General features: G+C 45.8%; 1 protein-coding gene across 3 annotated transcripts; it reads right to left on the bottom strand.

The window, feature by feature from the left end:
* Nucleotides 1–41,437: 41,437 nt before the first annotated feature.
* On the bottom strand, nt 41,438–69,608 carry LOC132386927 (NACHT, LRR and PYD domains-containing protein 3-like). 3 transcript variants are annotated; one of them, XM_059959284.1, is made up of 12 exons: nt 69,529–69,608; nt 62,617–62,843; nt 59,333–59,429; nt 54,931–55,097; nt 51,871–52,042; nt 51,707–51,772; nt 45,893–47,630; nt 44,996–45,082; nt 43,450–43,620; nt 42,756–42,926; nt 42,433–42,600; nt 41,438–42,268 (listed from the first exon to the last, which is right to left on the bottom strand). In XM_059959284.1, exons 3-12 carry the CDS (start codon nt 59,340–59,342, stop codon nt 42,178–42,180), a joined length of 2,841 nt encoding a protein of 946 aa, XP_059815267.1. In that variant the 5' UTR covers nt 59,343–59,429; nt 62,617–62,843; nt 69,529–69,608; the 3' UTR covers nt 41,438–42,177. The 3 variants fall into 3 exon arrangements, with proteins under 3 accessions (XP_059815267.1, XP_059815266.1, XP_059815265.1); XM_059959283.1 differs by lacking the exons at nt 62,617–62,843; nt 69,529–69,608 and adding an exon at nt 60,776–62,602; XM_059959282.1 differs by lacking the exons at nt 62,617–62,843; nt 69,529–69,608 and having other exon boundaries at nt 59,333–60,440.
* Nucleotides 69,609–72,089: the final 2,481 nt, after the last annotated feature.

Raw genomic sequence — 72,089 nt, 5'->3', positions numbered from 1 at the left:
TATCCTGCAATGCCCTGACTGATAAGCAAAATATTAGCGTCTGCCTAAGATGTACCCACAGACTTGGCCCCCACCGCCGTCTGTGTCAGAGAATTCCACAGATTCACTGCTCTCTGACTAAATAAAATCCTCCTACTCTGAAAGGTTGCTCCTCAGTTTGCAGGCTGTGCCCTCTGTTATGGCTACCCCCACCATGCGGAAAGTCCTCTCCTCATCCACACTATTTAAACCTCTCCACATTCGGTAGGATTCAGTGAGATTTTACACCCCCCCCCCCCCCCACATTTATTAAACATTGGTCAGTGCAGGAGTACAAGCCCAAGGCTGGAAAACGCTTCTCATATCTTAACCCCTTTATTACCGGAATCGTCTTCTTGAACACCCTCTGGACTCTCTCCAATGACAACACACCTTTTCTGAGATATGCATCCCAAATACACTAAGTGCGGCCTAAGTAGTGTCTTATAAAATATTAGCATTATCTCCTTGCTTACAGATTCTACTTCACTTTAAATAAATGCCAGCATTGCATTTGCCTTCTTTACCACAGACTCAACCTGTAAATTAACCTTCTGGGAGTCTTGCCCAAGGATTCATATTTCCTTCTGTGCTTCTGTTGTTTGAACCTTCTCCCCCATCAGATAATAGTTCACTATTGTTCCTTTTGCCAAAATGCTTTATTGGACATTTTCCAGTATTGTATTCCATTTGCCACGTTTTTGCCCGTTCTTGAAATTTGTCTGTGTCCTGCTGCAATTGCATTGCTTCCTCAGCACTACCAACACCTCCAGCTACCTTTGTATCATCCACAAACCTTGCCTCAAAGCCATCAGTTGCATTATCCAACTCACTGAAAACAATGTGAAAAGTAGTGGACCAAATACTGACCCCTGTAGACCACCAGTCACTGCCAGACAACCAGAATGAGCCCCTTTTATTCCCACTCGCTGCCTCTTGGCTGTCAGCCATTCCTCTATCCATGCCAGTATTACTTCTGACTTTTATCCTGTCGAGCAGTCTCATGTGTGACACCTTATCAGAAGCCTTCTGAAAGTCCAAGTAAATGAAATCCACTGTCTCTCGTTTGTCCATCCTGCTTATGACTTCCTCGAAGAACTCTAACAGATTTGTCAGGCATGATTTCCCTGTACAGAACCTATGCTGGCTTTGATTTACTTTTAGTCTCCTAGTACCCCAAAACCTCATCTGTTATATTAAACTCAAATGCTTTCCCAGGCACTAAGGTTAGGCTAACTGGACTATAATTTGTTTTGTTTTTAGTTGCCCGTTGTTGGATTTTAAAAGAAACCCAATCTTCTAACTTCCTACTCACTTTTGCTAACTTATACACACTTTCCTTGGCTTTTATACAGTCCTTAACTTCCTTTGTCAGCCGTGGTAGTCCAGCCCCACTGTTTGAGAACTACTTCTGCCGGACATATCTATCCTGTACGTTATGGACTATTCTCAGAGATGTCAGCCACCTGGGGAATCACCTCTCTCATGCCTCTGTAATTCCCTTTATTCCATTGCCATACTCCGCATGTGACCTATGCTTCTCCCTCACAAGTTGCAGTGGGAATTCAATCAAATTATTATCACTGCCTTCTAACTGTTCCTTTACATTAACCTCCCTAATAAGTTCTGGGTTAATACACAACACCAAAACTAAGGTAGCAGTTACCTGAGTAGGCTCAACCATCAGCTGCTCTAAAAAGCCATTTTGTAATCATTCCCTCTCTTGCGATCAGACACAAAGGCCTGAAAGTAGATAAGACTGCTGGACCAGAAGGTGTACACCCCAGGGTTCAGAAAGAGGTAGCTGAAGAGACCATGAAGGCATTAGAGTCATAGAACATTATAACAAGGCAAACCCCTTTCGGCCAATCTAGTCCATGCCAAAACATTAATCAGCTGAGTTCCAAAAACTTCCACCTAGACCATAGCCTCCATATCCTTCTCATCCATGGACGTAAGCAACCTTCTCTTGAAGAATGAAATCGTCCCTGTCACTTGCTCTGGCAGCTCGGTGCACACTCTCCCCGCCTCTGAATGAAGAAGTTTCCCCTTAGTTTTCTCTTCAAGTGATGAGTAATTATCTATCACAAATCACTAGATGTTGGAATGGTTCTGGCGGACTAGAAAGTTGCAAATGTCACGCCACTCTTTAAGAAGAGAGAGAGGCAGAAGAAAGGACAACAAAGGTTTTGCCTCCTGAAAACCTTTAGGTGTATCTGATGAATTTTGGACTACTGATCATGAAAACCACCATGAAATTTCCCTGTGATGCACCAATTTTTGAAATCACTCGTATTATTTCAATTCATAATTCAGGTCAATTAAAATGTTGCCTGCAATGTGAGCTGGAAAGTTTCCTATCTTGTTCAGGCATGCTTGGGCATGCGTACGCGGCGCTGCTGCTGCATGGCAGGACAGGTTTTAGTAATAATTATTGGGTTCAGGACTGTAAGGATGGAATTTGCTATCACCAGGCACAAACATTTCTGTGAAGGATTTTGATATTTGAGACGGATGCTTCCCAGAGTAAGCATTTTTGTTGGTCCACAAATCAAACAGATCATCACTGATAGGCAATTTGAAGAAGTTCTGGTGGGACCAGAAAAAATGGCAAGGAAGGCATTCAAGGAAGCTGCTGAAATTTTTCTCGGCATCAGCAGAGCACCAAACTTCATGCAGCTGGTTGAAACCATGCATATACAACCATAAAATGCAACATGTCACTAAAGATTCATTTTCTGCATTCACATTTGGACTTCTTCCCTGCAAATCTTGGTGCTGTTAGTGACGAGCATGGTGAAAGGTTTCAGCAGGACATTGTGGTCATGGAGAAAACTTACCAGGGCAACTGAATCCAGCAATGCAGCAAATTAGTGTTGGACACTTAAGCGAGAAGCCTCAGACACTGAGTACGATTGAAAATCATTAACAAAATATTTATATCTTGGTTGCACTATTGCAAAGCATCAGCACCATGATGCAATTAAAGACAATATGTTCAATAAAAGTTAATTTGTCATTTTTCTAAATTCCTGCGTGATACAAGTAGTCTTAAATTACATTTGTGTTAATCTTCAAGCAGTTTATCATAAACAAAAAAAATTCTGAGGAAGCAACACTTTTGAAAAAAAAGAATTGTTGTCCAGTGAAATTATAAGACAGTTAGTCTGATCTCAGTGGTCAGGAATATGTTCGGGTGTATTAAGGGTGAGTGTTTTGGGTACTGTAATTGGGGAGGCATGATGAAGTTGGACAAAGTCAGCAGAATTCCTTTGCAGGGAATCGTGTGTAACAAATCACTTGGAATATTTTGAGGAAATAACAGGCAAGATAGATAAAGCAGAGGCAGTGGATGTTGTTTGCTTGGATTTTCAGATGAGCTTTAACAAGGAAGGCCGATTGAGAAAGTAAGGAAGCAATGGATCCAGAACTGGCTTGCCGCAGAGGACAAAGTGTAGTTGTAGTCGTGTCATATTCTGCATGGAGGTCTGTGACTAGTGGTCTATTACTAGTGGACTAGTGGATGACTCCCATCCACTCCATAAGGTACTGGTTTGGCACAGAAGTACATTTGGCCAGAGACTCATTCCACCGAGATGAAACACTGAGCGTCAAAGGAAGTCATTCCTACTTGTGGCCATCAAACTTTACAACTCCTCCCTCGGAGTGTCGGACACCCTGAGCCAATAGGCTGGCCCTGGACTTATTTCCACTTGGAATAATTTACTTATTATTGTTTAATTATGGTTTTATATTGCTACATTTCTACACTATTCTTGGTTGGTGTGACTGTAACAAAACCCAATTTCCCTCGGTAACAATAAAGTATATCTGTCTGTCTGTCTGGTGTGCCTCCGGGATCTGTTCTGGGACCTCTACTCTTCATGATTTTTATGAATGACCTGGATGAGGAAGTGGAGGGATGGGATAGTAAGTTTGCTGATGACACAAAGGTTGGGGGTGTTGTTGATAGTGTGAAGGGCTGTCAGGGGTTACAGCAGGTCATTGATAAGATGCAAAACTGGACTGAGAAGTGGCAAACGGAGTTCAACACTGATAAGTGTGAGGTGATTCATTTTGTTAGGTCAAATATGATGGCAGAATATAGTATTAATGGTAAGACTCTTGGCAGTGTGGAGGATCAGAGGGTTCTTGGGGTCCGAGTCCATAGGACACTCAATGATGTTATGCAGGTTGACTGTGTGGTTAAAAAGGCATAAGGTGCATTGGCTTTCATCAACCGTACGATTGAGTTTAAGAGCCGAGAGGTAATGTTGCAGCTATATAGGACCCTGGTTAGAGTCCACTTGGAGTACTGTGCTCATTTCTGGTTGCCTCAATACAGGAAAGATGTGGAAACCATTGAAAGGGTGCAGAGGAGATTTACAAGGATGTTGCCTGGATTGGGGAACGTGCCTTATGAGAATAGGTTGAGTGAATTCGGCCTTTTTTCTTTGGAACGATGGAGGACGAGAGGTGACCTGATAGAGGTGTATAAGGTGATGAGAGGAATTGATCGTGTGGATAGTCAGAGGCTTTTTCCCAGCGCTGAAATGGCTAACATGAGAGGGAAAGTTGTTTTTACACAGAGAGTGATGAGTGTGTGGAATGGGCAGCCGGGGGAGGCGTTGGAGGCGGAACCGATAGGGTGTTTTAAGAGACTCCTGGACAGGTACATGGAGCTTAGAAAACTAGAGGGCTATGGGTAACCCTAGGTAATTTCTAAGTTAAGGGCATGTTCGGCACAGAATTGTGGGCTGAAGTGCCTGAATTGTGCTGTCCGGTTTCTATGAACATGCATTTTGTGTCAATAACTCATTTGGAAATGTTGTATTTGGTCTCTTAGCCAAATAGTGGACACAGTTTGTGAACAACTGGGTTCCAAGTATTGGTCCCTACAACACCCACTGGGACATCTTACAGGCCCAGGAAGGGTCTTTAAACAGCCCGACTACCGGAACAGACGAAGGCCACTCGGCCCCTCCAAACCGTCCTGTCATTCAATGTCCTTGGACTGGTCCATTCGCCCCCCTCTTTGCTCGGACCATTGTCCCCACCTATAGGTCAATAGACTGCCGGTTTGACCCCCAATGTGGTGAATCCCTCTGTTCGCCACCATTCCATCTTTCCAATAAAATGCACCCCCTTCCTTCCCCTACTGGGTTGATACCCTCCGTCCCCGGGGAGTCAGCAACAAGCCGATTCGCCAAGTGTTCTCCTCCTACCTCTCGGCGATACATCAGACTCAGGCCGCAGGGGACGCTTCAGAAGCGTCCCCAACTTCCCTCGGAGGGAAGCGGAAAGAAATCAAAAAGCGGGACATTTACTTTGAGGTTTATCCCGCCGAGGAAGCGGGGGAGACGATCTCTCGGCTGTTTCGCCTGTGCTATTGAGTGTAACGAGTAATTGACATCGCTTCGCACCAATGGAGATAACACAGCGCCTGAATCCTCTGTTCCTCTCGGGGCCATAATCATAACTGTTGCTCGACAGATCCCACTGAATAAAGTTGAAATTTCAAAGTTTAAGTCGGAAAAGGGAGAGACTAATGGCGGACAGAAATCGACTGTGTCTTACATGTCAGTGAGCGGGAGGCGGAGTCCTGTGTTAAATGTTTAACCATCACGGTGACTGAAAGCAGCTGCAGGTTCATGAGGGACTGTTACTGTCAGATTCTGCAGTTCTTGCGGGTGCTCATCGCACCCAGGACTGAACCCTGGTAACTGAGCATTGGAGGAGTCTGTTCTGCTGATGTTAGACTTAAACTAGACTGGCGTTTAATATTGTGGATCTGTGAAAGATAAATCAGTTCTGTATCAAGCCCCGTGACTCAGGTAGTTATTGAAACTACCACACTCACGATGCAAACTAGGGAGGCCACTCGGCCCATCTGGTCCCTGCCCACATTTCTGTTCCATATCAGTATATCAAAATCTACCCGGGCCGTTCCGCTCTCACTCTCCCTGAGATGACAGGCTGCCAACCATGTAACCTACTCTAGAAATTGCTTAGAATTACCCTACTGCATAGCCACCTATTTTCCTAAACTCCATGTACCTATCTAAGAGTCTCTTAAAAGACTATTGTATCCGCTTCTACCACCATCGCTGGCAATGCATTCCACACAAACACCACTCTTTGCTTTAAAACCTTAGCTCTGACATGTCCTCTGTACCTACTTCCAAGCAGCTTAAACCTATTCCCCCTCGTGTTACCCGTTTCTGCCCTGGGAAAAAGCCTCTGTCTATCCACACGACCGATGCCTCTCATCATCTTATACACCTGCATGAATTCCCTGCATGATTTTCTCCGGGCTGAACAAGACGATGAGCTCACTGTGGTTGTGACGTTGTTCAGGTCTCCGGACGAAGCTCGGGAAACAATGCTTAAAGTCTTCAGATGTTAAAGTAGAACAGTTCAGTAATCCACGGAATAAGTGAGTGGGAGAAGAGAGTTGTAAATCCACTCGAAAATGTAGAGAGAAGGCAATTACGAAGAATTCCACACACATTCCACGCTGGGTAAACGAAATCACAGTCGCCAAAGATCTTATCCGTCGATTCGTTCCGAAATCCACTTAGAAATATCACCAGGTGACAGTCACAGGAATATCGTCTTCAAGTGGTTACCACAGAACACCCCGATTCCAGGTAAGGGCCAACAAAAGTGATACCACAGGATACTCCAGCAAATCCACACATATGGATTATACGAAGTGACAGTCACACATCCGTTGTGCACTGCGTGCCGATGATCAGATCAACCGTACCTTTTGGGCATGGAGGAGTTGCAGCCTATAGCAGTCACACGCTGAAGTTCCAACAGCTTGTCTCCCTCTCCCTCTCCCGCTCCCTCAGGCTGCCGCAGCTTGAGTCTGACGTCACAGCCCTCCTCTCTCAGGCACTTAAAGCGACACTCACAGTAAACGAACCTGCGGTCTTGTAACACAATGCACCTCTAAAATCTGACAGGAGGTAAGCGAGTGAATCTTCGATGGTGCAGAGTCAGAAACAAAAGAGTTGCCAGCCTGAATCAGGGGCTCCAGAGAGAGATGGGGTCCAGAGGAGGAGGACGAATAAGACCAGCAGGATGTGGTTAAAAGTGAAAACTGGTTGATCGAAAAAAAAGGTGGTTAATTTCTGCAAAATACAGGTGGAAATCAACAGATCAAGCAGAAATTTTGGAGAGGAATAAATAGAAAACGTTTAGGCAGAGCCCCTTCCGCATGCCTAGCCTGTGTACTCCGCTGCTTAGTTGCTCTCTGAATCGCAGAGTTCCTCCAGCGTTTTGTGTGTGTCCAGCAACTGCAGAATCTCCTGTGTTTTTATATCTGCATTTTACTTTGGCATTAGAGACACGTTGATATTGAGTATATTACTTATGGGAGCCGCTTTCTGCGTTAAAACAGCTGCAGATTTTTCCTATACCCAAGATAAAACAAAAAGAGATATGGACATTGAACCGGTGCTTGCAGAAATGTTTAATGGCACCGTGATTACCCATAGGGCCATGAGTTAAGAATTTCGCCGGCGCTTGAGTGCCGATGAAATGCGCAGGCGTCAGGCTGAGGCCTCCCTGACTTTCACGCATGCGCACAGTACACAGAAGCCTTTGAAAATGTCGGTCAAAGGTAAGAGTGATTCTCCGAGTTTTTATCTTAAACACCGACTTCGGGATAATTCCTCTGAATTTCCGACACCGTGGCCAGCAATCCCGGGACAGTCCTGCTCTCTTCCCTCTCTCTCAGCCCCTCGATCCGTACACGGGCCCCGGGGAGCTTCCGGCCGCTGAGGGAATGGGAACCGATGGATCTCTCAGGCAGAGCTGAGCTCCAGCTATCTAAATGCAAGGATTAGGAACTGGGAGAAAGGCAACAAAATCTTTTACATCAGCAGTTGAGAAAATCGGCATTAGGACTCTTTTCCATAGATGCTGCCTGGCCTGCTGAGCTCCTCCAGTATTTTGTGTGTGTTGCGTCCTCTACCTCCTCTTGCGCTGGACTTTTCTATCGGTGAGAACATGTTTTGTCCCATTCTCTCTGGGTACGTAATGACATCAAACCTGGTGGAAGATGATGTCCCGGGGCCTGTTGCTCCTTTTGCTGTGGTACCGTTTCCTGGATGGTAGCAGCAGGAACAGTTTGTGGTTGTGGTGAATTGGGCCTGTTTGTCCCTGGTATTCGTTGGGCCCTTTTTACACACCTGTCTGTGTAAATGTACTGAATCATGGAAAGTAGATTTCCTTGTTCATATTTAGAGACATTTTTTGGTGTATAAAATGATGAGCGTGTGAGTGGCCAGAGGAGTGTTTTTTTCCCCCAGGGTTGAAGTGGTTAATGCCACGTTTCCACACTCCCATAGACCCTTTGTCCATCTCCTGAGTAAATAGAGTTTGAAAAATATTTAATGTCTCCCCCATCTGCTTTGGTTCCACTCGTGGATTGCCATTCCGGTCTTCCAGAGGACCAACTTTGTGTCTTGCAATCCTTTTGCTCTTAATCTATCACTAGAATCCCTGAGGATTATCCTTCACCTTTTCTGTGACAGCAACCTCATGCCATCTTTTATCCATCCTGATTGATTTCTTACGTGTTCTCTTGCATTTCTTATACTCCATAAGAAACTGACTGCCTATCCCTGTTATGCAATTCCATTTTGTGCTTTACCAGGGTCTGAATATCTCTTGCAATCCAAGTTTCCCTACAGTTTCTATCTTTACCTTTTATTCTGACATACCCACTTTGTACTTTCAAAATTTCGCTTTGAAGGCCTCCCATTTACAAAACACACCTTTGCCAAAAGGCAGCCTGTCCCAATCCACAGTTGCCAGATCCTAGTGTTGATTCCAGGTGTTGATCCATCCCTGAACACATCCACCTTTCCTACGCTGCTCCTTGTATTGAAATATACAGGGCTCAGCATATTCACTGCACCATGCTCAGCTTTTTCATTCCTGACTTTGCCTGAGGCCTGAACAACATCTGTCTCCACAACCTCTTCACCATCTGTTCTGTTATTCAGGGTCCCATTCCCCCTGCAACTTTAGTTTAATCGTCCTTACCCCCACCTCTCACCATGCAGATCTATAACCCCTTTGGCTTTCCTCTCCCAGATCAATAAAAAGGAGGTGCATACAAGGTACAGGCAGATAGGAACAAATGGGGTACTTATGAAATACAGGAAATTCAAGTGAACACTTGAAAGAAATAAAGGCATGAGGTTGCCCCAGCAGCCAAGGTGAAGGAGAATCCTCAGGGATTCTGCAGATATGTTACGAGCAAAAAGATTGCAAGGGAAAAAAAATAATTCTCTGGAAGATCAGAATGGTAATCCATATGAAAGGATAGCATAAACTAGCATCCGTATTTGCTCAAGAGATGAACACAGAGTCTACAGAATTGAGGCAAAGCCGCATCAACTTCATGGACGCTGTACAGATTACAGAGGTGGAGGGGTTTGAGGCAAATTAGTGTGGATCAATCCCCAGGGCCTGACAAGTTGTTCACCTGGACCCTACAGAAGACAAGTGCAGAAATTATTGGGGCCTTAGCACCGATATTTAAATCATCCTTAGTGACAGGTGAGGTACTGGAGGATTGGAGGACAGACAATGTTGTTCCACTGTTCTAGAAAGGCTGTAAAAATAAACTAGGAAATTATACGTTGGTGAGCTTGACATTAGTACTGGGAAAGTTATTGGAATCTGTGTGCAGGAACCAAGTATATACTGTAAGTATTTGGATAGGTGTGGACTGGTAAAGGATAGACAGCATGGCTCTCGCCAATCTTATAGAGTATCTCCAGGAAGTTATCAGGGAAGTGGATGAAGACAAGGCAGTGGATGTTGTCTACATGGACTTTAGCAAGGTACTTGACAAAGTCTCATATGGGAGGTTGGTCAAGAAGGTTCAGTCATTCAGCATTCAAGATGAGATAGTAAATTGGATGAGACACTGTCTTTGGGAGAAGACAGAGTGTGGTAGCAGATGGTTGCCTTTCTGACTGGAAGCCTGTGACTGGTGGTGTGCCACAGGGATCAGTGCTGGATCTGTTGTTGTTTGTCATCTATATCAGTAATCTGGATGATGGTGTGGTTAACTGGATCAGCAAATTTGTGGGTGACACCAAGACTGGTGGTGTAGTGGACAGTGAGGAAGACTATCATCGCTTTCAGTGCTACCTGGACCCGCTGGGAAAATGGTTTGAGAAATGGAAAATGGAATTTAATGCAGACCAGTGTGAGTTGTTGCACTTTGGTTTGACCTACCAAGGGAGGTCTTTCACGGTGACTGGTCGGGCACGGAGGAGTGTTGTGGAAGAAAGGGACCTGGGAATACAAGTCCTTAATTCACTGAAAGTGGTATCACAGGTAGATAGGGATGGAAGGAATGATTTCAGCCCATTGCCCTTCATGAACCAAAGTACTGATAACAATAGATGGATGTTATGTTGACTTCTAGAAGACATTGGTGAGGCCTAATTTTGAGAATTCTGTGCAGTTTTGGTCACCAACCTATAGGTAAGATGTAAAAGTGGTTCAGAGAGTTCAGCGAAAATTCACAAGGATTTTGCCAGGTCTGGAGGACTTGGGTTAGAAGGAAAGATTGAACAAATCATGACTTTATTCCTTGGAATGTAGAAGATTGAGGGGAGATTTGATTGTGATAGAGAGGCACAGATCGTGTTAATGCAAGCTGGCTTTTTCCATGAAGATTGGGTGGAACGACAACCAGAGGCCATGGGTTAAAGGTGAAAGGTGAAATGTTAGGGGAAACATGAGGGGAATCTTCTTCATACCGATGGTCATCCGGGTGTGGAATGAGCAGCCAGCACAAGTGGTGCATGAGAGCTCGTTTTCAACATTTAAGCGGTTCGTGTAGGTACCTGGATGGTAGCGGTGTGGGAGTGAGCAGTTTAAATAGTTCAGCACAAACTAGATGGCCCAAAGGACCTGTTTCTGTGTTGAAATTTTCTATGATCGTGACAAGAACCTGGAATAATACAAAAATTCACTCTAACCCCTTTTGACAGTCGTGCGAACCAACCAGTCATTTCAGCAGGAATTTTTTATATGGCGTTAAAACTGTGGCACTTTAAGTTAATAATACATAAAAGAAGATCCCAGCTGCACGTCAAGGAAGACTACTTGCGTGAGAGTGTTTCAGTTACTGTGGGGCCAGGCACCCATGAAGCTCAGCAGGAACAGGGAATAATACCAATGGAGAGAGTCAGACTGAGCCAGGTCACAGATTGGAGACGGCAGGAATGCCCCATTCTTATAGAAACAGGAAGAGCGTCAGGGAATTGATGGATTTTGTAAATCTTTTTACAGGTTAAAACTGAGAACGAATTCGTCTCCAGGAAGCTCAAACATGGCACGCCAGATTTGTTGTCTCTCTTTGGATATTTAAGAAGTGGAGCCAGGGATCCAATTGACCACCCTTCCTGCTCAAACAGTGGGGAGGGATTCACTCGATTATCACAATTGAAGGTACATCAGCATGTTCACACTGGGCAAGGCCATTCACCTGTTCTGTGTGTGAGAAGGGGTTCAGACAGTCTTTCCACCTGTGGACACAGCAGTCAGTTCACACCACACTGGGCAGAGGCTGGTCATCTGCTGAATTTCTGGGAAAGGATTCACTCAGTCATCTGACCTAATGGCTCACCAGCGAGTTCACACTGGGGAGAAACCATTCACCTGTTCAGTCTGTGGGAAGGGATTCACTCAGTCATCCAACCTACGGAGACATCAGCGAGTTCATACTGGGGAGAGGCCGTTCACCTGCTCAGTCTGTGGGAAGGGATTCACTCAGTCATCCCAACTACAGAGTCATCAGCCAGTTCACACTGGGGAGAAGCCATTCACCTGCTCAGTCTGTGGGAAAGGATTCACTCAGTCATCTACCCTACTGGTACATCAGCGAGTTCACACTGGGCAGAAGCCGTTCACCTGCTCAGTCTGTGGGGAGGGATTCACTCAGTCATCCCAACTACAGAGTCATCAGCAAGTTCACACTGGGGAGAAGCCGTTCACCTGCTCGGACTGTGGGAAGAGATTCACTCGGTCATCCACCCTACAGAGACACCAGCGAGTTCACACTGGGGAGAAGCCATTCACCTGCTCAGTCTGTGGGAAGAGATTCACTCAGTCATCCCACCTACAGAGACATCAGCGAGTTCACACTGGGGAGAGGCCGTTCACCTGCTCAGAATGTGGGAAAGGATTCACTCTGTCATCTACCCTACTGGTACATCAGCGAGTTCACACTGGGGAGAGGCCGTTCACCTGCTCAGAATGTGGTAAGGGATTCACTCTGTCATCTACCCTACTGCTACATCAGCGAGTTCACAGTGGGGAGAAGCCATTCACCTGCTCAGTCTGTGGGAAAGGATTCACTCTGTCATCTACCCTACTGGTACATCAGCGAGTTCACACTGGCGAGAAGCCGTTCACCTGTGCAGTCTGTGGGAAGGGATTCACTCAGTCATCCCACCTACAGAGTCATCAGCAAATTCACACTGGGGAGAAGCCATTCATCTGCTCAGAATGTGGGAAGGGATTCACTGAGTCATCCAACTTACAGAAACACCAGCGAGTTCACACTGGGGAGAAGCCGTTCGCCTGCTCGGACTGTGGGAAGAGATTCACTCGGTCATCCCACCTACAGAGGCACCAGCTTGTTCACACTGGGGAGAAGCCGTTCACCTGCTCGGACTGTGGGAAGAGATTTACTCGGTCATCTACCCTACTGCTACACCAGCGAGTTCACACTGGGGAGAAGCCGTACAGCTGCTCGGACTGTGGGAAGAGATTCTCTCGGTTATCCCAACTACAGAGTCACCAGCGAGTTCACACTGGGGAGAAGCCGTTCACCTGCTCAGAATGCGGGAAGGGATTCACTCAGTCATCCCACCTACAGAAACACCAGCGAGTTCACACTGGGGAGAAGCCATTCACCTGCTCAATCTGTGGGAAGGGATTCACTCGGTCATTCACTCTACAGAGACATCAGCGAGTTCACACTGGAGAGAAGCCGTTCAGCTGCTCGGACTGTGGGAAGAGATTCACTCGGTCATCCCAACTACAGAGTCACCAGCGAGTTCACACTGGGGAGAAGCCGTTCAGCTGCTTGGACTGTGGGAAGAGATTCACTCGGTCATCCCAACTATAGAGTCACCAGCGAGTTCACACTGGGGAGAAGCCGTTCACCTGCTCAGAATGTGGGAAGGGATTCACTCAGTCATCCCACCTACAGAAACACCAGTGAGTTCACACTGGGGAGAAGCCATTCACCTGCTCAATCTGTGGGAAGGGATTCGCTCGGTCATTTACCCTACAGAGACATCAGCAAGTTCACACTAGAGAGAGGCCATTCACCTGCTGAGAATGTGGGAAAGGATTCACTCAGTCATTCCACCTACTGGCACACTTGTCAGCTCACGGTGGCGAGTGGCCATTGTTATGCTTGTTTACATTGCGTGCTGCTTGTTTAGTTTTAACCGAGGACACAGACACTCAGAGTCAGATGGAGACGAAGGAGGAAAAATGGAGGAATCGAAACCAGGGAACTAGTGGCCAAGGGTGACTGTTTGGAACTTTCCTTTGCCCACAAGGGTGGGCTAATTATCGATTCACCATACATCGTAAGTGTGGTTGTCACCTCATTTGATCCATAGCAGCGGATCTGATGTGGGGTATCCTGCGGAGACCACTTATGTGTTAACCATTGCCTGGCTGTGGTGTGGCAGTTCATTTTAAGATGATACCCCTTATGGCAAGTCACTTCAGGTGATAATTAGTATGTGGATTTGGAAGGATGACAGATAAAATCTACAGCAACTGTTGTCTCGTTTTACCACCACGGAACCTGTGGAATACGACATAATTGCCTTCTCTCAACATTTACCCTGGATTACAATTATCTCTCGCATCACCTATTCTGTGGTTGAACTGAACTTTCATACTCTACCATCTCAAGACTCCAAGCCTTGTTTCCCCGGAGCTCAATAGTTTGCGTGTTATATTTATACACATTTATACACATAACACTCACGAGGAAATCTGCAGATGCTGGAAATTCAAACAACACACACAATGTGCTGGTGGAACACAGCAGGCCAGGCAGTATCTATAAGGAGAAGAAATGTCGACGTTTCAGGCTGAGACCCTTCGTCAGGACTAGCCGAAAGGAAAGATATTAAGAGATTTGAAAGTAGTGGGGGGAGGGTGAAATGCGAAATGATAGGAGAAGACCAGAGGTGGTGGGATGAAGCTAAGAGCAGGAAAGGTGATTGGCGAAAGTGATACAGAGCTGGTGAAGGGAAAGGATCATATGACAGGAGGCCTCAGGAGAAAGAAAGGGGGGGGGGAAGCACCAGAGAGACATGGAATACAGGCAAACAATTAAATATGTCAGTGTTGGGGTAAGAAGGGGAAGAGGGTCATTAACGGAAGTTAGAGAAGTAAATGTCATCCCATCAGGTCGGAGGCTACCCAGCCGGTATATAATGTGTTGTTCATCCAACCTGAGTTTGGATTAATTTTGACAGTAGAGGAGGCCATGGTTAGACATATCAGAATGGGAATGGGACATGGAAATAAAATGTGTGGCCATTGGGAGTAGTCTGTTGCTGCTGGTTCATTTCTAAAGCGTTACAGTTTGTAACAAAATGGGGCCTGCATCTGGCATATGAACAGATTTAAGGATTGATTTATTATCGATTTCATCCCTTTTGATTTATTTGTGTGTGGAAAATCAGCAGCAATGGATGTTGATAGATATCTGGAAGTGTGAACCTCTCAGGCATTAGAGGACACCAGAAGGATTGAGTTATTGAGTATTGCTAAAACGTTAATACTTGCTAAGGTGAAATTGACAATGAGGAGGGCACAGATGCAGAGGGTAATAGCTGAACAATATGTATCTGAGGGTGTGTTTAAAGTGGAGGAGTTGGAGGTGTTTCCTGAAAGTAAACCTCATGAGCTTGAGCTCCAGTACAAGTGAGAAAAATTAAAGATGGAGGCTCGGGAAAGGCAGAGGCAGTTTCAGGCTGGAGAGGCAAAAAAGCAGAAAGAAAATTCTCTTACAAAGTGTAATTAAGGGGAAGGCTTAGCAAGCCTATTCTGCTTTGACAGTTGCTGAAGCAGCTTATTATTTATTTATTTATGGTGCCCCGCCCCCCCCCCCCCCCCCCCCCCCAATCATTGCCACCGGGCTATAATTGCGCAGGAGCAGTGTGTGGTTCAGTGCTTTGCTCAAGGACACACAAGCTGCCTCGGCTGAGGCTCAAAATCATGACTTCCAGATCGCTAGTTCAACACCTTAACCACATGGTCAGATCAGTTTGCTTTAACTCATAAAGTTATGTTTACCCTGAATAAGAGTTTCCAAAAGGCACTCATCAAGTTGTGGGTAAACCTAATGAGCTCACCCCAGTGGCCTGTACCTACATTCGCTGAACCCTTTTCCAAAGTTATAGTGGATTGTGTTGGCCCATTGCCACGAACTAAAGCTAGCCATCAGTATCTGCTAACTATTATGTGTACTGCATCCTGATTCCCAGAGGCAATACCTCTCCGAAATATTAAAGCTTAAACTGTGGCGAAGGCTCTTACCAAGATTTTCACTTTATTTGATTTGCCTAAAGAAATCCAGTCTGATCAAGGATGTAATTTTACATCTGGGTTATTCCAGCAGGTAATTTCTGAACTGGGAGCAAAACAAATTGCATCATCTGTGTAACATACAGAATCACTAGGGGCTTTAGAAAGATTTCATTCTACCCTCAAAACAATGATTAAGACATATTCTGTTGAAAATGGAACAGACTGGGATGAAGGAATACATTTGCGTTCGTCCGCAGAAAGAGAATCAGTACAGGAATCAATGGGCTTTACTCCATTTTAACTCGTATTTGGTCGCAGAGTGACCTTAGACCTTGTTAAAAGGAACAGTGGATTGATGTTAACTCGTTAGACTATGTTTTGAGGTTCAAAAATAAACTACACCAAACCTGTAGTCTAGCGAGACAAAAAGATTTCTCAAAACAAAATGAAGTGTTGGTTTGATAACAGGGCTCACGAAAGAAAATACCGGGTGGGAGATAAGGTGCTTGCCTTATTTTGACGAATCCACTTCAGGTGAAATTTAATAGACCGTATGAAATAGTCTCCCAAATTAATGATGTGAATTATGTTATTAAAACACCCGACTGACGTAAACTAACACAGGTGGTGCACATAAATATGAAAAAACCTTTTTTGACAAGCAGGCACAAACTGTGAGTGTTGTTGTCAAAATATATGAATTTGGCAACCCTGAGAATGAAACCATTGACTCGTCTGAGACTTTTCACAAGCCAAACATGGCCCCAGTATGACTAATGAACTGGGTTGTTCCAGAAAACATTGATAACAAGTTGGCTCATCTGCAGCCAAAACAACAACAACAGCTGAAGGAATTAATTCTGAAGTTTAAAGATTTATTTCCCGATGTTCCCAAGCAAAGCACGGTCGCAGTACATGATGTAGATATTGGTCAAGCCAAACCGATTAAACAACACCCATATCGCTTGAACATAGAAAAGTGTAAATTGGCTGAGCAAGGAATTGACTATATGCTGGAAAATGGTATTATTAATCCTTCAGCATCAGATTGGAGCTCACACTGCGTTATTGTGCCCAAACCTGATGTAGTGTTAGATTTTGCACTGTTTATAGGACGGTAAATGCAGTAACAAAAACAGATGCCTATCCTATCCCTATGGTGGATGATCGCATCTATAAGGTTGGAAAAGCTAAATTTCTTACAAAGATTGATCTGTTGACAGGGTATTGGTGTGTCCATTGACGGACAGAGGTAGAGACATTTCTGTGTTTGTGACACCATCTGGGTTGAATGAATACAATGTTTTGCCTTTCGGAAGGAAAAATGCTCCAGGAACATTCCAGGGAATGTTTGATTCTGTAATTCGAGGGTTAGAACACACAGATACCTATATTGATGGCTTCGTCACAGGGAGTGACACTTGGGAAGAGCATATCTCTGCAGTAGAGAAGCTGTTTGACAGGCTTTCCCAGGCCAGCCTTACAGTTAACTTAGCTAAGAGTGAATATGTCCATGACACTGTGACCTATCTTGGTGTTGTTGTAGGTCAAGGCAAGTGGGCTCCTGTTCGGGTAAAAGTCCAGACAATTTCTCAAGTTCCTATTCTGACTGGTAAGAAGGCTCTTAGAAGGTTTTTGGGAATGGTTGGATATTATCGTACGTTCTGCAAGAACTTTGCTGATATCGCCTTTCCTCTGACTAATCTCCTGAAGAAGGTTGAAAAGTTTGTTCGGACCGAGCCTTGTCAGTAGGCATTTGATCGATTGAAAGCCATTTTTATGTCATCAATCTGTGCTCAGGGCACCTGACTTTACAAAGCCATTTTCTATAGCTGTGGATGCCAGTGATGAAGCTGCCGGGACAGTGTTATTACAGAAAGATGATGATGATGTTGAACATCCTGTAGCTTACTTTTCGAGAAAATACGATGAGCATCAAAGAAATTATTCCACCATAGAGAAAGAGTTGTTGTCACTCATCTTGGCTTTGCAGCATTTCGATGTCTGTCTTTGTCCTGCGCAGATACCACTTGTAGTTTATACTGATCATAATCTGTTAGTGTTTCTGAGTAAGGTAAATGACAAAACCAGATGATTGTTAAACTGGAGTCTGATTTTGCAAGAATATGATATTGTGATAACGCATATAAAAAGCATGGACAATATCATTGCTGATTGTTTTTCCAGATGCTGAGCTTAAAGTTTTAATAGTGAAGCAGAATCTGGTATTTGTATACGATTCTGCAATGTGTTACATGATAACCATACATGCATTATTTTACATACTGTAGTTTGCAGTTAAAATTTTGCACTTTTAGATCAAAGTTTTTTTGGGAAAGTGTTATGAGTCCCTCGGTTTTGTTTGTTGTGGACTGTCACTTTAAGAGAGTGCCAGAGTGAGGTGGGTACTAACAATGACGTCAGCCGCTGACTTTCTCAGCTCATTTTTGATTTTTACAGAGAGAGAGCTCAAGGAGGCGGGACTGCCTGACTTGCAGCTTGTTTACATTACTCACAATTTGTTTAGTTTTAAGCGAGGACACAGACACAGTCAGAAGGAGACAAAGAAAGTGAACGAAAGGACTGAGACAAGGAAGCCAGAGGCTAAGGGTCACTGTTTGGAACTCTCCAGTGCCCACAAGGGTGGGTGTCTTATCGATCCAGTACACAGCAAATATGTGCCTGTCACCTCGAATAATCCACAGGAGTGGAATTTGTTTGGGGTATCCTGTGGAGACCACTTACGTGTTAACCCTTGCCTGGGTATGTGGTGTGCAATTCACTTGAAGATGATATCCCTGTGACAGGTCACTTTCGGTGATCATTCTTATGGATTTGGAACGATGCCGGATAAAATCTACGGCGACTGTTATCTCGTTTTACCACGTGGAACCTGTGGAATTCGGCGTAATTGCCTTCTCCCTACATTTACCCTGCATTAAAAATATCTCTCTCCCATCCCTTATTCCGTGAATGAACTAAGCTTTCATACTTTACCATCTCAGGACTCTAAGCCTTGATTCTGTTCCCCACCCCCCGCCGATCTCAATAGTTTGGGAGTTATATTTACACACATCTTGCTTAAATTACTATATTATAAGTAGATACCAATAAAGACCAAGTTCTTCGGTGTGCACATAACAAACGATCTAACCTGGACCCACAACACCTCCACACTAGTCAGGAAGCCACAGCAGCGTATACTGGAGCACCATGGAGAGTGTCATGTCCGGCGCCATCTTTGTAGGGTACGGAAGCTGCAAGGTATCGAACCACAAGACAATACAAGGGAGAGTAAAACCCGCCGACAGGGTGATCGGGGTCTCACTCGGCCCTGTTTGTGGCATTTTCCAGGAACGTTGCAGACGAAGGGTCCAAAGCATTGTTGAGAATCCCTACCACCCATCCCATGATCTCTTTGACACGCGGTGGTCAGGATGAGGGTGCATGCATATCAGCACTAGGAATGCCCGGGTAATAACTTGTTCCCTCGGGTTGCGAGAATAATGAATATCTCGCCATCAATGAGGTCTCGTCACTTGGACAGAGAGCTGTTTACTAAATGTTTACTGTTTCCCAGTGCTGTGCTTTACTACACGCGTTTAGTATTTAATTAACCAGTTTCGAGCACAATATATTGGTTTGTCTGTTGTGTGTGATATAGGTTTTGTGGTTGCACCAGGGTCCTGAGGAAATAAGTGTGGAATTAGGAGCAAAACTAGGCTCTTTCAAACCTTGGGGTGAATGGATACAGTCTTACGATGATGAAAAGAGTTCAGTTCAGTTTGAGGTAGCTAGTTGAGTAACTTCGGAGATTGAGAGAGGTGAGAGGAGAGTTGATGCCGTTGATCTTCCCATTGTCTTCTGAAATCCCTGTTGTCCTCCGGAATCCTGTTGAAGACACCGACTGTGACCGTAACACGTACGACCGTTCTTCAGTGGTGGAATTATCAAACGGGAGGGTGGGACACACAGATAATTCCCACCGATCGCACCTTTTCACTGACTAGAGCCACTGATCGACTTTCCCGAATCGATCCTCCAAAAACACACCTTCCTGTGGGTGCATCAAAGCTCGTTCAGTGTCCCAAACCGTATGTCTGTCTGTGTCTCAACGGACCTGGTATTTATCCCCACATGTTGGACACCAGCTGTCCATCAACCTGCTCCGTCCTCCTCTCTCTGTAAGAGGTTTACCAGCAGGCAAGTTTTCTTGTGGAAAGGTAAACAACTTGAAGAGAAATCATAATGTCAATCTTTGGATCTCTCTCTCTCCCTCTCCCTCTCCCTCTCCCTCTCCCTCTCCCTCTCCCTCTCCCTCTCCCTCTCCCTCTCCCTCTCCCTCTCTCTCTCTCTCTCTCTCTCTCTCTCTCTCTCTCTCTCTCTCTCTCTCCCTCTCTCTCTCTCCCCCCCCACTCCCTCTCCTCCCTTTCACTCTTTTTAACAGCTCATACAGTGTCCAAAACTCAGTCTCATTCTCCCGACATTTTAAAGTGATGGTCCACAGAAAATATTAACCCTAGGGATACATACACTCCTTCCTTTTCAGAAAATTTTTTACAAAGGAAATTTTTTTAACTACATATTAGTATATAAAGTAATACATATGTGATTATCGTAATACATTACAGAAGCGTATACAAATACTAATCTCTATTTCACTTTTAAACTTAACATTCAAACAGTCTAGCTACCCTGATATTGTCTTTATCTTTCACATGCTTTGCTACAAAAAAAGTCAAATTCCTGCAAAACCAGATCCTTTATTCCAAGTGGCGTTTGGCCAACCATTGTCCCTTTTCGAAACAGAACACCTAACCATCACGTGATCAGATCGAACAGGGCTGTCAAAACTGCCTGCACATGTGTTAGCTTATCACCAATGTTTTCCAAACTAAGCCGATTTATTAAATTTGCAAACAAGTCCTTTGTTCCAAACAAGTCATTAGTTTTATCTCCAAGATGTTTAATTCCAAATGTTTCCATAATAACACCTACCGATGGTCTCTCAAAATCACAAACTTGAACAATATCACCAAGTTGCTTATCCTTAAATTTCAAAATATAGTTTAACAAATTAGCATGTACTGTCTCAGCACCTGACAGAGCTGTATCTCTCAGCAAAGTCAAAGGTCTTGAAACCAATCCAGACTTCATTCAAAAATCCAGGAACAATACTTTTCCCAATATCTTCAATAAAATTCACCTCACCAGTTTTCATCCCATCACAAACTAACACGAATGATTGAGAATCCTCAATTTCCACTGATACCAGGGTTAACCCATTATTCACTGAACCAAGTGCATCTGACACAAAAGGACTGCATTCCTTTTTAGCCAAGTCAGACAACTCAGATCTTAACTGAGTCTCAACACAAGGTTCAGAACCCTGTGAATCCTCGGGTATTTCAACAACCTGAACACAGGCAAACGGGACAGCTGCCTCTCCAAGGCTTTCAACACCATTCCCAGTTGCAGATTCCGGGTTCCCCTGATACTCCCAGCTAATCTCTGGGAAACTCCTATCTGGAGCAAACTCAACCTTGTGGGTTAAAACAACCTCGTCTGGTAACCCAGCATACTCCCGCATCCTTTTAATCTAGGTATGCCCTTACATCATCGAGAACACACTTCTGAAATTCTTCAATTACAACCAGCTCTTTCAAGCTATAAAAATCACAAGGGTCCAGCACTGGACCTCCCAGCTGCCACATCTTCCTCTCGAACTGTCTCTGTCTTTCAGCTTCCTCAGCCTCAAGCTGTTTTACTCGGAGCTCAAACTCGTGCTGTTGCACTCTTCACCTCTCCTCAGCCTCGATCCTTAATCTTTCCATCTGATTCTGGGTCTCAAACCCGCTAGGTTTATTTCCAGGAAACAACTCAAACTCCTCTACTTTAAACAACCCCTCAGATACATAAAACTCGGCTATGACCCTCTGCATCTGTGACGACCTCGTTGCCGATTTCACCTTTGTATGTTTCAACCGTTTTGCAACAGTCAAAAGCTCAAACGTTCTGGCGTCCTCTAAAGCCTCAGAGTTTGGAGCATCAAAAAAAATATCAACTTCCATTTCTTCTGTTTGTCCACACAAACAAATCAAATAAGGGATTTCCCCCCAATCAATTCAAATAAGATATTGCATAATTGTTAATATCCCGGACAATCCCCCAATTATTTTACGTAACCCGTGACGGGTTAAAGAACCAGCAGAAATGGAAAACACATTGGAGTCTGGTATTACTATAAACTAATAGTGTTTATTAGTGGCTACGCAATGCAGTACTATAAATACAAATATATTACACAGGTTAGCAATGATATATATGTACATAAGTGTGGAAATAGGAACAAAGCTAGGCTCTTTCAAACCTAGGGGTGAATGGATGCAGTCTTACGATGATGAAGAGAGTTCAGTTCAGTTCGAGGTAGTTAGTTGAGTAACGTTGGAGATTGAGAAAGGTGAGAGGAGAGCTGATCCCGTCGATCTTCCCGTTGTCCTCCGAAATCCTGTTGAACTCACCGACTGTGACCATAACACGTACGACCGTTATTCAGTGGTGGAATTATCGCCCAGGCTAGGGTGGACACACAGATAATTCCCCACCGATCTCACCTTTTCACTGGCTAGAGCCACTGATTGATTTCCCCGAATCGATCCTCCAAAAACCCCACCTTCCTGTGGGAGCATCAAAGCTCGTTCAGTGTCCGAAACCGTGTGTCTGTCTGTGTTTCAGCGGACCTGGTATTTATCACCAGCTGTCCATCAACCTGCTCCGTTCTCCTCTCTCTAAAAGTTTTACCAGCAGGCAACTGTCCTTGTGGAAAGGTAATCAACTTTCAGAGAAACCATAACATCAATCTTTCGAGCAGTATCCTCCGTCTCTCTCTCTCTCTCTCTCTCTCTCTCTCTCTCTCTCTCTCTCTCTCTCTCTCTCTCTCTCTCTCCCCCTCCCTCCTTCCCTCCCTCCCTCCCTCCCTCCCTCTCTCTATTTGTAACAGCTTAAACAGTGTCCAGAAGTCAGTCTCATTCTCCCGACATTTTAAAGCGATTATCTACAGAAAATATAAACCCTAGGTGTACATAACACACGCCATTTTTAAAGAAAGGATATTGGCAAAAGACGGGCTGTAACAGGATCTGTCCGAGTCAGCGTGGCTTTACGAAAGGAAAATCATGCTTGACTAATTTTCTGGATTTTTTGAGGATGTAACAATAAAAGTAGACAAGGGAGAGCCAGTGGATGTCGTGTACCTGGACTTTCAGAAAGTCTTTGATCAGGTCCCACATAGGAGATCAGCGGGCAAAATTAGAGCACATGGTATTGGGGGTTGGGTACTGATATGCATAGAAAATTGGTTGGCAGACAGGAAACAAAGAATAGGTATTAACGGGTCCTTTTCAGAATAGCAGGCAGTGACCAGTGGGGTACCGCAAGGCTCGGTGCTGGGACCGCAGCTATTTACAATATACATTAATGATTTAGATGAAGGGATTAAAAGTAACATTAGCAAATTTGCAGATGACACACAGCTGGGTGGTCGTGTGAATTATGAAGAAAATGTTAGGGAGAATGCTGCTTGAACTTGAGACTTGGATAGGTTGGGTGAGTGGGCAGATGCATGGCAGATGCAGTTTAATGCGAATAAATGTGAGGTTATCCACTTTGGTGGCAAGAACAGGAAGGCAGATTACTATCTGAATGGTGTCAAGTTAGAAGAAGGGGAAGCGCAACGAGATCTCGGTGTCCTTGCTCATCAGTCACTGAAAGTAAGCATGCAGGCACAGTAGGCAGTGAGGAAAGCTAATGGCATGTTGGCCTTCATAACAAGGGGAGCTGAGTTATAGGAGCAAGGATGTCCTTCTGCAGTTGTACAGGACCCTGGTGAGACCCCACCTGGAGTATTGTCTTCAGTTTTGGTCTCCAAATTTGAGGAAGGACATTCTTGCTATTGGGTGAGTGCAGCACAGGTTCAAGAGGTTGATTCCCGGGGTGGCGGGACTGTCATATGTTGAAAAATGGAGCGACTGGGCTTGTATACACTGGAATTTAGAAGGAGGAGAGGAGATCTGATTGAAACATATAAGATTATTAAGGGATTGGACAAGCCAGAGGCAAGAAACATGTTCCCGATGTTGGGGGAAGCCCAGAACCAGAGGCCACAGTTTAAGAATAAGGGGTAGGGCCATTTAGAACTGAGTTGAGGAAAAACTTTTTCACCCAGAGAGTTGTAGATATATGGACTGCTCTGCCTCAGAAGGCAGCAGACGCCAATTATCTGGATGCTTTCAAGAAAGAGTTAGATAGAGCTCTTAACAATAGCGGAGTCAAGGGATATGGGGAGAAGGCAGGAACAGGGTGCTGATTGTGGATGATCAGCCATGATCACATTGAATTGCGATGTTGGCTCTAAGGGCCGAATGGCCTACTCCTGCATCTATTGGCTATTGTCTATAGGCCCGTCAGCTTAACATTTGATGTCAGGAGAATTCTTAAAGCCGTCATTATGGAAGAAATAACGAGGCATTTGCAAAGGAGTGGTTCCATTATTCAGAAGCAGCATGGATTCAGAATGGGCAAGTCCTGTTTGACCATCTAACTGGAGTTGTCTGTGGACATAATGAGTGCAGTGGATAGAGGAGAACAGCTGGATACTTGGATTTCCAGAAGGTGTTCGATAAGGTGCCGGACAAGAAACTTATGAATAAGATACGGATGCATGGACTCGGAGGAAGTGTATTGGCATGGATAGTGGATCGGTTAAGCGATAGGCGGCAGAGAGTTGGTATAAATGGGTGTTTCGCCGGTCGGCAGTCTGTGGTGTGTGGGGTGCCGCAGGGGTCGGGTCTGGGTCCTCACCTGCGTAACATTTATATTGATGATTGGGAAGAGGGGACTGAGGGTAGCGTAGCAAAAATTTCCGATGATACTAAACTGAGTGGAAAAGCAAATTGTACAGAGACGTGGAGGGTCTGCAGAGCGAAAAGATAGGTTAAGTGAGTGAGCCAATGTCCGGTAGATGGAATACAATGTTGATAACTGCGAGATCATCCACTTTAGAAGGAATAATACAGAAGCAGATTAATATTTAAGTGGTGAAATATTGCAGCATACTGTTGTGCAAAGGGACTTGAGAGCTCCTGTTCATGAATCGCAAAAAGTTGGCTTGCAGGTATAGGTTATTAAGAAGGCAAACGGAATGTTGGTCTTCTTTGCTAGAGAGATTAAATTCAAGAGCAGGGAGGTCATGCTGCAACTGTACAGGGTACAGGTGAGGCCGCACCTGAAGTACTGTGTGCCGTTCTGGTGTCCATACTTGAGGAAGGATATACTGGCATTGACGACAATGCAGAGGAGGTTCACTAGGTTTATTCCAGGGATGAAGGGGTTAACCTGTGAGAAGAGATTGAGTCGCTTGGGAATTCCGAAGAATGGGAGGGAATCTTATAGAAACATGCAAAATTTTGAAAGGGATTGACAAGATCGAAGTAGGCAAGTTGTTTCCATTGGTAGGTGAGACTAGAACTCGGGGATATTGTCTCAAGATTCAGGGAAGAAGCTGTTTTTCCCAAAGAATGGTGAATCTGTGGAATTCTCTGCCCCGGGAAGCAGTTGAGGCTTCCTCACTAAATATGCTTACGAAATATATTTAAGTGATAGCTGGATAGGTTTTTACACAGTAAGGGAATTAAGGGTTCTGGGGAAATAGCAGGTAGAAGGAGCTGAGCTTACGGACAGATCAGCCATGATCTTATTGAAAAGGCTGGACAGGCACAATGGGCCGGATGGCCTACTCCTGCTCCTATTTCTCATGTTTCTTATGTTAGGTTTGCCCCTGTCTCCTGTCATATGAATCTCAAGTCCCATTACTCAATAGTATACAGGCATTATAAACGTGTTTACTTCTAATGACCATATCATGTGTGTCTCTCTTCTCTGAACTGCCTTGGTGATTTCCGTTGTGAGTGGACTGCCCTCCTGAGAAACACGGGCCTCTCTTCTCTGAACTGCCTTGGTGATCTCCGTTGTGAGTGGAATGCTCTCCTGAGAAACACGGGCCTCTCTTCTCTGAACTGCCTTGGTGATCTCCGTTGTGAGTGGACTGCTCTCCTGAGAAACACGGGCCTCTCTTCTCTGAACTGCCTTGGTGATCTCCGTTGTGAGTGGACTGCTCTCCTGAGAAACACGGGCCTCTCTTCTCTGAACTGCCTTGGTGATTTCCGTTGTGAGTGGACTGCTCTCCTGAGAAACACGGGCCTCTCTTCTCTGAACTGCCTTGGTGATCTCCGTTGTGAGTGGACTGCTCTCCTGAGAAACACGGGCCTACCTTCTCTGAACTGCCTTGGTGATCTCCGTTGTGAGTGGACTGCTCTCCTGAGAAACACGGGCCTCTCTTCTCTGAACTGCCTTGGTGATTTCCGTTGTGAGTGGACTGCTCTCCTGAGAAACACGGGCCTCTCTTCTCTGAACTGCCTTGGTGATTTCCGTTGTGAGTGGACTGCTCTCCTGAGAAACACGGGCCTCTCTTCTCTGAACTGCCTTGGTGATCTCGTTGTGAGTGGACTGCTCTCCTGAGAAACACGGGCCTCTCTTCTGTGAACCGCCTTGGTGATTTCCGTTGTGAGTGGACTGCTCTCCTGAGAAACACGGGCCTCTCTTCTCTGAACTGCCTTGGTGATTTCCGTTGTGAGTGGACTGCTCTCCTGAGAAACACGGGCCTCTCTTCTCTGAACTGCCTTGGTGATCTCAGTTGTGAGTGGACTGCTCTCCTGAGAAACACGGGCCTCTCTTCTCTGAACCGCCTTGGTGATTTCCGTTGTGAGTGGACTGCTCTCCTGAGAAACACGGGCCTCTCTTCTCTGAACTGCCTTGGTGATTTCCCTTGTGAGTGGACTGCTCTCCTGAGAAACACGGGCCACTCTTCTCTGAACTGCCTTGGTGATCTCGTTGTGAGTGGACTGCTCTCCTGAGAAACACAGGCCTCTCTTCTCTGAACTGCCTTGGTGATTTCCGTAGTGAGTGGACTGCTCTCCTGAGAAACACGGGCCTCTCTTCTCTGAACTGCCTTGGTGATCTCCGTTGTGAGTGGACTGCTCTCCTGAGAAACACGGGCCTCTCTTCTCTGAACTGCCTTGGTGATCTCCGTTGTGAGTGGACTGCTCTCCTGAGAAACACGGGCCTCTCTTCTCTGAACTGCCTTGGTGATTTCCGTTGTGAGGGGACTGCTCTCCTGAGAAACACGGGCCTCTCTTCTCTGAACTGCCTTGGTGATCTCCGTTGTGAGTGGACTGCTCTCCTGAGAAACACAGGCCTCTCTTCTCTGAACTGCCTTGGTGATTTCCGTAGTGAGTGGACTGCTCTCCTGAGAAACACGGGCCTCTCTTCTCTGAACTGCCTTGGTGATCTCCGTTGTGAGTGGACTGCTCTCCTGAAAACACGGGCCTCTCTTCTCTGAACTGCCTTGGTGATCTCCGTTGTGAGTGGACTGCTCTCCTGAGAAACACGGGCCTCTCTTCTCTGAACTGCCTTGGTGATTTCCGTTGTGAGTGGACTGCTCTCCTGAGAAACACGGGCCTCTCTTCTCTGAACTGCCTTGGTGATTTCCGCTGTGAGTGGACTGCTCTCCTGAGAAACACGGGCCTCTCTTCTCTGAACTGCCTTGGTGATTTCCGCTGTGAGTGGACTGCTCTCCTGAGAAACACGGGCCTCTCTTCTCTGAACTGCCTTGGTGATTTCCGTTGTGAGTGGACTGCTCTCCTGAGAAACACGGGCCTCTCTTCTCTGAAATGCCTTGGTGATTTCCGTTGTGAGTGGACTGCTCTCCTGAGAAACACGGGCCTCTCTTCTCTGAACTGCCTTGGTGATCTCGTTGTGAGTGGACTGCTCTCCTGAAAACACGGGCCTCTCTTCTCTGAACTGCCTTGGTGATTTCCGTTGTGAGTGGACTGCTCTTCTGAGAAACACTGGCCTCTCTTCTCTGAACTGCCTTGGTGATTTCCGTTGTGAGTGGACTGCTCTCCTGAGAAACACCGGTCTCTCTTCTCTGAACTGCCTTGGTGATCTCCGTTGTGAGTGGACTGCTCTCCTGAGAAACACGGGCCTCTCTTCTCTGAACTGCCTTGGTGATTTCCGTTGTGGGTGGACTTCTCTCCTGAGAAACACGGGCCTCTCTTCTCTGAACCGCCTTGGTGATTTCCGTTGTGAGTGGACTGCTCTCCTGAGAAACACGGGCCTCTCTTCTCTGAACTGCCTTGGTGATCTCGTTGTGAGTGGACTGCTCCCCTGAGAAACACGGGCCTCTCTTCTCTGAACCGCCTTGGTGATTTCCGTTGTGAGCAGACTGGTCTCCTGAGTAACACGGGCCTCTCTTCTCTGAACTGCCTTGGTGATTTCCGTTGTGAGTGGACTGCTCTCCTGAGAAACACGGGCAACAGTCGCAGCCTTTGGTCTCAAGGGGCCACTTTGTATCCTGACAGGATCTTTTTAGTTCAGGTTTCCCAGCGCCTGCCGCCTATTCAGCATCGCATCACTAGCGGTTCGCTGACTGTCATGCCCAGCCCGAGCTCCAGACATCCCCTGGCGATCCCCAGGCAGCGCCCGTGTCAGTCTGCTCCATTGACATCCCTCCATTTCTCAAGCCAAAGAGTATTGCCTTTTATACCGACAGACAGGATGTTCAGCCACCCCAAACATGGAGAACAGACGTTGACCAGAGCACCGCCTAATCTAGGTACAGACGTGTCTAGATTTGCTTCAGGACCGGGGGAGGGTAGTGGAGGTGGGGGGTGCCGGGCTGGATTTACCCTAGTGGGTATCTTCTCCCCGGACCCTATGCCCCTGAACACAGACCTCACTGCAGAGCTGGAAAACGAGCCCCAGCTCCTCACCTGTCCTCAGAGTCGATGCGGCTGAGAGGCTCACCATCCGAAGACTGCCTCCGGATGCCGTTCCCAGTCTTTGCCACTGTGGCTGTTTATTCGTCTGTGTTTGTAGTTCTTTTTGTTCTTACTGTTTCTGTTATAATTATTTGTATCTACTGTGAGAGGCCGGAAGATAATGAACCGGAGACTCATATTGCGGTGATATACACGTACTTTGATGGGGAGGTGATTCTGAACTTTGAAGTCTGAACATGATTTCCCTTTAGTCTTCCCCTCACTCGGTAGATCAAGCGGACATCCTCCCGCATACAGATACCCTGCCCGTTCGTCCAAATGACGAGCACAATCCATCCTCCGTCTCTTCAGGCTCCCCCTTGAATCTTCGTGTTGGTGGAAAACCGAGTCCTTCTAAACAAGCGAATGCCGGACCACTACACGTCATCATTCCCAGCCATTTATTCCTTTATCTTTCCCATCAGTCTGTGCGGCTCAGCGCACCACACGCAGGGGAACGGGTTATTGGTCGGACAATGAGAAGGATGGGATAGACCTATGGGGACGGGCAGAAAGCCGGTGGGGGGAATACCCACATCTGTGCGGTAACAATCCGTGGACGTGAAAGAAAACAGTTCAGCCAGGGGAGTCGGCGCACAATGCAGACGGGAGCCGGCACGGACCAAACAGGACAGTGGGACCAGCAATGACAGAGAATTCCTATGAGAGAGAGAAAAAGAAAGACTTTGGACTATAGAGTACTTTTTGTTTAAGGTATCTATTTTGCCGATGTGAGTGTCATTGCTCAGGTCTGTAAATATTCCGCTAAACCATACACGAATCCGTGGCACTAAGGGAACAGCGAGTCGGACAGCAGGACAGGCTCAGTGTTAGCGACGGCCGACACTGCGGGCGTCGTATCCATGGCGACAGACATTGTATCAGATAAAATGAGCGAAGATGAACCTCCGTCAGGAACAGTGGATGGAGCGTCGCCTCCACCGGGAACAAATGAATGAGGATCAAATCTACTGGGAAAAGTGTATGGAGGGTCAATCCGCAGGGAAAATGGATGGAGGGGGAACTTCTAACGGGAACAGTAGATGGCTGGTCACCCACCGGGATTAGTGATGTGGAGCAATTGGACGGATGGTCAGCCCAGCGAGGTCAATGCATTGCGGGTCACTCACACAACGAATATTGGATAGAGAATCAACGACACACGGGTCAATGGCTGAGGCTTCACTACCACCGGGAACAATGAATGGAGGTTCAACACCACACGGGTCAATGGCTGAGGCTTCACTACCACCGGGAACAATGAATGGAGGTTCAACACCACACGGGTCAATGGCTGAGGCTTCACTACCACCGGGAACAATGAATGGAGGGTCAACAACACACGGGTCAACGGCTGAGGCTTCACTACCACCGGGAACAATGAATGGAGGGTCAACACCACACGGGTCAATGGCTGAGGCTTCACTACCACCGGGAACAATGAATGGAGGGTCAACACCACACGGGTCAATGGCTGAGGCTTCACTACCACCGGGAACAATATATGGAGATTCCGCGCCACTGGGATGTATGGGATCTGGTCACCCCTACAATAGATGGAGGGCCAACCATCGGGTACAAGGGATGGTTGCTCATACCTAACGGGATGAATGGATGCAGGGCCACCACCATCAGACATCAGCGAATCGCTGTAATTTGTATCCTTGCTTCGTAATGATTGAAAATTGTGGGCGCAGAGTCACTGTATCTGGGCACTGAGGAGAAAGTGGGACCTCCCCATTGTCACTGAGAGGACGGAGTCTCCGACAGAGGGCAGTGTGGGGGGAGGGTCACTGTTTTCGGAGATTGCAGGATGATGTCACGCACCGGACACATTGACCTGGGGAATGAGAATCCCGTCACCGATGGGAAATTGATATACAGCGTCACGTTCCCGGACGTGCGATCGAAGGAGAGTGACAACGCTTACTGTATGGACACCGTAGCTGTACGGTCTGTCGATATTCAGCCAGCTGCGCCACCTTAGGGAAGATTGGGTAGAAGTCGGGAGCAGCGAGGCTGACGGTGAGCAGGTTTGTGCTTCGTTTGGGGGTTGCTCTGTTAGTGAACCGGAGTACTGAAATGAACGGATATTTCACCGCGCTTTTCACCTGCTCTCGGAATCTGGACTGAGTGGCGGAGTAAATGAATGTGTTCGTGCAGCAGCTGAAATTCCTTAGCAAATATCCGGCATAGGCGGAAATAATTTCCGAGTCATTCTCCTGTTTTCCTATCCTGGTGATGTGATAGTAGATAAATTCTGTAACATTCGTCAGCCACAGGAGGATGAAGCTGCCGGAGACGGTGAAGAGCAGAACCACAGACCCTCTTCCGGCTCTCCATCTCCGGGTCACTGCTGTTTCCCCCACTTGCTCTGACCCCTCAGCCCCTACGGACCCTACTGGCCACTAAAATGTGCCTGACTGTCAGAGCATTGAGCAGCGGAATTACGCCGAATGGGAGGAACGGAGTCAAAACGATCTCAGACAGTCATACGCCACCCACGCCGGTTCAGTGAAGTAACTTGGGTTCGGTTAACAGAACCCTGGTACATGTAAGTGAAGGAGAGTGGGCCGTTTTTCAGACAGAACGGACCGCTAGATGTCGCTAGAACCACGGCCGCCGTTCTCCCCGTGCAGTACTTTGTTTTCAGTTTCTGACAGCAAATGGCAACAAACCGATCGAAGGTGAAAGTGACGGTGAACCAGACGGAACAGTTCACGGCAATGCGGGACAGGACACGGATAACAGTACACACAGAGGGGACGTTCAGGAAACAAACGGGAAAATAATGATAAGTGAGTTCAGAGCCCATGGAATTTAAAAGCCCATGGAATTACAGGAAAGTTACATACGTGGATAGAGGTCTGTTTGACTGGCAGGAAACAGAGAGTGGTCATAAAGGTATCCCATTCAATCTGGCTGCCGGTTACCAGTGGTGTTCTGCAGGATTCTGTGTTGTAGCCGCTTCTTTTTACGTTGTATATCAACGATTTGGATTGTGGAATAGATGGTTTTGTGGCCAAGATTGCTGATGATACACAGATAGGTGGAAACAAAGAGTCTGCAGAGAGACTTGGATAGACTGGGGGAATGGGCAAAGAAGTGGCAAATGAATTAGAATGTCGGAAAGTTGAGTCCAGGTTGAGTCGGAGTAGAAGAAGGCGAATGCAATGTTGGCATTCATTTCTAGAGGAATAGAGTATAGGAGCAGGGATGTGATATTGAAGCTCTATGAGGCACTTGTAAGACCTCACTTGGAGTATTGTGCGCAGTTTTGTGCTCCTTATTTAAGAAAGGATGTGCTGACGTTGGAGAGGGTTCAGAGAAGATTCACTAGAATGATTCTGGAAATGAGAGGGTTAACATATGAAGAACCTTTGACCGCTCTTGGACTGTACTCCTTGGAGTTTAGAAGAATGAGGGGGGACCTCATAGAAACATTTTGAATGTTGAAAGGTATGGACAGAGTGAATGTGGCAAAGTTGTTTCCCATGGTGGGGGAGTCTAGTACGAGAGGACATGACTTGGGGATTGCAGGACGCCCATTCAAAACGGAGATGCGAAAATATTATTTTAGCCAGACTGTGGTGAATCTGTGGAATTCGTTACCACGGACGGCAGTGGAGGTCGGGTCATTGGGTGTATTTAAGGCAGAGATTGACAGGTTCTGTGTAGTCAGGGCATCGAAGGTTATGGTGAGAAGGCGGGGGAATGGGACTGAAGTGGAGATTGGATCAGCTCATGATGAAATGGCGAAGCTGATTCGATGGGCCGAACGGCCGACCTCTGCTCCTTTGACCTTTGGTCCTATGGAGTTGATATAAAACGACCTGAGTGATAATGACCAGTAGATCCGCCGCTGCCAAGGCATCCAGGTACCGTGTGGTGCAGAAGGAGAGGCCGCCCTTTCCCCGGGACAGGATGACAACTGCCACTAAATTCACTGGAGAAAGAGAACGGAATGACATTATAAAAATATGATTCGCAGTCAGGCACCCCCAACTTAACCGCCCTCCACAACCCATCAAGGGTAAGGTTGAGTTACTGTTAACCTCAGATTCAAGGCTCTCCGATTCCAATGATTCACCGATCACGAGCGGTAAAGAATTTCATCTGATATCCGTCGTTTTTCTGAAATTTTGCCTCCTAGGCCTCGACGGCACCGTACAGGATACATATTCCCTGCACCCAGACTGTCAATCATAGAATCATAGAAATCTACAGAGCATTACAGGCCCTTCGGCCCACAATGTTGTGCCGACCATGTAATCTCAGACAGAGATTATCTGCAATATTTGCAAATCATTCGTCTTGCTCGGTGTGAATGAATGTACAGGTCATTGTTTGAATGAAGAAGCTTCGTGACGGAGCGTCCAGTCCACGTGATCCAATCCCCGTCACAGTACAGCCACGTCAGAAGCCAAGATGGTGAACATTCCTCAAATGCGAGTCGGTATTTCTTAAGCAAGGAGCACAGGGTGCATGCAATAGAACAGTTTTTGTCTCATAATGTCGAGACGAATATGGAGTAGGAAAACATTACTTTGACGGGGGATAAATGTTACTTGCCGAGAATATCAACTGACCATCTCTGAATCTGACTGGTTGCCCTATTTACACGTGAACAGTGAACAGTGTTCCAGGTGACCTGAGAATTGGCACACGAGAAATTTCCAATATATTATTCAAAACGCTATTTTGGTAGCACTTCGCTTTTAATTTCCGCCATACATTACATTTATCCACGTTACTTTTTTTTTTAAAATTGCCATAGATTTTTGCACACAACGAGATTCACTAAATGGCACTGGATCATCCCGGCGTCCTCATAATTCTCCACATTGCCCAATTTCACATCGCCAGGAATGCCAGAAAAAAAAATTCTATCCTCATAATTCCCCACATCGCCTAAATTCCCCTCGCCAGGAACGCCAGTAAAAATACAGCCCGTCCTCATAATTCTCACATCGCCCAATTTCACATCGCCGGGAACAATAAAACCCGACCTCATAATTCCCCACATCACCCAATTTCACCTCACCGGGAACAATATAACCCGTCCTCATAATTCTCACATCGCCCAATTTCACCTCGCCGGGAACAATAAAACCCGACCTCATAATTCTCACATTGCCCAATTTCACCTCGCCAGGAACAATAAAACCCGTCCTCATAATTCTCACATCGCCCAATTTCACCTCGCCGGGAACAATAAAACCCGTCCTCATAATTCCCCACATCGCCCAATTTCACCTCGCCGGGAACAGTAAAACCCGTCCTCATAATTCCCCACATCGCCCAATTTCACCTCGCCGGGAACAATAAAACCCGTCCTCATAATTCTCACATCGCCCAATTTCACCTCGCCGGGAACAATAAAACCCGTCCTCATAATTCCCCACATCGCCCAATTTCACCTCGCCGGGAACAATAAAACCCGTCCTCATAATTCCCCACATCGCCCAATTTCACCTCACCGGGAACAATAAAACCCGTCCTCATAATTCCCCACAACGCCCAATTTCACCTCGCCGGGAACAATAAAACCCGTCCTCATAATTCCCCACATCGCCCAATTTCACATCGCCGGGAACAATAAAACCCGTCCTCATAATTCCCCACATCGCCCAATTTCACCTCGCCGGGAACAATAAAACCCGTCCTCATAATTCTCACATCGCCCAATTTCACCTCGCCGGGAACAATAAAACCCGTCCTCATAATTCTCACATCGCCCAATTTCACCTCGCCGGGAACAATAAAACCCGTTCTCATAATTCCCCACATCGCCCAATTTCACCTCGCCGGGAACAATAAAACCCGACCTCATAATTCCCCACAACGCCCAATTTCACCTCGCCGGGAACAATAAAACCCGTCCTCATAATTCCCCACATCGCCCAATTTCACCTCGCCGGGAACAATAAAACCCGTCCTCATAATACCCCACATCGCCCAATTTCACCTCGCCGGGAACAATAAAACCCGTCCTCATAATTCCCCACATCGTCCAATTTCACCTCGCCGGGAACAATAAAACCCGTCCTCATAATTCACACATCGCCCAATTTCACCTCGCCGGGAACAATAAAACCCGTCCTCATAATTCTCACATCGCCCAATTTCACCTCACCGGGAACAATAAAACACGTCCTCATAATTCTCACATCGCCCAATTTCACCTCGCCGGGAACAATAAAACCCGACCTCATAATTCTCACATTGCCCAATTTCACCTCGCCAGGAACAATAAAACCCGTCCTCATAATTCTCACATCGCCCAATTTCACCTCGCCGGGAACAATAAAACCCGTCCTCATAATTCTCACATCGCCCAATTTCACCTCGCCGGGAACAATAAAACCCGTCCTCATAATTCTCACATCGCCCAATTTCACCTCGCCGGGAACAGTAAAACCCGTCCTCATAATTCTCACATCGCTCAATTTCACCTCGCCGGGAACAATAAAACCCGTCCTCATAATTCTCACATCGCCCAATTTCACCTCGCCGGGAACAATAAAACCCGTCCTCATAATTCCCCACATCGCCCAATTTCACCTCGCCGGGAGCAATAAAACCCGTCCTCATAATTCCCCACATCGTCCAATTTCACCTCGCCGGGAACAATAAAACCCGTCCTCATAATTCACACATCGCCCAATTTCACCTCGCCGGGAACAATAAAACCAGACCTCATAATTCTCACATCGCCCAATTTCACCTCGCCGGGAACAATAAAACCCGTCCTCATAATTCTCACATCGCCCAATTTCACCTCGCCGGGAACAATAAAACCCGTCCTCATAATTCTCACATCGCCCAATTTCACCTCGCCGGGAACAATAAAACCCGTCCTCATAATTCTCACATCGCCCAATTTCACCTCGCCGGGAACAATAAAACCCGTCCTCATAATTCTCACATCGCCCAATTTCACCTCGCCGGGAACAGTAAAACCCGTCCTCATAATTCTCACATCGCTCAATTTCACCTCGCCGGGAACAATAAAACCCGTCCTCATAATTCTCACATCGCCCAATTTCACCTCGCCGGGAACAATAAAACCCGTCCTCATAATTCCCCACATCGCCCAATTTCACCTCGCCGGGAACAATAAAACCCGTCCTCATAATTCCCCACATCGCCCAATTTCACCTCGCCGGGAACAATAAAACCCGTCCTCATAATTCCCCACATCGTCCAATTTCACCTCGCCGGGAACAATAAAACCCGTCCTCATAATTCTCACATCGCCCAATTTCACCTCGCCGGGAACAATAAAACCCGTCCTCATAATTCTCACATCGCCCAATTTCACCTCGCCGGGAACAATAAAACCCGACCTCATAATTCTCACATCGCCCAATTTCACCTCGCCGGGAACAATAAAACCCGTCCTCATAATTCTCACATCGCCCAATTTCACCTCGCCGGGAACAATAAAACCCGTCCTCATAATTCTCACATCGCCCAATTTCACCTCGCCGGGAACAATAAAACCCGTCCTCATAATTCTCACATCGCCCAATTTCACCTCGCAGTGAACGGCAGAAAAGAATAAAACGCCCGGTCCCGTTCTCATCGACATAATCGATACAGTCTATATCGTGACAGACGGGTTCCATCCTGTGCGGTACCGCACATGTGATTGACTGCTACCCTAAAAAAGAATAATTTGTTGCCAACATCTGTATTTTTCGTCTGACAACGATTGTTCAAATGCAAACTCGCATGTCACTGTCTTTTCCACGGGGGAATTTATCCGAGATAATACTTTTAATTTCATACTTTATAGGGAATTAGAGAATCGTTCTTGTTATTGCTGATGGATGAGACTGTTCAGAGAGATGAGGCAGAAAAGGAATAAAAGGGTGGGGAGAGGGGTGCAGAGAGAGGAGGATAGAGTTGGGAGAGAGAGGTGGGGTAAAGAGATGGAGAGAGAAGAGGAGACAGAGGGTGGGAGAGAGAAGTTGAGGGAGTAGTTAGTGGATCTCGTCTACTCTTCTCACCTCTTTCTCCTCTCCGCTCCTCAATCTGACACCTCCCTTTCCCCCACCCTGCAGAAAATGGTGGTGATCCACGCCAACCAGCCCGCACTGCCAGACCTCACCTCCGTCTTCTCCGGCAAAACGGCGCCCACTTCTGCCTTTGACGGGCCCGAGTGACGACACGTCCCCCTACTCCACGGGACAGCCTGAGGGATTCGGACCGACCGACCTGAGACTCGGCCCGAGAGAAAAGTCAAGGCGGGATTTTGGAGACCAAGGGGGGAGGAGGGTAACAGTGCTAGTTATATCCCCCCCCCCCGTGGGAACCCCCCAGTTCCAGCTCCCATGTTATGAGTCGCCCTATCCCATCCTCAGCTCCCGTCACTTCTGAAACACTCCGCTCTCTGTCCCCTCGCTCTTCCCTCTATCACTGCACATCTCACCCTGGCTGGCGGCCATTTTTGTGATGATTACCATTGACAACCGCTCTCCCAGCTTCCTAGAATGGGGCAGACCCATTTCCTCACCTACCACTCCCCTCCCTGTTTATTCAATCGCAACTCCTCATCTTTCCTCTCCTTTCTCTCCCTCCTCGCTCTTCCAACTCTCCATTTCACCTTCTGCTAATAGCCATTTTGTCACAGTGTAAGCACACCCTTCCCCTTTCTTGCCGTCCGTCTTGTTTACGAAGGAAATGTCACCACCCACCCTTTCTCCTCTATTGAGTAAGCCACTCCCGCACACATCCCATCCTGTTCCTCCCAACCCTGTCCCATTATTCTCCCTCCCTCCCCGTCCAATCACTTCCCCTCCCTCCCCGTCCCATCACTCCCTCTCCCTTCCTGTCGTTTCACTCCTCCTCACCCCGTCTTTCTCTTATCCATGTCGGTCACCAGTTTGTGACAGGAGCTTTCCGTCCCCTATTGAGTCAGTGACTTCGCCACGCTCACCGTCTCATCAGTCCACTCCTCGTCCCATCACTCCTCTTCCTCCCAAACCCCTCATCCCTCCTCCTCAAAGCCCACGTGTATATGTGTATGTCTGAATATCTGAGATATATAGTTTATTCAATGACAACATCATTAGAAATAAAACATATATACAATACCCAAGACTATATAAAACACAAATTAAAATACTGTTATTACCATCAATAACACACTCGATCCCGGGATTGTATCCATGGGCACCGCATGTTCCTTCGCCATAGATTCTGTATGTGACAGTGGCCATTGTAAGTCAGTGTCTCACTCCATCCCTGGCGGCCACATTAACCAAGGATTCGCCCATTTTAAATAAACGCGTCCCTCCCTCTCTTGTGCTCACTTCCACCAAAGCCGTCCCACCTCTCCAGCGGCCATTTCAAGTGAAGCGCCGGAGATCCCACCTCTCTCGGAAGTTCTGGGAGTCTCCCGTATATTGATAGTGACTCCCTGACGCCCGTAATTTATATAAAATATCACGGTGGAAGGAGGGAGGGTGGGAGGGAGGGAGGGAGGGAGAGAGAGGGAGGGAGAGAGAGAGAGAGAGAGAGAGAGAGAGAGAGAGAGAGAGAGAGAGAGAGAGAGAGAGAGAGAGAGAGAGAGAGAGAGAGAGAGAGAGAGAGAAACCATGGCAGAGTGTTCCAAAAAAAATATAAAACGTACTTCACCCCAGACTACACTGAAGTGTTCCCCTGCGTAATAGGGTTCAGGAATAATGACAGTGTTGCTCGCTGCACTGTTTGCAACAGTGAATTTTCTATTGCCCATGGGGGGTTAAATCACTGTTGAGGTGAGTTTAACGGGTGTCATTCATTCATCAGCACAGCTAACGCTATTTAAACTAGCTGGCTTGCCGCTAAGGAGCTACTCTATTGCAGACATCCCACCTCTCCCGGGAATTCCGGGAGTATCCCGCAAATTGATGGTGCTACCGCCTTGAAATGAGATTTTGCAGGGTTGGATTATTTGAATTCAACGTGTCCTTCACTCCTTCTCTGCCATTCATTTTATCCAAGGCGTCGCTCCCTCCTTGGTTACGTTTCGACCCGGCCGAACGGGGTCTCATTCAGTCACCACATCTCTTCCTTTTTATCAATAAAATTAACGATGCTGACGGTCGTTTTCAATCGCCGTCTCACCCACTCCTTTCCCGGCGTTCAATTTAAACAAGTTATCACAACAGTAAACTGCCCCGTCAGACAGGATAAGCGAAGCCGCGGCCATTTTATGTCAGAGCAATAGGTCATTTTAAATCGCCCCATTACCCCCTCTCCCTTCTCAATATGCCACTGACTCCATTTCGGCCATTTTACCCGGTGCGTCTCTCCTGCTCTGTTGTCTGTCCATCACTCTCTCCCTGTCGGCCATTGTAACAAAGGTATCAGAGACTATTTCAGGTCGGGTCGCCACTCCCTCGGATTTGTCACCTCCTGGCGTCCATTTTCTCTCAGTGCATCCCTCCCTTCCTCCATGTAAACCATTTTCAAAGCGCGCGTCACCCCCTCCCTATTGACAATGTTATATTGGCGCGTCACTCTCTCCCTGTTATTAATTCTATATTCTGGTTTTAATCCAGAATCCAATAGTTAATCAGCACATAACCTTCCCCGCCCCCGGTGATAATTTTCAGTCAGTGCACAAGCCTCACTCTGTCGGCCATTATCACTCAGCCCATCACTTTCTCCGCGGAGACCATTTTCAGTCAACCTTTCACTCCCTCCCCAGTGACCATTCTAAATCCTTCTGTCGCTCCTTCCCATGTCACCATTTTCCATCAGGAGCCCCTCGCAGGACAGACACTCTCGACCACCCTCCACTCGATTGCGCAGACTGTTTATCACAAATAATAAATATATCGCAAACAATAGAGACCCATCCGACATCCTCATCTCCGGATCCTGTGCGTCATCACTCCGAGTGTCGTGGAGAGAGGAGGATACAGACACCAGGTAACGTGTGCGGTAATACTCCCGGTGTCGATACAGAGACCCGACACGGTGCGCGGTAAAACTCTCAGTGCGGAGACAGAGATCGGAAATTCTGCCTGGCAAAATTCCCAATTTGGGATTTGAGGACGGGAACCGTGCCGTGTATAACTTCCTGTGTGCTACGTGGACACAGGGAACCGGGCGCAATGAATCTCCCGACGTGGGGAAACGGAAAGGGTAAACCTCTCTCATACGCACCCCACCCCCCGCCATCTTCAGATAGATGTGTCGAATGTCCTTCAGTCCGATCCTATCCGCCGTCTCCGCCAGGAGATGAGCATCGTCAGTGTTACAAAGCCGTCACCATCCGCACCACCCTCGACTTTCCGAGTAACTAATACACCCATCGGCGTTCTCGTCAAATTTCCTAAATCCTCTCCGAGTTCTGTCAAATACAGAATTCAGGCGTCCCCGACAATTTCCAGCATCCCATTCCTGTCGGAAATGAACTGAAAGGAGTTCCATTGGGAGGCAGACGGTGGGAATGGCCAGATGCCACTGGGTGATCGGACGACAGGAGTGAATAGGAAGCGGTGAAGACGATGGGGGTAAATGGGAAGGGGCGGGTCCACTGGTAGGCAAATAGTGGGAGCGAATGGGAAGGGGCGGTGCCCACTGGAAGTTTGGACGATGCAAGCGAATGGGTCAGAGTGCGTCCCGTTAGGAATGCGGATAGTTGGACTGAATGGGAATGGGTGGGGTCCATTGGGAGTGTGGATGGTGGGAAGGAATGGGAAAGAATGACATTTGATTGGGATCACGGTCCGTGTGAGTGGGCGGGAAGGGACGGGAGGGACGGGAAGGGGTGGAGTCCCACTTTGCAAAATTATCCTCAACTTTGATTTCATTCTGGTCTACCTCTGGAACCTAGAAGTCAAATGTGATTGTTAACCGCTATGGTTATGATTACCGTCTATAGTCCCCTGCCTGTTTGTGCCCCCTCCCACCCTCTCCTGGTTTGTGCACTGTGTGTGTGTGTGTGTGTGTGTGTGTGTGTGTGTAGTTCCCTGTGCTACAGTTCCAAAATGAACACAATGAGAGTCTCCTCTGTAATCTGTTTTGACTCGAGAACTGCAGACCTTTTTGTTCCCGTGTCAGACCTCAGAAGAGTGTCATGGGATGGTGTGGATGGAGATTCACTCTGTGTCTGACCCCGGGAGTGCGTGATGGGACAGTGTGGAGGGAGATTCACTCTGTGTCTGACCCCGGGAGTGTGTGATGGGACGGTGTGGAGGGAGATTCACTCTGTGTCTGACCCCGGGAGTGTGTGATGGGACGGTGTGGAGGGAGATTGACTCTGTGTCTGACCCCGGGAATGTGTGATGGGATAGTGTGGAGGGAGATACACTCTGTGTCTGACCCCGGGAGTGTGTGATGGGACGGTGAGGAGGGAGATTCACTCTGTGTCTGACCCCGGGAGTGTGTGATGGGACGGTGTGGAGGGAGATTCACTCTGTGTCTGACCCCTGGAGTGTGTTATGGGACGGTGTGGAGGGAGATTCACTCTGTGTCTGACCCCGGGAGTGTGTGATGGGACGGTGTGGAGGGAGAATCTGACTGTGTCTGACCCCGGGAGTGTGTGATGGGACGGTGTGGAGGGAGCTTCACTCTATGTTTGACCCCGGGAGTCTATGATGGAATAATGTGGCTCAACGCCGGTGTGCCTTCCCCCATCCCTATCGTACTCGGGACCCAAGTGAAATCACGTCTGACATTACAGTCGATTTTAACTGTCTGCGGGGGCAATCAGCCACAATGGGGGTAGGGTGGACATGCGATCCTGGGCACCCAGACTCTGATACGCTGCTGAGGAGCTCAGACCCACTATTACAGTGCACAGGGTGCGGGGGCAGCTGTAACCCCAGGTCACTGTTTCTCCTTTCAAGTGACTCAAGTCCGACACCAAGACGGAAAGTTACAGCGGTTTATTGATTTCATCATGACAAATATAAATTAAACAACGAGTGAGCTGCTGACGTGCGGGAATAAATAAGCTGCTCCCGACTCACTCACACTCACACACAATTAACTGGCCGGCGACAACGATTGACCGGTTGAATAATCAGTCCCGTTTCTCAACGTCACTCTGCATCGGGGAACCGATGATTATCAAATCACACTTCAGGGCCGTGTCCGGGATCGCTGCAGATCCAGGGTCACTGCCGAGGGATTTGTCCATTTAACATCATTATATCGGCCAGGCTGCAGAATGCACCGTCCTCAGCAAAGGGAGCAAAAGGATTCTCTCCGGGGATAATCCCACCCCGGGATACCGGTGTCCCAGACTAAGCCCCGCCCCCGGGTTCTTCCTGCCTGTGTAATACCCCGGGGTCTCGCGTGGGGGAGTCTTGAACCCGCACATCCGGCGGAAGCTGGTGCTGGACCGGAGGAGATATACGTCAGTGCAGGATCACAACGAACAACACACAGCGCGAGACTGGAGCCAGTTCCGTTAAAACCGTTGGGAATCACACCTGGATCACGGCCATTAAATGTAACGGCGGGAGTTAAAATGGAGGGTGTGGAATCTGTCAAAATGTCCCCATCCCGCGAGCGGGGATGTTCACACATTCAGATGTTCACAGGATCACAGATCCACCATCAGTCCGGGTCTGGGTTCCAGGTAAGATAAAGGTTAAAGGCCAGATGTTCACAGATCCACTACTATCAGTCCGGGTCTGAGTCCCCGCAAAGATCTCAGTTTATTCCCCTCGGCCTCACTGAACCGATTCCAGTGCAGCCTGAAACAGATGGAGGAATAAAGGTGAAATAAACAGATTACACAACAGTGTCAGTAACAGGGGACCGGGGTTAATGTTTCAACAACACTCACAGACAAATATCACCAGAAAACCCGCGGATCCGCTGATATTTTATCACATTGAACATTAACACAAACACTCACCCGATCCACTCCAGACTCGGGAGGGTCAGTATGAGGTGGCGGAGAGCGGGGACAGATCGGTCTGTCAGCGAGTTTGATCCCAAGTTCAGCCACGTCAGTGATGGTTTTGTACTGAGAGCGGAGACGAGATCCTCGACACCAGAATCTGTGAGACCGACACTCCCCAGACTAGAGTTGAGAGAGAGTGAGGGTGAAGGACACAGAGAGACAGGAGACGGTACAAATCCCCAGTGTTTATCAGTAACACAATTACTGATCACATTAATGTTCAGTGTCAGACACCCAGTGACTGTAAACGCAATCTCCCTCAGTCTGGTACTTACCGCAGAGCCTGTATTTTACACTCCGGGTTCCTCAGAGCCATAGACACCAGTTTCACTCCTGAATCTCCCAGTTTATTATCACTAAGGTACAGCTCCGTCAGTGATGGGTTTGTACTGAGAGCGGAGACGAGATCCTTGGCACTCGTATCGGTGAGACCGACATGGGTCAGCCTGGAGATGAGAGAGAGTGAGGGTGAAGGACACAGAGAGACAGGAGACGGTACAAATCCCCGTTGTTTATCAGTAACACAATTACTGATCACATTAATGTTCAGTTCAGACACCCAGTAACTGTAAACACAATCTCCCACAGTCCAGCATTTACTCCAGTTTCGGTATTTTACACTCGCGGTTCTTCAGAGCCGCAGACACCATATTTTTAAGTAGGTACAGTGGAGGTGTCGGGGGTAAGACTTTAACACAGAGAGTGGCGAGTGCGTGGAATGGCGGAGGCAGAAACCATAGGGTCTTTAACAGACTCCTGGATGGCTACATGGAGCTCAGAAAAATAGAGAGCTATAGGTAAAGCTTCGGTAGTTCTAAGGTAGGAACATGTTCGGCACAGTATTGGGGGCCGAAGGGCCTGTATTGTGCTGTATGTTTTCCATGTTTCTTTAATTCTACTGATCACATTAATGTTCAGTGTCAGACACTCAGTGAATATAAACACAATCTGCCACAGTCTGGTACTTACCACAGTGTCTGTATTTTACACTCCGGATTCCTCAGAGCCACAGACACCAGTTTCACTCCTGAATCTCCCAGTTTATTAAAACTCAGGTCCAGCTCCGACAGTAATGGGTTTGTACTGAGAGCTGAGGCGAGTTCTTCGGCACCAGAATCTGTGAGACCGACATTGTCCAGCCTGGAGATGAGAGAGAGTGAGGGTGAAGGACACAGAGAGACAGGAGACGGTACAAATCCCCACTGTTTATCAGTAACACAATTACTGATGTTTTTTTCTTCAGCACGACTGTGCAGGTCGGCCAGTGAGAACAGCGAGAAGAGTTTAAAAGGAAGACCGATTTACAGAGCGAGCGTCAGAGGAGCGGGAGACAGAGTAGGAAGGCTTTGGCTCAACGGGGCTTCGGCGATAAAGGGTCGAGGCGAGGTAGGTTATCTGTTTACAATACAGACAGAGAGTATGTGTGTGAGGCTAGTTGTCTCTGCTTAGTGTCAGATGTGGGAGACCCGTCGTCTTTGTGATTATTATTAATGACCTAGATGAGGCAGTGGAGGGATGGGTTAGTAAGTTTGCTTGTGACACAAAGGTTATCCACAAAGGTTGTGGATCGTGTGGAAGGTTGTTAGAGGTTACAATGGGACATTGATAGAATGCATAATCGGGCTGAGAAGTGGCAGATGGAGTTCAACCCAGATAAATGTGAGTTGGTTACTTTTGGTAGGTTAAATGTGATGGCAGAATGTAGTATTAATGGTAAGACTTGGCAGCGTGGAGGATCAGATGGATCTTGGGGTCCGAGTCCATTGGACACCCAAAGCTGCAGCGCATATTGACTCTGTAGTTAAGAAGGCATATGGTGTATTGGCCTTCATTAATCGTGGGATTGAGTTTAAGAGCCGAGAGGTAATGTATTGCTATATAGGACCTTGCTCGGACCGCAATTGGAATGCTGTGCTCAGTTCTGGTCGCCTCACTAGAGGAGGGACATGGAAACCATAGAAAGGGTGCAGAGGAGATTTACAAGGATGTTGCCTGGTTTGGGGAGCATGCCTTATGAGAATACCTTGAGTGAACTCGGCCTTTTCTCTTGGAGGAACCGATGATGAGAAGTGACCTGACAGAGGTGTACAAGATCATCAGTGGCATCGAATGTGTGGATAGTCAGAGGCTTTTCCCCAGGGCTGAAATGGCTAGCATGAGAGGGTATATTTTTAGGTGCTTGGATGTAGGTACAGGGGAGATGTCAGGGGTAAGTTTTCTTTTACACGGAGACTATTTAGTACGTGGAATGGGCTGACGGCAGCGCTGGTGGAGATGGAAACCATAGAGTCTTTAAGAGACTCATGGATGGCTACATGGAGCTCAGAAAAATAGAGGGCTAAGGGTAATGCTTAGGTATTTCTATGGTAGGAACATGTTCGGCACAGCTTTGTGGGCCGAAGGGCCTGTATTGCGCTGTCTGTTTTCTATGCTTCTTTGTTTCACTGATCACAATAATGTTCAGTGTCAGACACCCTGTGACTGTAAACACAATCTCCCACAGTCTGGTACTTACCGCAGTTTCTGTATTTTACACTCGGGGTTCCTCAGAGCCGCAGACACCAGTTTCAGTCCTGAATCTCCCAGCTGATTCCCCCCAAGTCTAAACAGAAACAGACAAATTGATGATCAAAGTGATTCAAGCCATGTTTCTGAGGGAATTTCTCTCACTCGGATATTTGAGGAAACATTAAACCCTTCAATAAATCGCTAATCGGAGTTCCCGTCACTGTCAATGTCCCTCACTGCCCAACTCCAGGGTATTTACGGAATGCCAGTAATTTACTCCCACAGTGAGGAAGATTTGTAAATGGGTAAGTATTAATGGGAGATGTTGGAAGTGATCCCACCTGAGAGAAAGGGATAGGAAGACAGATCCTGCAGGAGATGGGTGGGTCTGAACTGATGTCCACAATCGGGAGAGGAGATGCGCCCGTGGGGTCTGGGTATCTGGTAGTGAGCACAGTCACACAGGTGGACTGATGGTGATAGTCACACACGGGGAAGGGCAGGCAAGGACAATCTCATAATGGTATTTCTTTCCTTCTCACTGGGACAGTCTGCAGACGGTCTCTTGTCCCTCACCGGGAAGGGGGTGTGAATCTCTGACCCACCTGCTGCAGTCAGTGTCGGTCTGGGTGTCAGTAACAGTGAGAAGGAATATTGTCAATGGACGTGTCACAGGCAGCGAGAAACACGGCCATTCCTGTGATTTACTACCATTAAACTAATGTCCGTTGTTCACTGATCTAATGAAGTCTCCAGCATCCCTTCACAAGGAACCCTCCCATCATTGGGCATTTGTCAGAAGTCTTGGCAATCTGAATTACTACAGTTTTACCCAAAAAACTTTACATTGAAACAACACAATGGAACAGTTTCGCAGTTCAGAGTGAGAGATAAATCAAGTTACCTCAACTCCCGGCACTTGTACAACCCGGGTCCCAGCCGCTGGGTTCCTTCACACTGAATGTGGCAGTACTCTAGGTTGAGGTATTTTATTGTATCACAGAGTCCGATGACATGAGACAGGACCGCGCAGTCAATCGGGGTTAGTGTGATTCCACTGAATGAAAGTGTTTCCACAGATCGCAGTGCGGCCTGAGCCAGTCCACGATTCTGAGACTCAAACAGGTAGTGCAATATGTTCAGGAGGCTCCTTTTACCAGATTCACTCCTCGTGTTTCCACTCTGGCGTTTAACCTCCTCCTTCACCCAGTCAATCACCCGGCAGGTTGTTTCATGAGTAAATGGACCCAGAAACTCCTCCAGGCCCCGAGCTATCATTGGGGAGGAAAGACCAGCAACAAAACGGAGAAATACTTCAAATCGCCCATCTGTCGTGTTGTGGGCTTCAGTAAGGAATATCAGGATATCCCCGGGATGTGGATTCAGGAATTGTGCGACTGCAGCTACAAACTCTTGGATGGTGAGGTGTGGGAATGTGTACACTATGCCCCGGGCAGAATCCTCTCTCTCCAAAAGCTCCATCAGGAACCCGGACAGGAACTGGGAAGACTGCAGATTGTACTTGATCAAATCTCCATCTGTAAACACAATCTTCTTCTCGGACACTCCTCTGAAGGCCATCTGACCAACCCTGAGAAACACATCGCGGGAGTTCTCAATCTCACGGCCGTGGTTTTTCAGGATGTTGTAAATATAGTAGGAGTACAGTTGGGTGATGGTCTTGGGTACTCGCTGCGGGTCCCTGACTCTTTGTGTGAAGAAGGGGCCCAGTGCCAGAGCAAGGATCCAGCAGTAGGAGGGGTTGTAGCTCATGGTGTACAGGATCTCGTTCTCTTCCACGTGTTTGATAACAGCTGCTGCCATCGTATGTTCTTCAAAATACCTGATGAAATATTCCTTCCGTTCCTCACTAACAAATCCGAGAATTTCGGCCCAGACACTAATCCGAGCCTTTTTCAATAAATGTAACGCAGCGGGACGGGTGGTCACCAGCACTGAACACCCTGGGAGCAGCTTGCCCTGGATTAAACTGTACACAATGTCAGACACCTTGCACTTGAATTCAGGATCTGTGCATGTGGACTGAGTTTCTGTGTCTCTGCGACTGTCAGAAAAATCAATTCTGTCATTGAATGTATCCAAACCATCGAATATAAACAACAATCCCTCTGGGTTCTTCCAGACCTCTCTCAGGATATTCCCAAAGTAAGGATACTGATCCAGAATCAGTTCCTTCAGGTTTATTCTGCAGTTAATGGTGTTTAAATCCCGGAATTTGAAACTGAATACAAACTGGAACTGTTGGTATATTTTCCCCGCGGCCCAGTCATAAACAATCTTTTGTATCATTGTTGTTTTCCCAATCCCCGGGACTCCAGCCACTGCTGCCGAGCTCCCAGATTTGGATTTACTCCGGGAAAAGCTACTCTGGAACAACTGATCAGTCCGGATTTTTTCCAGCTTTCGGCGGAGATGGTTCTCTCTCAATTCCTCATGGTCTCTGCCTCTTGCCAGCAGCTCATGTTCCACCAGTGTCCGATCTCGAACAGTAGAAATGACCGTGAGCTCAGCGTATCGATCAACCAGCTGGAAAACCTTCACCTTCTCCCTCATCAGGATCGTGTTCACTCTCAGTGTTTCAGTTTGTGCCCTCAGAGTCTCCTTGTGTTTCTGCTGAACATCTTCCATGGGAACAGAGAACATTGTCAATATATCAAATTGTTCAACTGACAAAGAATATCATAACTGCATTTCAACATTCAGTGTTTGAGATTACATGAATTAATTCAATGCTTCCATGGAAATTAGGACAGAAAGCAAAATTATTTTCACAGACACTAGAACTGAGAGAAAATGTCCAATCCTTAAATTCTGGTACTAATGACTTGTGAAGGTAATCATTCCCCCGATATCCTAATTCAATCCTGACTGTACTTATGTTACAACAACATTTCACTATATTTAAAGCATTGTTTGCATCATTAACAGTCGATGTTAATGGTGATCTGGTGCGGAAATATGGAGAGCAGGACACTGTGCATTTTGACAAAGCTGCACACTGGGGCGTCAGAGGTGTCCACTGCTCTTGCATCTAAACAGGAACAGAATATGTAGGAAATACTCAAGTCGGGTAGCATCTGGAGAAGAATGACAGTGAAGTTCCGGATCGATAACCCATCAGAACGACAAGAATGAAAATGGATGGAGGAGGATGGAGTGATGGAGGAGCGGAGGAAAGATGGAAAGGAATCTCCGTGAATGGCAGAGACCATAAGCGTATCAGTGGTGTACATCGTGTGTGTGGAGAAGGTGGTGAAGTCTTGGCAACTGCTACTGATCAGTCTGGCAGGTGGAGTGTGGGGCACTGTATTATGATGCCTCCGCCTATCAGAGTCGACCATGGACGTTGCGGCCCGGATGACTAGATACGCAAGCCAGGACACTCTTCCATTGATTAACTTCCTTCTCCTATGATAGTTCCTTCATTTTTATGGATTCTGCTTTTATTTCCGTTCAGTGATGCGTACCCTTTATCAGAACTGCATATGCTTGTCCGGAGTGCTGAATCCTCCTTGCGTTGATGAAAATATAACCTTAGAGCTAATTGTGGATTTCAGTTAGGCCACACTGATTTCTGGTCGCCTCACTATAGGAAGGATATGGAAGCATTGAAAAGGGTACAGAGGAGATTCACCAGGATACTGCCTGGTTTAGAGAGTATGGATCATGATCAGAGATTAAAGGAGCTAGGGCTTTATTCTTTGGAGAGAAGGAGAATGAGAGGAGACATGATAGAGGTGTACAAGATATTAAGACGAATAGGTAGAGAGGACAGCCAGCGCCACTTTCCCAGGGCACCACTGCTCAGTACAAGAGGACATGGCTTTAAGGGGAGGGAAGTTCAAAGGGGATATTAGAGGAAGTTTTTTTACTCAGTGAGTGGTTGGTGCATGGAATGCACGGCCTGAGTCACTGGTGGAGGCAGATACACAGGTGAAGTTTAATAGAGTACTAGACAGGTATATGGAGGAATTTAATGTGGTGGGTTATGTGGGAGGCAGAGTTTGAGGGTCGGAACAACATTGTGGGCCGAAGGGTCTGTAATGTGCTGTACTGTTCTATGTTCTATGAGTATATAACCTGGGCCTAATATATCGATGCAGCTAAAAGAAGGCACAACAGCGGCTATATTTCATCAGGACTTTCCAACATCACTCGAATATTTCTACAGGTGTAACTTGCAGAGCATTGTAACTGGCTGCATCACCGTCTGGTTCATGGGGACTACTGTACAGGATCGGAGTAAGGCGCACACTCAACGATTCAGGGATAACTTCTCTGCCATCCAGTCTCTGAATGGACATTGAACCCGTCGATAGTGACTCACTAATCTCTTTTATATTTCTATTTCTACACAAGTAGTTTAATATTTTATAGAACCACACAGACATGCATAGCTATATATACTATATACGGTTTCTTTGGAAATTAGTTCCAGTATTTGAATTAATAGTTTTAGCTTTACTGATGCAAGAACAACTAATTTCCAATCATCCCTGTACAGCTGTGTCAAAGTATAATTCGTTTATTATTTTTTCTTCAGATTTGATACCTGATTTTTGTCCGTTTCAGTAAATTAGAAAGCAGGTTTACAACTAGACAAAACCACAGAGAGCTGTGGAAGTCGCTCTGGAATACACCTCCATTTATTTTTATAACAGTGGCTGTTCCTCTGTGGATGTTAATAGGGCGATTATTTCATGCCGATGCTTCATCAGACGTTGTGGAAATTTCACAAAGATTTGTTGCATTTTATATATATTAGGAACTTCTCTTAAACACACGAGGGACAGAATCAGGCAACACAGACAAAATGTTGGTGGAACGCAGCAGGCCAGGCAGCATCTACAGGAACAGGCACTGTCGACGTTTCGGGCCGAGTACTTCCGTCAGGATTGTCTCAGAATCAACCGGTGTTTGATAAACAATATAATGTTGAAAGATTTCTGCTTACCCCAGGGCTTGCTATCGAATTACATAATCTATTAGCAGTTGTTCCTTAAATCCGTTCATACCAACACTGTATTCTTACTGCACTTCTCTATGTCTATTGTGGTTATCATGTGAGTGGTAATTAGTGACGAGATGAACGATGTTACAATTATACATGCATACATACATACATATTGGATTTATTATTAAGAAGCCAATAATAACATAGTAGATGACCATTCAACAGTCTTATAAATGCAGAATTAAAGCTGTCCTTGAGGCTGTCGGTTCATACCTTCAGCCTTTTATATTTTCTGCCCCATGGGAGTATGAAAGAGAGAATGTTTGAGGTGGGTTAGGGTTCAGCAGTGAGGCTTTGGGGGAGGGGGGTGTAGTTTCTTGCTAACTTGATTGAGTTCCTCCAGGAGGTGACAAAGGCGATGGATGAAGTTACACATGGATATTTTCTGCTTGAATATTAGTCGGATGTTTGACAAGATCCCACATGGGAGGCTCATACAGAAAATTAACATGCTTGAGTACTGTGTGAACTGTCCTGGCTGCCGGGGACCCACATTGGGAGAAATTTATTTCGCTGGCGGGTAGTGAATCTGTGAAATCATTGCAATAGACAGCTGAGGAAGACAAGTCATTGGGTATATGTAAAATGCAGGTCAATATGTTCCTGATTAGGAAGAGTGTCAATGTTTACTGGGATAATGGAGTAGGGAGAAATTGAAGAGCAAATTTACTGCACCGAATGGCTTAATTCTCTCCCTGGATCTTACGGTTTTAGGGAGCATCTGCAGTATTGTATTCACTTCTGATTGTCCAGCTCTTGGAAGGATTGGAAAGGGTGCTGAACAGGTTCATCAGGGTGTTGTCTGGATTCGGTGACATGTGCTACAAGTAGAGGTTTGAAAAACTTGGTTTGTTTACTCTGGAGTTAGAATAGAGATCTGACTGAGGAGTACAATTTTGAGAGATGAGAGTTTAGGTACACAGCCTGTATTTTGTTGTTTTTTTTTCACATGTGACTGGTGTCTAGTACCAGAGGGCATTTGGTGAGGGTTAGACTGGGTAAAGTTACAGCACATTGGTCGAGTTTTCACATGGTGGTGGGTGCCTGGAATTTATTGCCTGCGTCATGTCGGATGCAACTATGATATAGATTCTCCGAGGTCTACACATGAAATGCGCAGTAAATGCAAGGGTATGGTCAATAAAAAAACAGAGGATACCAAAGTATTTTTTTTCTTTCCCAGATATATAAAGAGTAAAAGACAGTGAGAGGGTCGATATCGGAGCGCTGAAAAATGATGTTGTAGATGTCGTAATGGGTGAAAAGGAAATGGCAGACACACTCTGTAGAAGTCATTAGGGGAATTACAAAATGTAAAGAGCATCAGCAGACATAATTGAGTGTAGCTGTTGTTACGAAGGGCAAGGGGCTTCGGAATCTGAAAGGTCTGAATGTAGAAAAGACACCTCAGCTGGACGATAAAGTGTATCAGGAGCCCGCCTGAGGTGTGTGGGCATTCCTTGAGCATTAGAAACAGGAGTGAAGGGTTCAGCACACCCACCCAACAGCTGGATTAATAGAAAAATGCAATGTAGGATATTCAGGCTGCAGCGAGATATTCTCTGAATTGTACACCGAACCAGAGATCAGCGAATGATTAATGGTGAATTTTGATTCCCAGGTTCCAGCAATTCACAGTCAAACATTTGAGATCTGGTTTGAACTCTGCATTTCATCACTCACCTATCAGATGAGAGGGTAACTCAGATAACACTTGGCCGATGTCCATGTATTCTTGTGGATCAGGACCTGTTTGAATCAAAACAATGTCCATGAAAACAGAGCTAGAATAATAAAAACTGTTTATTTCAATGTGCCTTTGTGTTCAGTGCGTGGTTTTAACATACCGAGCTCCTGTACTTCCCTCAGTATTCTGTCCAACTTCGGTAACTCAGTCCTCCATGTCACAAAGGATTCCCACATCGCCCTCCGGGCCCGGGAGCCTTTGCCCATCACCAAACTGAGGAAGAGTCTGGAACTCTCTGCCCGGTTTCCCTTCTCTGTCAGCTCAGTGACTTTCTATAAAAGAAAACAATGAATATATTGTGGAGCAGACAGACAGACATGGGGAATGTGGAGGAAAATATCTGTTCATGGTCCTGGTAGTTTCAGAACAGATGCAGTCACTGGGCTGCTGTCTCATCCTCCCTGGGTTCAGTCATTAACAGAGAAACAGTAACTGAAGGAAATTCTACATCAATATTCTGTAAGTATAAGATTTTACTGACACCCTGCTGTATATTCAACGTGATTAACTTACATAAGTGTGCAACATTACATCAAAAAAGATGCGACAACAAGAACGGAAGAGTGGGAGAGTGAGAGGATGGCAGGCATCACTGAATTGTGGCGAAAAGAAGATGGATACATACTTAATCAAAAGGACAAGCGGGTAGGTGAAACGGTTGGCTTGACTCCGTTCTCGTAGAAAAATAGAAGTCCTTCTAAAGAGGTGATATTGGATTGGATGATGTAGATGTTAAGAAACTGCACAGGAAAAATGACCTTGACGGAACAGTAACCAGGATGTGGGCTACAAATTCCAGTGGGAAAGAGAAGAGGCAAATAAAGAGCTCAGTGTTAAAATAGTCATGGGGTATTTCGATATGCAGATAGCTTTGGAAAATCAGGTCGGTGCTGAATCCCAAGTGAGGGAATTTATAGAATGCCTATGAGATGGCTTTTGAGAGAAGCCTGTGGTTGAGCCCACTATAGGAAAAGCGGATCTGGATCCGGTGTTGTGTATTGCAGCAGATTTGTTAGGAAGCTTAAGGTAAATAAACCCATAAGAAGCATTGATCATAAAATAACAGAAAGGGAGGGAGAAGGTAAATTTAGATGCATCTGTGTTACAGTGGAATAAAGGAATTACAGTCTGGGCAAAAATAAATTGGAAGATGACACTAGCAGAGGAAACACCAAAGTAGGTGAGGAATAGATGAAGATTCTCGTAGCGATTCGGAAGGCGTCGGTAGAGGTAGATAATCACAAAGATGAAAAATTATTCCAAAGGGAGGATGATCAAACGTGGCTGACGAGGAAGTCAATGCAGCACAAAAGCAAAGGAGAGGGCAGAGAATATTGCAAAATATAGTCGAAAGCTGGAGGACTGGGAAGCTTTTACTAACCAGCAGAAAACAACAAAAAAGCCATTAGTGGACAGAATATGAAATGTGAAGGTAGGCTAGCTAATAACGTAAAATGGTTCATCAAAAGGTTTGTCTGATATATATACTCTTTTAGGACAACCTATTGATTTTTGGGGCAATAAGATATCAGCTTTACGTGCGGTAGTTCATGTCTAACCAATCTTAAAGTTCTTCCAGGAAGTGACCAGGAAAGTGCATGGATTCACGGATTCAAGGAAGTGGGTGTTGTCTCCATGTAATTTAGCATGACCTTTGACAAGCTACTGCATAGGAGGGTGGGCAAGAATGTTCAGTTGCTCAGGTTTCAAGGTAAAATGGTAATTTGAATTTGACATTGGCTATTTGGAAGAAGACAGAAAGTGGTTATAGACTGTTGAATCTCTGACTGGGAGTTTGTAACTCGTGCGGTGCCACAGGGATCAGTGCTGGGTCCCTTGTTGTTTGTCATCTGCATCACCGATCTGGATGAACATGTGGTTAACTGGATCAGCAAATTTGCAGCTGGTACCAAGAGTGGGAACGTGTGGTGGAGAGTGAAGAAGACGGCCAAAGCTTGCAGTGGTGTCTAAACCAGCTGAGATATCGGCTGGAAAATGACGGATGCAATATAATGCAGACAAGTGAGACGTGTTGCACTTTGGAATGACCAAGCAGGATCGATCTTATACAGTGACAGTAGGGCACTGAGGTGTGTGGTATAACAAAGTGATCTGGGAATGCAGGTCCATAATCATTAAAAGTGGCAGCAAAGGTAGATAGATCGGAAAGGAAGTATTTGGCACATGAGCCTTCAGAAATGAAGGTATTGAGTACAGGAGATGAGATGTGATGTTGAACGTGTATAAAACGTTGGTGAGGTCTAGTTTTCAGCGTTGTGTGCAGATCCAATCATCTACTTAGAGCACAGATGCAAAGAATGTTGGAAGAGTACAGAGCAAATCTACAAGAATGTTGCCAGGACTGGTGGATCTGAGGTATAAGAAAATATTGAACAGTTTAGGGCTTTAAGCCTTGGAACGCAGAAGATTAAAGGGCGATTTGATAGAGGTTCACTAAATTATGAGCGTTATAGATAGGTTAAATGAACGGAAACTTCTTCACTCAGGGGGTGGTGACAGTGTGGAACGAGGTAGCAGTGCAAATGGTACAAGCGGTTAAGAGAGAACTGGATAGATACAAGAATGATAAGGGTATAGAGCGCCAGGACACGGTGCAGTCAATAGGAATAGGCAGTTTCAGTAGTGTGGCATGGAATAGATGGGCGAAAGGGCCTGTTTCTGTGCTGTACTTTTCTATTTCTATAACAAGTCGGCCACTCGTTGGGAACTCAGATGGAGACCAGATCAGCTGTGGTTAGCAGGTTTCCCTCCCTCAAGTACCACAGTGAAGCCGGTTGGTCCAATTTACAATCTGACAGTTTAATATTCATCCTGGATTAATAAGCTGAGGCGAATTTGACCAATGGTCCTGATAAGATGCAATATTAAATTCAGACTGAATGTCTGTTCAACAGTCCAGATATGCAGCCACTGCTCTTATTTCACACTGATAAATGCAGCAGGTGTGAGAGGAAAATGTGACGCTGAACCTGTTGTTCCCAGTGCTCCCCACCTTAGCAGCTGAAAACAGATCTGCTGAAGACAAGTCAGAGATCAAATTTTCCATTACCATGTAGAACTAGAATGTGCAGGAGATTAATATCGATTACTATTCCCTCTGATACCAGCAGTTCAGTGACAATACACTAAATACACTCACCTCATTTTCTTCTCTACTGAAATGTCCCTCCTTTGTCAACATCCAACCGAGTTTTTCAACCTTTTCTTCAATCGCTTGTTTGAGTCTGTCCCTGTAGAATTTTGTCAGCTGGTACAGTCGATACTCGCCCCCCTCTGCCAGGAGGTCGGAGATTGTAAACTCTGGCTCTGTGAATATAAAAAGAGAATGTAGTCACAAACTCAAATATCGCTTGTCTCCACCGCTCTGGCCCTGCTCAACAAACCAGTCACGTCTTGAATCTCAGTGTTGACCTGCTTTCAGCTGAAAACACGTATCGCCCTTAAAACCGATCCATCAATGCGCTGGGCATGACGTTACCAGAAAGACCACATTCAGTAGTAACCTGTCTCTCCTACCGTCCCACCCACTCACTGATTTCAGTTTAAGATGGGCAATAAATGTTGGGACTGTCCATAATAGTCGCTTCCCAGAGATATACTCTCTCTATCCTGGCGGATACATTTCCCATAACTCAAATCCTGGAACTAATCACTTATCCAGATAGCTGCATTTCATGTTGTGGGGTAACGGGTGCCTCACTACACCACATACACCACACCAACACATTTCCCCTCTCTGAACAACCCTCCAACAAGGAATCACATTTACCTGCTTCCTGATTCAATCTGCAAACACATCACCCTCATATTTCACTCACCCGCTTCTTGTTTGGGAGTTGACAACTCCGTGTTCAGTGAGCTTCCGAGCTGACAGGCAGTCGCCTCGCTTGTGCCATTTCCAAGGTCCTGCTCGGTGTCTCTGACGTAACTGTCTACGGGCTGACTTTGCTCCTCCTCCGCTGCGGCTGTCACATTCCATTGTGACATTGCTCTCAATCTGACCCTGTTTTGGTACCTTGCTTCCCGCGTCCCGATGATCTTCCCTCGGTGAGTTGCCTAGTAAAAACCTCTTGACTACTTTTCGTACCCGCTTTAATTTCCCATCGGAAGTGAATGATGAATAGCAGGTTCGGAGTGATTTATACTCGAACAAGGTTTCACAATGGGTGTCTGCAATGAAGCCGAGACTCTGACTGACTAGATTTGGAGTGGGACTGTGCTGGTGAATGTGAACCACACTTCCTGCTAGGTGACCATCACGACAAACCAGTGTCTGGACACATCCACTCCCAGAAAAAGAAGTGTATAGACACAGTAATACTGTTATCGGAATACGCATTAGTTGAATGCCCTGATAACCAACGGTTATTAATGGAACGGCATCAGGTGATACCGGGAATTATCACTGGGATCATCAAGCATAAATAAACATAAATCTCTTGGATCACAAACTGTCCAGTCACCTGTGTCACACACAGACACGCCATTGCATTACTCATGGTCCGATCCTGTAGGTAACACGTTCTCTGTTTGCTTTGTCACACACTGTCTTGTCCCCTGGGTCACAGACTGACCACTGCCTTGAGACGAACAATGTCCAGTCCCCTGGGTCACAGACTGACCATTGCCTTGAGACGAACAATGTCCAGTCCCCTGGGTCAAAGATTGACCATTGCCTTGTGATGAACAATGTCCATTCCCCTGGGTTACAGACTGACCATAACATTGAGCCCCTGAAGCCTGGTCCCCTGGGTCCCATCCCGTCTCCTGGATGATGATCGTCATGGAACAACTATACAAGTCATTGGCAATTGAAGAGTCTTGGGTGCATTTCTAGTAGCTAAACTTAAAGACACGCTGAGAGAGCTTTACATACAGTTGCAATTGTTAATCTAGAGGATGGATGGTATTCAGCTCGAAAGAGTGAGGAGGAGATTGACAAGTACGTTACTGGATGGGGCTGTTTGTTTTTTTTTGTGAATTAGAGCACTGGTTTTGTTATACCACGAGTTTGTGAGTTCAAGACCGACTGGAGCCTCAATATTTTTTTTTTCGAATCTCATGTGGATAGGCTGGTGAAGAAAGCTTTTGGTATGTTGGCCTTTATAAATCCGAGCATTGAGTATGGGGGTTGGGATGTAATGGTAAAATTGCTCAAGTCATTGGTGAGGCCAAATTTGCAGTATTGTGTACAGTTCTGGTCACTGAATTATAGAAAAGAAGTCAACAAAATAGAGAGGCAGAGGATATTTACTAGAATGTTACCTGGGTTTCACCACCTAAGTTACAGGGAAAGTTTGAACAAGTTAGTTCTTTATTCTTTGGAGCTTAGAAGGTTGAGAGGGGACTTGATAGGGAATAATGAGGGGGATAGATCAAGTTGACGTGGATAGTATTTTTTATTGAGAATTGGAGAGATTCAAACAAGAGGACATGATTTGAGAGTTAAGGGTCAAACGGTTAAGTGTAGCACGAGGGGTATTTTCTTTACTCAGAGAGTGGTAGTTGTGTGGATTGAGCTTCCAGTAGAAGTGGTAAAGGCAGGTTCGGTATTGTCATTTAAAGTAAAAATTGACAGGTATATGGACAGGAAATGAATGGAGCGTTATAGGCTGAGTGCAGGTCAGTTTGGATAGGTGTGAGTAAGTGATCGGCACGGACTAGAAGGGCCGAGATGGCCTGTTTCCGTGCTGTAATTGTTATATGGTTATCTGGTTATATCACGGGAGCTTGAAGGGAAACCTTACACACGTACATAAAATAATCAGGGTGTAGACAGTGTTTTTCCCAGGGTAAGGGAGTCTGAGACCAGAGGGCAGAAATTTAAAATGGACCGAAGGTGGTATATACACTTTTTCACGTGGTAGGTGATGGGTATAAATTACCCATGCAGCCAGATGAGGTAGTAAAAACAAATAAAATTACAAAGTTGAGAAAAGATGTGGGCAGGAAAAAAGATAGAATAAGTCTGCAAGGGAAACATGGGAAAAGCTGCTGTGAAATCGGACAAGCTCAGAGACATTTAGAACAGCATTTAGTTGGGCAGCTGTGAAATCGGACAAGCTCGGAGACATTTAGAACAGCATTTATTTGGGCAGAAGGACCTGTTTCAAGGCTGTAATCTCTATTTTATTCCACCTGGAATCACAGAGCTGAGCACAATCACAATGCTTACAGGAGACAGAGACAATTGGTCACAGGTTATACCGGGTCTCCTATCAGAGATACTTGGAATTTAAATTCAAGTAGCAGATCATCTCATGAGGGACTATGAGACCTCAGGTTCCCCATTTGGTCACAGATATGGATTGGGGTATTAAAACAGTATCAGAATCAAGTTTACTATCACCGGCATGTAACGTGAAATTTGCTAACTTAGCAACAGCAGTTCAATGCAATACATAATCTAGCAGGGAAAAGAAATATTAAAAAAATAAAAAAATATATAATAATAATAATAATAATAATAATAATAAGAAGAAGAAGAAGAAGAAGAAGAAGAAGAAGAAGAAGAAGAAGAAGAAGAAGAAGAAGAAGAAGAAGAAGAAGAAGAAGACAAATAAACCAATTGCGTATATTGAGTAGATCTTTAAAATCATGCAAAAACAGAAAGACTCTATATCAAAAAAAAGTAAGCAAGTGTCCAAAGATGGGATGTCCATTTCGGAATCAGATGGCAGAAGGGACGAATCTGTTCCTGAATCGCTGAGTGTGTACCTTCAGGCTTCTGTATCTGCTTTCTGACGCTAACAGTGAGGAAAGGGCATGCCTGGGGTGCTGGAGGTCCTTAATAATTTGACGCTGCCTTTCTGAGACCCTGGTTCCCAAAGATGTCTTGGGAACTTTGTAGGCTAGTACCCAAGATGGAGCTGAGTAGATTTACAAATTTCTGCAGCTTCTTTCGGTCCTGTGCAGTAGCCCCTCCAAACCAGACAGTGATGCTCCGAAGCTGACCACAAGTCTATCTAAAATGAAGGGTCTCCTGATCCTCAGCCATTTCCAAGTCTGGCAAAGTTCTCGGCTCGGCTACAGAAAACAGAGTTTGGAAAATTCCCCTCATCTACTTTGTCAACAAGAGGGGTGTTGATAGCTGCCCTGCCGAATCCTGAAATGTTTTGTTATCACAGAATCTCTGAAATCCCGGAAATGCACTTATCACCTGTCTCTGAATTTTATAAATGAAAATTGGAGATGTCTTTCATCTCTAAACAGGCCCTGATGTACAACAAACCCTGAACCTGGACTTTTACGTAACAAACAACACCGCTGTCTCATTCCTGTATTTGTTTCACTCTCAACCTGCTGATTCAGGGTCTCCAGCTCCTTTCACTCAGGTGAAGCTTGGCCTGGTGAGCGGAGTCATTCGACCATTACTGGTGTCAGGTCCCTGCGCTGGAACTGGAACACAAAGCCGTTTTACCAGTGGGATCAATGTTTGATAAAACTTCTCTGCCCTGTTAGCGCCTGTGTAAGTTTCTTCATCTGAACTACTGTGCACCAACAGGGCAGAAGTTTAATTATAAAGATCCCGGTGATCATACCTGTAGCCATTCTTATTCTGACTGATGATTGTCGATTTTCGTCGTCTTGTTTACACTTTGATCGCGATGCACGACAGCTCCACCCGCTGGTGATGCCCTGAATTACACAAAACAAGCAGTGTGTCAGAGAGCAAATGTGCAAATGTGCAAATGTGACAGTATCTGCATCCTCTGCATCTGAGCAGCAGTTCGTTTAGGAACCAAACATTCCCTGTTAACATCACTTCCCACACCATGCCTGTACGTCTGTCCAGTGATATCTGGCTCATCCTACTGATGAAGTATGCCGACCACAGTGCCCACAGAGCTGGTCCCAATTTCCTGTGTTGAGCCCATTTCCCTCCTGGCCTCTTTATTCCATCTTCACATCCCAACTGCTTCTGGAATTATACAATTGTGCCTGCCTCATCCACTTCCTCTGGCAGGTCCCTGCACATAATCACCAGCCGCTGCATGAAACCGTTGCTGCTCATGTTGGTTTTGCAATCTATATACCACTCATCTGCCCATTTAGATCCCCTACAAGCTACGATATTCTTCACCGTGGGTACCATCTACTAATTTTGCGTCATCCACGAACTTACCAGTCAAGCCTTGTGCACCTGCATTCAATTCATTGCTATCAAATAACAAATATCAAATATTGCAACTTGTAGCTTTGCGGTACAACACTACTTACGCGCCTCCATTCTGAGGAGAAACCTTCATCCATCACTCTTTGCTTACTAATTTCAAGGCAATTTTTGAATCCATCTAACTTTCTCTCTCTGTACCGCATGGGACCTTGTCTTCCAGACCAAGCTGTCATGAGGCACCTTGTTAAAGGCTTTACTGAAGTTCAATGTACAACATCCACTCGCCCATCCTCACTGACAATCATCTTCAAAAACCTTAAAAAGTATTGTTGAACACAACTTTCCATGCACCATGCCATGGTGACTCCTACTCAGTCTCTGTCGACACAAATGTTGGTAGATATTCTGTGTGTGACTGGTCCGTACTGTGGAAAATTGTCTCGGGCACATCCCCTTCCATTTTCTCTACTCACCATCAAAAATCCAAAATGATAACCCGTAGTAAGGTTATGCTTCTCCAAATGCTCAAAATTCCTGTCCTCAAGTATCCGTTCCAAGGGTTTTCCAACCCCCGATGTAACACACACTGGTCTATAATCCCCTGGATTAAGCCCATTCTGTTTATTGAATTACAGAACAACATTTGACAGCCTCCAATCATGTGTTGCTACCCTTGTGGCCAGAGAGGATGCAATGATCATTATCAGTGCCCCGTAACCACCCCCCGTCACTTCCTGTAGTAACGTGGTGTTTATTGGCAGAATGAACAACATCTCTTTCTTAGCAGAATGACAATGTTATGCTATCGTCACCATCACTGTCCATCTCATTGGTAACACTAAAATAAAGCATTCGTTAAGCACCTCACCTGTCACCGTATCCTCCGGCACGTTTCCACCTTTGCTCCTGCGTAGTCCTACACTCAATCGATTCACCCTCCTCTTCTTCACCCACATGTAGAACGCCTTGGGCTTTCCTTCATCCTACTTCCCAAGGACTTCTCAAGTTCCCTTCGACTTCTAAATCACTTCTTAAGTTCCATCCAGGCGACCTTATAATTCTCTAGAGCCTTGCTTGAATGTTGCTTCCTAAACCTAAATAATGCTTCCTTCTTGCTTAAATGCTCTCATCTCTTGTGAACCACGGTTCGTTTATATAAACATTCTTTCACGGTGTCTGGAACAAATCTTCCCCGAACCGCATTCAAGTGTTCCTGAAACAAACTTCAGAGTTCCATTGTGCATTTCCCTTTGAAACTGTTTTTCCCAATTTACACTCCCAAGATGCTTCGAATACCATTGCAACTATTAAATACTGCCTCGTATCGTCCGCTACCATCCGTGTCCATGACCATGATAGAAGTTGAGGTGTTGTGGTCATTATCTCAAAAGTGTCACGCATCGTAATATCTGTCACCTGACCAGCATCATTGTCTCATACTAGATCGAGTATGGCAGCTCCTCCAGTTCGCCCAGCCACATACTATGTCAAGAATTCATCCAGGACACATAACGCATTCTGGCCCTTTGACACATTTTGGAACAAGGAGATGGAATCAACATCAGGAACGTTGAGGTCAACAATGACAACAACCTTGTTGCTTTTGCACCTTTCCCAAAACTGCCGAGTTATCTGCTCTCATTATCCCAGTGGCTTTCGGGAAGGCTGACAGAATGCTCCCAGATTGATAGCCTCCTTCCCGTTTCTGACTTTCACCTACGTTGATGTTCTCTGTTTATGTAGCTGTGATACCATTCCTAATTAGTAAAGACAATCCTCCATATGTATTCTGAAACAACTAAAAACTGAAGCATCAAACACCAATCCTACCCTTATAACAGTCAGGTCTGTGTAATGGTGATAATATGCACCATCCATGTTCTAAGTTACTCTTATTCTTAATACTTATTGTATTGAATTAAACACGTTTCCAGCTGACTACATGATGTCCTGTCCACATCCGACCTTTCCACCAGTCTCTGTGAACTTTGCATCTACCTTTATATCAACTCTTCTATTACCTGACCAAACGCTCTGTTTCCCAACCCGCAACCACTGAGTTTAATCCGACCTCGGCAGCTCCAGCAGTCCTGGCTGCAGGGACATTTATTCATCCCAAGTACAGATATAACCCATGCCTTTGGTACAGGGCCAAATGGGAACATAACTTCATTATAAAACCTAAATATGCTTAATCACAGGTTCGTACGTTCTGACAATTTATTAGTAGAAAAGCACTTGATGGCGACAGGGTATACAAATGTAAATTATTGTTTGGCATTTGCTAGTTAAGACTGAAATATGGTGCTGGGACATTTGGCTTCAAGAGGGTTTGCTCTTAGCAGAGGCTTGCTCGACGATATACTCGAGGGCAAGTGTATCATTGCAGCTTGCAATAGACAGAGGAGTCAATGACATGTTGCTGCAGTTCACGGTAATTCCACATTTCCGCAATCAACAGAACAGGAAAAAAACTGTGGCCTCTTATAAAGGGAGGAAATTCTCAACACATTTTCAGATTAATGTGACGTAACACAGGCAAGCAAATAAACAAGCAGAACTGATAAGAGTTTGAAATGAGCAAACAATATGAGGGAATGTGCGTGGCTTCACAGAGTAATTAGCAAATCTGCAGTGAGTGCAGCTGGGTCTGACAGACGCATATTGGTATTCCTAGGCTGATTCAGTCCCACTCCAGCTATTTCCTACCTTCCTTGGTACAAAAATGTAATACCAAAAGGACCAGTGTTCGGGTAAATAAGACTCTCCAATCTTTCCCCTGACTGAATCAATGGAAACGCCAAGTCAGATGGGTTCTCTCCATTTGGTGCTCTCCGTCTTCGGGCTGGTTCATTGTTGCTGTTCCCTCGTCTTCAGTTGTGATTTTCTTCCAGTCGTGGGCTTTTCCTCCAATAAATCTCGCAGGTCAGGTCAACCTTTAACCAGAGAGATAATGAAGCATGTTACTCATACAAAGTAGAACAGAGGATTAAGCTTATTGGAACTTAATCTTGAACTCATATGTAATGATGCGAGTGAAGAAATCTGTAACTGCCCCTCGACTTTACAAAACCTGACATGGGATACAAAGAAACACACATAAAATTGCTGCAGGAACTCATCAGATCAGGCAGCATCTGTATGTCGACTCTACTCTAATCCACAGATGCTGCCTGGCCTGCTGATTTCCTCCAGCATTTTGTGTGTGTTGCTTGGTAGCATCTGAAGATCTTCCTTTGTCTGTGATGGGATAAAAAGAAGTCATCACTCAGTCATGGTATAAGATAAAAAATCATTATGCATAGAGGCAGAATTAGGTGACTCGGTCATTCTAGTCTGCTGCATAATCAATCATGGATGATTTTTTCCCAACACCGTATTCTTGCTTCCCTACTATAGCACGCAACGTATTTAGCAATCCATAACATGAATGTACCCAACGACACCCTCCACCACCCTCTGTGGCATCAAATTCCACAGATCAACCAACATTTGGCTAAAGTAATTGCTCTCATCTCAGTTTTAAAGTGAAGCTTCTTTATTCTGAGATTCTTTATTCGCAGATCCCAGACTCTCCGTCTAATCCAGACACCCTCTCTATTCTCACTGCAACCAAACTTCTTGTCATTCAGTCGGTGTAAATAATCACCCCTGTCTTAACCCGCCAACCATTTGAACTCCACTGAACACAGGCCCAGGGCCATCAAATGCTCCACATGCATAATGCTTATCATTCCTCGGATTATTCTCTGAACCTTGTTATCAACAACAATACTGAATGCATTTTCAGGGGAGAAAACAGGACAATTGGGACCAGGATAATGTACTGGGAAAAGCGGTGGTTTCTTCGCTTTTCTATCAACTGTCACAAAACGAGCGCTGGTGCGCTGATCCATTGGCAGGAGATTTAAAATGTTCCAGGGTGAATGTAATAAAGAGAAACGGGAATCACTAGAAACGCTCAGCAGGTAAGGAGCAGCTGCGGGGAGAGGGAAAAAAGTTACCGATTCGGTTTCCTGACCATTCGTCAGAATGGTTTCAAACGTCATCCATTTCTTCTGTGTAAAATCTCGGGTTGTTCTCCACGAAGCGGTCGGGATTGAGGGAAGATCTGATAGAGGTTTATAAGATTGTGAAAGACATTGATAGAATAGGCAGGGAGTATCTTTTCGCTGTTTTTGAAATGTCTAATACCAGAGGACATGCAATGAACGTGTGAGGGAGTAGATGCAATGGAAATGTGAGGGTAAGTTGTTTTACTCAGAGAGGTGTGGATGCCTGGAATGCGCTGTCTGTTATGGTGGTGGAAGCAAATACATCGGAGGCTTTTAAGAGATGTTTAGATAGGCACGTGGGTGTGAGGAAGATTGAGCGGATTTGGACATTGTGTAGGTAGGAGTCATTAGATTTTTTGAGGGGCGGGGGGTGATTTACTTTTCAGCTTGTCTGGCACACCACTGTGGCCGAAGGGCCTGTTCCTGTGATGTACTGTTCTATGTTCTGTTCCATCTTCAGCATCTCGAGCTTCTCTTTGACTCCCGCCTCGCACATCTTTTCCACATCTCAAGGTGGGTGTTCCCACGTTTCACACTGAGAGAAGCCGCTTCCAATATCCAGCCCCCGGAGACGTCTGCTTCGTTGCGGAAGGAGGGACATCCAGCCGCTTCTGTAAAAGCACCAACGTAGACCGAAGCCCAAACACTGACAGTCCCATATTCCTGGAAACCACATCCCAAGATTGTATCTGAAGCACCAACTCTCCCAGAGCTCTTTGCTGCCGGTAATATGCGGCAGCGTCTCAGCTAATCCCAATTCAAAAACTTACCCTCCCACACCAACCCGTGACAGAACTGGAGCCTGTTGATCCTTGTTCTGGACGGGGATCAGCCGGGAAACATGGGCATTGGGTCACGAAGAGGGTGCTGATACATTTCAACTTGTCTCCACTGTTACTCTGAGCACACTTGTTCATTACTTTTTTTATTGTTGAGTGCGCTGTAGCCCGGGTCAATTAGCAGCCACTTTCCCATTACGTAACAGGAACAAAATGTTGTAAATATAAATTTCAAAATAATAAGTATAGGAGATATTTTTGTTCTTTTCATGCACAAAACACTGACAGCCTGCAAGATGTTTGACACAGTGAACAAAATTGCATAAATGCAATCTCTACAATCATTAGTTCTTTCTTCATTCCAACACAGACATCATCCATCCCGCCCAGTGAAAGCTCAAAGCATCCTCGTATCAGCCGCGGCTGCTGAGGCCCCTGTCTCTCCGCTGAGAGTCAGTAACATGTTCAACACTCTCTGCAGCTCCAGCGAGCTGTTGCCCTGGTGACAGAGGAGGTGGCTCGCAAAGATAACCGAGAGGGGAAATAACAAACTCAGTGTGACATTACGGCAAAGATGAACTGAACATTCAACCATTTTGTGATGGTGATCCTAAAATTCCACTGGTTGTTTTTACCCTGACGAGGGGCATTCAGCAAATCTCATGGTGGTTCCGGCTCTACAGAACTCTCGGCACTGCAGACGCTGGTCCAAAATAAAAACACATTGTTGGATACCATCTGTCGGCAACAAATGTCGAATATGTGTCGAACGATCAAATTAAATTCACAGAGCCCTCAGAGCGCAGACACGGGACTATTAGCCCATCCAGTCCGTGTCATGTTCGCCCCCTGCACCTAGACCATAGCCCTCCAAACCTCCCTCATCCATGTAACTACCCAGCCATCTCTCAAATACTACAATTGAACCTTCATCTCTTACTTCCCCCTCAGAACCCCTTTAAATGTGTCACATTCTCAATTAAGTTCACTATCTTACCCAACATGAGGGGAAAATGCATACCTGCATTCACCCTTTTTATACCATCATCGATTTCTATGTTTCTAGCGGGGGTTTGGAACCTCGGGCCCATGGACCCTTTCTTTAATTGTAGGGGAAAATGGCGTAGAAAAGTTGGAACCCTGCTCGGATACCCCCTCATTCCCCTGTATTCCAGGTAATCAAGCCCTAACCTGTTCAAACTATCACTATAATTATTTCCTGAAACACCAGCAATTTCCGTGTAATTTTCCCTGCACACTTCCACTCTCATCGATATCTTTCCTCCAAGTTCGGACAACAGCTGCACACAATTCTGCATATTTTGGAATCACTGTGACTTTTACAACTTTAGCGTTAATATCCCGTCACTTCTTCCTAATGGTCAATAAGCCCAAAAATCTCTTTACAAATCTGGTATTACCAGGAACGCAACTTTCAATCCTCAAAGGAATTGTGGATCTGTAACATCCACGCCAGGACAAGCAGTCTCAAAACGGTTATTTTCCACAGGCAGTAAGCCTGATCAACACCTCTGCTCAGTAACTACACCCTCCACACCCCACCCACTACTAGGTTAACATTCCCTGACAGTTCTATACACTCCTGTGCCTAATGTCACTTTATAGACAGATAATCAACGTCACAGACCAGACGATTGGGCAATATTGGAAAGGAAGAATGGCTGAATCAAAAATGCAATGAAGTAGAAGGTCATATTAACAACAGCAAATAAATGCACAGGAAAATTAAGGAAGTTACAGCAATTTAGAAAACCTCCTCTACAGGATGCACAGGATCAGCAGACGGATCCATCCTAACAGACCCAGATAAAGTATGTGAGAGTTGAATTCAGTATATAGATCAGATTTTTGAAGATAATAGAGGGGAACCCCATAAAATAAACATCCTAATCCTGGCCCACCTATTACCAAAGAAGAAAGAACTAAAACAATGAAAGGCCTGAAGCATGGTAAAGTCTCTGGACCTGATGGAATTTCAGTGGAAATGATACAAGCCCCAGAAGATCTGGGAGTAGATATTTATTTTGAAGAGCTTAATGGCATATATAAGTCTGCTGTATTGCCTGACGATCTCTTGAAATCAGTATTTATAACTCTGCCTAAAATTCCTGCAACTATTGACTGCGAAAATTATAGAACAATCAGTCTGATGAGTCACATAATAAAGATTTTGTTGATAATTGTTCTGAGTCGAATTAAAAACAAGTTAAGGCCAGAAACTTCTGAACTGCAATATGGGCTTAAGGAGGATAGAGGAACCAGGAAAGCAACTTTCATACCACGAACGCTTTCAGAATGGGCAATTGATGTCAAAATGATGTCTTTTTATTTTTTATTGATTTCACTAAAGCATTCGACAAAGTGTAACATGAAAAACTATTTCAAATTCTCACTTAACTAAACATTGACGGAAGGGACCAACAACTTATTCAAAATTTATATTGGAATCAAACAGTGGCTGTACAAATTGTTGATAATATAAGCAGTTGGACTAATATTCAAAGGGGAGTTAGAGATGCGTTGCCTCACCGGAATTATTTAATATCTATGCTGAAATGATTCTCAGAGAAATAGAAGACCTAGATGGGATAAAAATTGGAGATGTTTACATCAACAATATAAGATATGCAGATGATACCACCCTAATAGCAATTGCTGCAGAATGCTTACAAATCCTCCTAGACAAAGCAATACAAACAAGTGCAGATTTTGGTCTAACCATCAACGGTAAAAAAAAACACATATATGGAAATATAAAATGGGCAGGATACTCCCAACTACCAATTGTCCATTGGTAACCAAGAGATTAAAGAAAAGATCGGCTTTAATTACCTTGGTAGCTTTGTATCAAAAGATGCTAGAAGTAAAGTAGAAATAAAAAGAAGAATTGCCATTGCCAAAACCAACTTCCAAAAAATGAATAAAAACACAAAATGCTACCAGAACTCAGCAAGCCAGAAAGCATCTATGGCCCGAAATGTCGTCACTACCTCCTCCCATAGATGCTGTCTGACCTGCTGAGTTCTGCCAGCATTTTGTGTTTTTGTTTATTTCCAGCATCTGCAGATTAACTCGTGTTTCCAAAAAATGAAACCCATTTTTCCCAACAGACACATTTCTATGACAACAAGGCTTAGGCTACTGAAATGTTGCATCTGGTCAATCTTGCTGTATGTTTCCGAAACATGGACTATAACACCTGAACTCCAAAGAAACTGAGAAGCAACAGAAATGTGTTTTTTAGAAGAATGCTGAAAATATCATACAGAGATAGGGTAACTAATGAGACGGTACTCCAACGTGCAGATACAAAAAGTTCTTTAATGAGAACATTAAATGAGAGAAAACTTAAATTCCTGCACCATGTCATCACAAAGGGAGAAATAGAATGCCTTACGTTGCAAGGCCGTATGCCTGGGAAACGGGGAAGAGGAAGACAAAGAAGAAAATATATGGACACTGTGAAAGAACTAACAGATCTAAGTGTGCGAGATATCATTGACTCTGTGAGGAGTCATTGGATCTGGAGACCCATGATCGCCCAAGTGTGTAACGCGCAAGGCACATGCAGAAGAATTATCAATGTCAGTCTCATATGTCCAGACACTCCAGTGATTAACGTCACTTTATGGACACACAATCAATCGTTTTAAGCTATCATACTTTATGTTTTGTTATTATTGTGGTCCCTTTCATTATTTTTTTTCTGTCTTGCTTTGGATCCAGATTAAGAATTATATTGTTCTCTTTTACACTTGTGTACTGGAATGACATCAAACAATTTTGAATCTTGAATCCTGGGGAAAATACCACATCCAACCTCATTATTTATATTCCATCTTGATTTCATCGACTCCTACAATGTCACCCTCATTCTCATCTGGACTAAAGACCCAGCTCCGCCAAATGTTTCCTACGACTCGGCCCTGTAGTCCAGGCAACATCTTCAGCAATCTCTTCTGCACCCTCTCCAGCTTGATAATATATTTACTACAGTAGGGTGAACACAACTGTACATAATACTCTGTGTAGCGACACCAACAATATAATGCCCATAATCCAGAACTCAATGCCCTAACTGATGAAAGCCAGCATGATTAAAGCCTTCTTTTCCGCTCTCTATACTTGCCCGTCCACTTTCAGTGACTGTACTCTTGTACTCCCAGATCGCTCTGTTCCACAACATTTGGTGCCCTGCCATTCACTAGAAAATGCTGGGAAATCAGTACATCAGACTGAAAGGACAAAAGGTAGAAGACCCAGTTCCAGAACTGAGACTGTCCAAGATGCTGCCGATCTGCTTAGAGTCTCCAGCACTTCCTCCTCTTTACTTTAAATTTCCTGCAACTGTAGTATTTTCTCCCTCTTCAATTCAATGCATAGACAGTAACTGATGGTCACCCTAAACTGTAAATGCCACCCCACACCAAACAATTTGCTAGTTCTCAGTTCATTCCGCCCCTGGTGTATTGCATTCCATACAGTCAATGCTCACAGCATCCTTTCCTCCCACTATCACTCTGTTACATTTGCTCCCTAGGCCACTCTACGCTGAGAGGCGGTGACCACAGAGCGATAAAGAAGTGCAACTCTTCTTGCAGCTCTGACAGGCTGTTACCCTGGAAACGGAGGAAATGGCTCACCCAAAATAACCGAAAAAGGAAATAACAAACTCAACATCAGATGCTATGAGCTCCATAATGACAAAGATTAATACTGCAGTCATTTTGTAACGGTGAAACTAAAATTGAAATGTCTGCTTTTACCTTGCCACGTGCTGTGTTCAATTAAACCTCTAGTAGTCCTGTCTATATAAAAATATCCTGGAAAAGATGCAAAACAAAATTTCACAAAGAAGACGAGGTTTGAAAGAGAGATTGCTGAAATATATCATTGCGGCTTTGGGATACAGACTGGACAGAGATTGAACAAGGTGGTTGATATATATCATTGAGTTGGTGGGATACAGGCTGGGCAGAGGTTGAACAAGATGGTTGATATATATCTTTCAGGTGGTGGGATACAGACTGAACAGAGATTGAACAAGATGGTTGATATATATCATTGAGTTGGTGGGATCCAGACTGGACAGAGGTTGAACAAGATGGTTGATATGTATCATTGAAGTGGTGGGATACAGACTGGACAGAGGTTGAACAAGATGGTTGATATATATCTTTCAGGTGGTGGGATACAGGCTCGACAGAGATTGAACCAAGTGGGCAGGGGATGAGCAGATGGAGCCAGATGAGATAAGGGGATCGAGGACAATCTCTGATGATCCTCCCGCAATGCACAGATCCTTAGATGATAGAAAATAGATAGTAGATAACAGATTGCAATTTAACAAACCAGAACTAACAATAAGAACTTTGGTATATGCCCTTTTCTACTCTACACACTTTATCAATGCACCGTAGAAAGTATCCCATCCCGATACTTCACATCTTCATACGGCTACTGCTCTTCCTTTAATTGAATGAAATAGCGGAGAACTGTGGACACAGCTGAGTACATCATAGAAACCAACCTCCCCTCCATGGACTCTGTCTACACTTCCCACTGCCTCAGTAAGGCAAACAACATAATGAAAGATCCCCACAACACTGAACATTCTCACTTCTAATGCTCCATCGGGGCGAAGATAAAACAAAACAGAAACATTCCACCGGGCTCAAGGACGGTGTCCATTCTGCTGTTAGAAGCGAACAGCGTGATGAGTGGACTCCTGACCTCACAGTCTAAATCGATGAGACCTTGCACCACATATCTACCTGCACTGCACTTTCTCTGTAACCAGAATGATTTGTTTTACCTCAATGTACTGCTGCAATGTATTGATCTGTGTGGACAATACCGGAGACACGATTTTCACTTTACCTTTGTACAAAATAAAGATTCTCCATTTCAATCGTGTGGAAATATTAGACAGCCTGGGTTGCTCCTTTGGAAATTTTGGAGGGAGTGGACACTTTTCCGAGAAACCCAGATAAATGAACAAGGCTTAATTCTCTCATTAATAGGGCCAGATATCGGGAACACTGTCAGCATTTCGGCGACCCGTAGCAATGGAAAGAAGATTGAAATAAACTTCCCAGTCCCCCGAGAGGACGTGAGAGATCTGGATCTCACTGTCCTGTCTGAACTGGGAAAGATGAAACTACTCATACACGTGGAGGAGTGTCCCGAGGGTGCGATTACTGGTTAACCCTCGCGGTCTGCAAGAACACAACAGGCCGAACGGCCGCTTCCAGTGTGCTGCAAATAAGTAAAACAATTATCGACCCCAGGCATCCATACAGGTGAAGTTTGGATCCGATACCGGGCCGGGTGATGGAGCTAAAGTTCCCCAGGTACATCTTAATGGATGGGTTCAGTCTCGGCATCACCACCTCATCCCTCTCCTGGGACCAGAACACCAGGGGCTGAGCGGCGGCTCATCTCAGGCGTTTCAGTGTGAAGGTCCCATAACCCGGACCGACCACGACAGGTTGTGTCCAGGAAGCGGGACGAGACCACCGGTTCGAGGATGTTAACGGGACTCCCTGCCCATCATCAGGTGCCCAACTTCCCCCGGGATCGACTTCCGTACTCACCGATGGGAAAATGTAGGTCACGTTTACCCGTAGTGACCGGTTATCAATACCCACCGATGAGAACTTGATCAATTGTTCCCGCAGACAGCGATCGGTCCTCCGGCTCCCAGACGACGATCCGCTTCAACAGAGAACGGAACGAAAACCCCGCCCATCCGGAGACTGTGAGAGTGGGGGCGGGGCTTCGGAAGCGAAAACCTCAGATGCTGCAGATCTGCGTTTGGAATGGGAGTGAGAACCTGGATCACGTGACGGGTGGAGGGTTTCCCGTCTGAACCGGTGACTCTGCTCCTCGCCCCTCACACACTGCCCGATCTACAGGCCGCATTTTACATATTATTTCATATTTAGCCCAGCTACATTTTTAATATCTCCCTCTGCATCTTCGCCGTCCCCATCGCTCCACCACCCGGTTCTCAGAGTTACTGGATCAATTCTCATCCCGGTCCGACACTGAATTCCCACCCGAAGAAGAATTGTGCAGGTTTCATTGAAATCACTTCTCCGTTTATAAACACTAATTTCTACTCACGTTCCTCCGGAGCCTCACTGGACAGGAACACTGAAACATCAAGTGAGAAACAGGAGGAGGTGACCATTCAGCCCATCAAACCATCAACAAGATGGCGGCGGCTCTCCCATCTCAGCAACATGTTTATACCCTATCCTCATTTCCTCGATCCCTTCGGTCTCCACACAACTGCCGGTCTCTGTTTTATGTGAAGACGATC

Source organism: Hypanus sabinus, unplaced genomic scaffold (genome assembly GCF_030144855.1).
Source record: "Hypanus sabinus isolate sHypSab1 unplaced genomic scaffold, sHypSab1.hap1 scaffold_1399, whole genome shotgun sequence".
In the NCBI taxonomy this organism is placed as follows: Eukaryota; Metazoa; Chordata; class Chondrichthyes; order Myliobatiformes; family Dasyatidae; genus Hypanus; species Hypanus sabinus.
This window is presented reverse-complemented; position numbering and strand designations above follow the sequence as displayed.

Excerpts from the sequence above, each read along its gene's own strand:
- LOC132386927 (XM_059959284.1), bottom strand. Across the intron at positions 52,043-54,930 it reads TCAGTAGAGAAGAAAATGAG|AAAGTCACTGAGCTGACAGA; the intron begins GTGAGTGTATTT and ends TTTCTTTTATAG. Across the intron at positions 51,773-51,870 it reads GAGGGAAGTACAGGAGCTCG|GTCCTGATCCACAAGAATAC; the intron begins GTATGTTAAAAC and ends TGATTCAAACAG.